At 49.4% G+C, this 64,145-nt stretch overlaps 2 protein-coding genes and 2 pseudogenes across 2 annotated transcripts; 1 reads left to right on the top strand and 3 right to left on the bottom strand.

Moving 5' to 3' along the window:
- Nucleotides 1-4,290: 4,290 nt before the first annotated feature.
- On the bottom strand, nucleotides 4,291-18,101 carry LOC116890153 (TGF-beta-activated kinase 1 and MAP3K7-binding protein 1-like). The gene is made up of 6 exons (XM_032890890.1): nucleotides 18,026-18,101; nucleotides 15,971-16,046; nucleotides 8,739-8,905; nucleotides 6,817-7,059; nucleotides 5,683-5,839; nucleotides 4,291-4,528 (listed from the first exon to the last, which is right to left on the bottom strand). The coding sequence occupies exons 1-6, from the start codon at nucleotides 18,099-18,101 to the stop codon at nucleotides 4,321-4,323; spliced, it is 927 nt and encodes a 308-aa protein (XP_032746781.1). The 3' UTR covers nucleotides 4,291-4,320.
- On the top strand, nucleotides 12,669-12,790 carry LOC116890470 (annotated as a pseudogene).
- A 27,718-nt stretch (nucleotides 18,102-45,819) lies between the features above and the next one.
- Nucleotides 45,820-46,688, bottom strand: LOC116883157 (annotated as a pseudogene).
- A 4,745-nt stretch (nucleotides 46,689-51,433) lies between these two features.
- LOC116890142 (synaptogyrin-1-like) lies at nucleotides 51,434-57,209 on the bottom strand. The gene is made up of 3 exons (XM_032890880.1): nucleotides 56,837-57,209; nucleotides 55,782-55,927; nucleotides 51,434-51,804 (listed from the first exon to the last, which is right to left on the bottom strand). Exons 1-3 carry the CDS (start codon nucleotides 57,207-57,209, stop codon nucleotides 51,583-51,585), a joined length of 741 nt encoding a protein of 246 aa, XP_032746771.1. The 3' UTR covers nucleotides 51,434-51,582.
- Nucleotides 57,210-64,145: the final 6,936 nt, after the last annotated feature.

Below are 64,145 nucleotides of genomic sequence, written 5' to 3'. Positions count from 1 at the left end.
TATTACGTGGAGCTGCTTGCAGTCTTTGAGAAGGTGGAATAGGCACCGATTTCTCAGAGGTGGAGTTACAGATAGCTTGAGCCATTGATGGGTATGAACAAAATCATGGGCAGACGCTAAGCCATCTCCAGCAGCTCACTGACTTTCAGGGCTAAAGGAGTGTTTAGACAGGTCTCTACTCAGACCTGGGTCGTCTCTGGAACTGCATATGCCACTATTTACACCAAGCTGGCCTTTGAACACGAGATCCATCTCTGCTTCCCTGAGTTCTGCATTGAAAGGCATGCTCACCACGCCGCTTTTAAGACAGTCATGTGTATGGGCGTCTTGGTGGCACGCAGATCTGTGTACCAAGTGTATGTGCCTGGTGCCTAAGGATGCCAGAAAATGGGATTGGCTACCCTGGAACTGGACTACAGATGGCTGTGATCTGAGCATGCCAGGGTGCTACAGGTAATCAAACCTGGTGTCTTCTGGAAGTGTAGCCAGTGTTCTTGGACCACTCGAGCCTTCTCTAGTTCCATCATTTGACATTTCTTAAATACTCCCAGGTTGGGTTCTAGGGCTGTGGATTGTGTGGAGCTACTACTATGTGCTGGGAGGGACCAGCAGGCTGACAAATGACTCACACAGCAGGTGCTGGGAAGTTACTCTTTGGACCATGGGGTGACTCTGCTGAAGTGACAAGAGCAGGAGCTTCATTGCAGCAGGTAGGGGAAGACAGACACAGGTTCTAAGTCCTATTCCTGCTCCAGGCCTCCAGACCAACACAATAAGAGAGAAAACTGGCTCAGTCAGTCTCCAAAAGCAGAACTGCACCCAGCCCGTGGGTCAATGGTGGGAAAAGCTGACTTCAAGACAGCCTGTCCTCTATGAGGCCCCCATGTTGTTGAAATGTCAAGAGCTTGTTTGCGTGGGAACAAAGCGCATGCGCATGCGCATGCTGAGCTCGTTGGGGGAGGGGCGGGGGGGCCCCCACGGGGTGTCTTGCAGTGATGCATTCTTGTTTGGTTTCCAAATAGGGATCCAGAAGGAAGAATCGTGAGATTCCTGTGTCGCCAGAAAGATTTGGGAGCATGGCCAAAGGCGTCCATCTGGACTTCAGCTTAGAAGCCACTGCCCCTAGATAAAGCTGCAGGTGGTACTGCCTAGCACCTGTGCAGGTGACAGTTCTGGCTGAGCTGCCACTAGACATGATGTCTGGGCTTGGCACATGGTAGATCTTGTCTGACACTCTTGTGACCTGTCCCTGGCCCAGGTGGCATTGCATGGCAGGGTGTGGTCTTGCCTCTCGCTGTAAGACTCCCCATGCTGGTTAGACAGTCTTATTAGGAAGCCCTCCTTACCTCATTTGGAAAACTAAAGGAAACCAAGACTCATCTCCAGTGCCTGTCCAAGGTCACACAATGACAACGTCCCTTCATTTGCTCTAGCTGCTTAACCCCTGTGAGGGATGGATGTATGCTGGGCACTGACCTTACAGCAGCTAGGTATACAGTGAATTTATGGGTGGGGCAGGCCTCCCACAGGAGCTGGCTTTTATGCTGAACCCCATGTGACAAGGGCACCCAGAGTACTAAGAACACAACTGATGGGGCTGGCAAGATGGCTCAGTGGTTAAGAGCACCCGACTACTCTTCCAGAGGTCCTGAGTTCAATTCCCAGCAACCACATGGTGGCTCACAACCATCTGTAAAGAGATCCGATGCTCTTTTCTGGTGTATGTGAAGACAGCTACAGTGTACTTATATATAATAAACGAATAAATCTTTAAAAAAAAAAAAAAAAGAACACAACTGATTTTCATTGAAATCCAAACAGGCCTGAGACCCCCCCCACCCAGGGCAGGCTGGGGAGAAAAATGGAAACTAGACCCGGCCCACGAACCCCGGAGAGAGCCAAGGGCTGTAAGGATCTGACTGGGCCCAGGGACACACTCACTCCAACTAGTGTGATTCAAGCAGGTGCCTCAGTTAAGCCAGGGACTGAGTTCTGTATAAAGCGACTGACACCGTGAGCTTTCCTGTCTGATCTAGCCTTAGGAAAGGTAAGTCGGAAAGGGGAGAGGGCCCTAGCTCAGCACTGGCCATCTGCCTGGCTGTGACACCGCTCTGCCTAGCTTTTGGAAGTCTTTTCTGGTCTTAATACCGAGCTCCTCCTGAAGTTTAAAAAAGACTCCCAAACTCTTCTAGCCTGTCCCAAGCCATCTCTCATCAAAGGGAGCCTGGGCCTTGAGAACATATCCCACCCTCACCTGCACGACAGGTACACATAGAATAAGTGGTACAAAGTCAGGGTCAGAGGGCACAAGGCAGAGTGTCCAGTGCCTCAGCCCTGTGGGACAAAGCAGGCCCTGAATGGCAGGTCTACTGTCTCCCTTGAAGGAGTTGAGGGTCACAGTAGTCCTCAGGACACCTAAGGGCCGAGCTTGCTGACAGGGAGCCCTGCAGAGGGGAGGATGTGGGGAACCCAGTGACCATAGTGGACAGAGCCCAGCTTGTTCTTAGGCAGAGAGCCTTTCAGCCTGTAAGCAGTCGGTCCACAGAGAGGGATGAGTAAGTCCTCAGATGAGGAAGAGGAGGCATGCTAAAGAGATCTTTCAATCAAATAAAACCAACCAGCCGCCAGTTGGTAGGTGAGGGAGAGACAAGGCTTGACTTGTGTGACCCAAGCTCTCATGCAGGTTAGATCATTTCACCCCAAACCCCTGCACTTCACTCACTGAGCAGAAGAGCACTGCCCTCTTAGGCTGCCCACAGCAGGCCTGTGAGGGCAGTAGTGCACCTGTAGCTAGGAGATCCAAGTTCAAATCCCAGCACTGCCACTCAAACCAGCATGGCAGGGCCTGGTCTCTCAAACTTCCTGGAGCAGGAATAGGAGGCAAACCACCTCCTGGGTGGCTGTTACAGACAGACAGGATGACATGACATCTTTACTGGTACTGCATTGCCAAGAACACATGTGTTCTACTTTCAGAGACCAAACAGCACCACATCCCTGAGGCCCACTGTCCCAGGTCTTTGTGCATCGGCTGAAAGCTGCTCACCTGAAGGGCAGAGGTGACTTCCTAGTGAGGAGCAAGAAGGCTTCTTCCTCTTCTCCCCACCACCCCACGGTTTCTCCTCAGCACTGAGCAAACAGCCTCCTTATGGAAATGGAGTCTGAGTGAGACATGCTCTAAACTGGCCTTTGCCAACAGGAGACACTGGACTCACCGCCCAGTAGCTGCACCGTGGAAAGGGTCGCAGAATACCAGGTACAAGGCTGCAGATTTGAGCTTGGACTCCTCCTGATGGGAGGGCTCAGGTAAGGGGAAGCACCCAGCCGCCTTCCTCCTCTGAGCATAGGGGCAGCCACACTGCAGGCAGCTGTGGTGACCTCCTGTCTGATGGTAGGAAACATGTCAACAGGTCCAAGTGAGCCTGACAGGCACAATCTTTCCCCGGCATGTCCACACCATCACATCTGATGCCCTTGGTCTTTCTGGGTGGGTGACTCAACCCCTTCCGTCTCACAGTCATCTTCTACTCCTCTTTCAGCAGAGCCCAGAGCCAACCAGCTTCCTCATCAGCGTGAAAGCTGTTGACTCAGCACCCCCATCACCGGCTTCCCAGTACCAGCTGGGAGGAAGGCACTGGCTTCTGATTTGGCCTGCCCCACCCCAGGGCAGGATCTAGCAGAAGCAGACACTACAGCGCTTGGGCCTGTCCTGCCATCTGTACCCCACTGGGAAGCCAGCTCTCTGGGTTAGCTCAGCTGCCAGCTGGCTGACCCGCAGCCCAGGACTGACATTCCTTGGCCAGCTCTCTCTGGTCCAGTCCTTCCTTGTCCTGCTCCCCTGTGACTGTTGCACGCCCCTCTGCTTCCCTGGACTTGTCCAGTGACATCCAATGACAGGCACCTACTCCCATTACTCTGTACTCTGGATCTAGGAGTTTAGGCTGAAAGATGGGAAAGGGATAACCACCCAGAAGCAAAGGGCACTAGCAGAGGCCACAGGCTATTCCAGGGGAACTTGAGGCAGGTAGACAGCCTCGAGGGAGCAGTGTCTGTCTGGCCTGTGGTAGTTGGGGTCCACAGGATGGCTTCCTTCTTTGAACTTGTCAAGAGGCACTCTTGATGGTTTGTAAGCCACCTGCAGCTTTCCCATTGGCCCTGCCTAAGGATGCCTGTGGTCTGGACTCCAGCTTCTTGTGTGGAGCAGCAGTGCAGTCAGTACTCAGGCTGCAGTACATCAGTGACACACTGCCCACTGGTTCCACGGCACCTGCAAAGGTTAAGAAGCTTGTCTTGTCTTGTCACTTGCCCTCTGAGGCTAGACTAAGGTGCCGTCATCACGCTCTGCTCGCCATGGTCCACGCTCCAGAGTCGGTAAAACTCAGCAAAGTCCACATAGGGCTCGACCCTGCCATCCTCTCCAGGTGGAAGCGAGTGAGCCGGTCTGGAGCGGAAGAGGCCCCCGTCCGAGCTGGAGCTGCTGCTCTGGGTGTGGGTGTTGGTAGACTGCAGGGTCAGAGTGGGGCTCTGGCTACAGAAGAAGAGGGGAGGCAATCAGTCTGGGGTAGCTGCCTCAGGGGCCGTCAACTTCCCACCCACCCGGTGAAAAGAGTGGCCCTTTAGGCTCAGGCCTCTCTGCCAAATATCCATAAAAGCCAGTGGGGTGAGATGGTTTTAAAAGACAGGCTGACCTAGGTGACAGAATAAGGCTAGAGCCAGACGAAGAGACCTGTGAGGTTCAGGCCGTCAGACAGAGAAGCATGAAGTTTGCCTGGTTGGCTGTGTGGACACAGCTGGCGGTTCCCTGGGGAAGCATGGTGGGGGGTTGGGGTGAGGCTATATTGACTGTGCTGGGGACACCACACGGCTACCCATGATGCCCAGATGTCTACACCAGGCCCTCCTATCCAGAGAGGTGGTGGTGGGAACAGCAGCAGCAAAGACTTGGGGACAGATGGGAGGCCCTCTGAAGAGGCAGAGGAAAACAGGGACACTCCCTCCCTGCCAGCCCTTCTAATTGGCCACATCCGGCTAAGCTTTATCCTGAAGAGGGGCTGGGTGGGGCAGCTGTATTATTCCACCAGTGCAGGGCTGGAATGTGGAAACCAGATCCCCCTGGAGAGGTGGGGTGGGGGCAGAGTACACAGTCACAGAAATGAAGGGGGCGGTAGATAATAGACCTGTCAGGCAGGTCTGCACCGTGCCCTCCTCTCAGACCATGCCCTCCACCCTCCGTGCTCCTTAAATTAGACGACTGACAGCAATGGTCCGTCACAGTGAGGGAGCCGCAGCTCTGAGGACCCAGTACAGGCCAGGCAATGAATCTAGCCAACTACAGATTCGTGAAGCCAGTGACCCTGTTACAAGCTCCAAAACAGAAGGAGCAAACCAGAGAAGCTGCCATGGATGAAAGCTGGCCCGAGACATCAGTCGGCCACCTTGCTCCTTGCTCGGGGCCCCTTGTCCACCTTGCCCTGAACCTCCACTTGCCCCAGGTCCTGTTCAACACCTACTAGAATTAACAGTATTGCTCCTTCCTACCTGTGTCTAATAAGACTCCCTACCCAAAGGGAAGAATTGGAGGTCAAAGACCCCAGGGTCCCCACACCCCAGGCCTACTGAGCCCTAGGCCTTGGCTGTACAGCGGTTTGTCCCTCTCCAGGTACCTAGAGTAGGACAGCTTACTTAGTGAGAGTAGGAGTGGCTTCATCCAAGGTGGAGGCACTGTGAGAGCCGTTGACCATCTGGCCCTGAGAAGGCATGACGAGGGACAGAGTCACACTGGTCTTGCTGGTGCTCTGGGCACTTGAGTAGGGCACAGAAACAGGGTACACACGGCCCCCTGCAATAGGAAAGAGGGCAGGGGAAAGGGAAATTGGTCTGGAGGAAAGCAAGGTAGTAGGCTCAAGGCTACTCCTGAGTGATAAGGGCTATCTCTCTCAAGCTCCACTGTGGCCCTCCACCCTTGGGGCAGCCCAGGGTAGATGTCCCTTGGTAGAGTCTCTTCCAGAACAGCAGTGCGCCCTCCCTGCAGCAAGGAAGCCCACTGGGGATCAAGGTGGGGGTAGAATAAAATGCTGGGTGGGCTCAGAAGGGTTACTGCACAGCATTGCATGTGTGGACAGACAGACACCTTAGTACAAAGGACGCACTGTTTCTTGTTGAGGCAGGCCCAATGAAAATATGGTTGTAACAGCAGGCCAGGGGGACTCACATCCCCAGTGTCCATGGGAGAACAAAGCCATGGGGAAGAGGGAGCTCCACGATTTGTTTGTTTAAAGCAGAAAAGGAAATGCAGCCCTTGGACCAGTACAGAAGGTCTTGCCTCTGCCCAGGCAACTTGACTCAAGGACTAAAAAGGAGAAAGGGAAGGAGCGAACTGTCTCCACAGCCCCAAATGGTCAGGCAGTGCCAGGTTCTGGGGTGGACCATCTGTCCAATACCTGACCTCATCCAGGTCCCTTCATGCTAGAGCCTTTCTCCTTCCTGTTAGGGTTGCTAGTAAAGGTGAGAAGTGACCACACTGACCATAGGCTAACAGGGACTCCACCATCGATGGTGGCAGCTGTCACCTCTACCATGCCTTTGTGACTGATGTGCTCATGCAGCAAGACTTCCAGGGTGGCCAGGGCAATTGATCCTTCTTTCACAAACGGAATAAAGATTTGTAGCTCAGAGTCAGCCTGTGTTGAGCAAGGCCAGGCCACTGGCTCCCTTTGCATTCTAAGCAGCGAGCTCATGTTGTCAGCCGGTCTGTGCTGCCCCTAGCCCAGGACTCATCTCAGGTGCTTCTACCTGTACAGTACATTGCATACATACCTGGGGCCGGGGTGGGTGTAGGCTGGCTCATTTCACCTAATGGATAGCCAAAGTTCCTCACCAGCAGGGTCATGTCTTCATGCCGTGGGCAGAACTTGGCCCGCTCCCCACCGCTGGCAAAGGTGTCACTGTGGATACGCTTTACACGGTCTACCACAGCCTGGGCAACTGCATCGAGGGAGGTCTGCTTGGCAAATTCGGTGTCAATCATTGCAGCAACCTCCTGGGGTGTGGAGGGAGAACCTGATGAGAATGGGGGGCAGGGAGAGGAGCGATCCCAGAGGCCTGTGTAGGAGACTTAGAGATCGCTAGCCCAGCAGGTGAAGGAAGTCTCTGCCAGTTGAACTGTAACCTGAGCTTGGGATAATCCTTCTGGAACGCATTGATTAGAAAAGGTGTGGGACCTTGTGTTCTCTACTGGCCTCCATACCTCACAGGGTTACATCCACCTCTGTGGGTTGTCACCAGGGATTACATAACACATGGGTACAAGGGCACTCTGAGGACTGCTAAGAAACACAGGGAAAAGGTTTTGCCTTCTTCCCTGGATAAAACACCCACACTACATGCAAGGCATTTTGCCAGGAACTGCCCTCCAAGATGTCCTATGTCTGGTGTATTCTAGAACCTAGTAGATTCTTCTACTGTGAAGACCAAAAGTGAAAGAAAGAAAAAAACAACAAAAAAGAAAAACAAACCCACACTGAAGGACCAAAAGCCCAGCCAAGTGTGGTGGTGCATACTTGCACCCCGACACTCAAGAGGCAGAGGCAGGGGGATCACTGCAAGTGCCAGGCCATACATAATAAGAACCAGTCTCAAAGAAAAGAAAAAAGGAAAAGAACAAACAAAACAAAAAGATCAAAAATACAAACTCAAGTCTCTACCTGAGCACTGGCTGTAGCTCCTGGAACCAAGAGCCCAGGGGAGGGGAAGGGGGAAGAACCTGAACCCGGTGCTGAAGCCTGGCTCTGTGGCTGGCAGCCATATTGCCTGAGACAGGACCCTGGACCTCGGTGAAGATAACCACTGGGCCCTCTATGCTCCAGGCTGCTGGGATGAAGGATAAAAAAAGTGGGAACCGAACAGGTCAGGTGATGCCTAGGGTTTTGTGAGTGGGGAGGTAGAGCTGGAGAGCCAGGCATGGTGGACTCCTGTTCGCAGCAGGAAGGGTGAGGGAGAAAATTATTTAAGGTCAGCCTGACTGTATCAGTTTCAGGCTGGTCTAGGGTTAGAGTAAGACTCCACCTCAAAAGTTAGTGAGGTTGGGGATTTATCAGTGGTAGAGCGCCTGCTCATGTTTGTCTGTTCAGTCCTGCTCCAAAAAAGGAAAAAAAAGAGAAAGAAAACCAGAAAAAGATTTCTTTACACAAGAACCACATCCTGAGAAGACGGATATACCTGAATTCTGACACAGCACCTGAGGTTAGGCGGCAATCTCCAATGCTAGACAGCACTGGCACAAACTGAGAAAAGAGGATGTGCTTGAGGCCCGCCTGGGCTATACAGTAAGTTCAAGTTTATCCTAGGCTCAAACATGAAGACAGAATAGAGCCTGTGGTGACCTGCCCGCAGCCTGATGGCAGAACACAATCCTGTGACTCTGTAATCTTTAATGGCTAATGTCTGTCTGTAGCTCTAAGGTGGAAATCATGGGGATCAAACTGGTTGAAGAATTGAACTCACCCTAACTACAGAGGAGACTCCCACAGAGGAGTAAAGACAGCCCTGAGGTCCTAGGGTAGTGGAGAGCCTGAACTCTAGAATGTAGCAGGTCACTGCTCTTCCTGGAGCCCCTGGTGGGCAGGTTAGTTCTCTAGCTCCCTTTGCTTCTGGGCCCTGGCTTTTGGGCTCCCTAGTAAAAGGAATGTCTGGTGAGGATCTGAGGCAGGCTCCAGACACCTGCTTAGGTGCTTGCTCACCTGGTGGCCTGCCCTGGTCTATGCCCATGGCTGGTACAGCCCTCCGCATCGGTACTAGGAAGCCCGTCATCCAGAGGCGTGCGACTGTGGGATTGGCTCTGGCGATGGGGCCTGGATTTGGGCAGCTGAGAGGAGGGGACAGCTTGTGGAAACCCCAGTGTAACTGCCTGTGAGGGTGAATTCACAAACATAAAAACAGCACTGACTTCTGAGAGGGAAAGGCAGAAGGAGAGAGAGAAGGCACCGTCACCTCTGAGGCTGTCCACTTGGTGGTGCCTGGGGCCATGCAGAGAACAGTCAGACGATCGGCTCCACTCTGCTTTCTCTTTTTTTGTCGGAGTTGGGGACCTGGGATCTAGGCTTTGTAATTTGTAGGCAAGCGCTTACCACTGAGCTAAATCTCAACCCTCCATCTGCTCTTTTCGCAGCTTAGTCGAATGTTGGCAGAAGCTGTCTCAGTTGCTTGGTCTTGGATAGGTCCCATGAGTTCAAGAGAGTAAGAACTATGGAACCAGGAGTAAATTGGCTCCTGGGCCCTGCTCTCTTCTACCTTTCTTCAAATGTCGACAAATCTTTGCTATGATTGCCCTGCTGGGAGTTATCTCCAAAGCCTGCTGTGTCAGATGGGTGATAAAGTAGGATGCCTATCTTCCCAGTGCTTGGAGCTGTGACATGATGACAGAGATAGGTGTTCAGTCAGGACAGCAGCTGGTGGTTCCCAGTCTGCTAGGCTTAGCAGAAAAGCCTCTTTGAACATAAATTACAGCCCACGCTTGGCTAGTCTCTTGGACAAAGATAGGTGTCTATTCTAATTAAGATCCCATACAGTACACTGTCTGCATGGGGGTCAGGGCTGATGAGTATTAGTCATTAAAATAAATAGAAAGCTTGTGCACACTCCCTGAAAGACAATTTTGACAAAAATACTGAGGAGGAAGTCTGGAAACATCCTGGAGCTCATTCTTCGGGCTGCCTAGGTAGATGCTGACACACAGCCATTGCTGGAATCAGGTTTGTCACAAGGCAGGACAGCAGCTCAGGGCAGGTGCGAGAGGTTGAGGACAGACCGCCATGACCTGTCCTACTAAAGGAGCTGTGCCATGACAGTCTGATGTTAACAAAGTGGTCAGAGAAGCGAGAGGGCAGAGCCCAAGGAGCCAGTGGCACCTCAAACCTGTCCTAGGTGACCACATGGGCTGTTAGTTTGGGTCAGAGGTCTGGTTTGAGATAGAATGTGCACCTGCCTGTCACAGACCTCCTGGCCCAATAAAGCAAACTGAACCCTGCAAAATTAGGGGCAAAGCTTTTAAGTACTGGGTGTTCAGACTTGGGAGGGGGAAGTTAACCTAGCTAGACCTACAGACACAATGCTGACCTGGCATCACATAGGGCACACAAAGTAAAGGACACCCTAAACCGAGGATGCCTGGGTTCGTATTCCTGCACTATGACTGGACAGACTTTGAATGTCTCTATGCCTCACTTTCCCTCTCATGGACAGTTTGTGGCAATGACAGCAGGCAGTTTAGAGGCCTAATAAGCACTTTGGGATCCATCAGTTCTTTCTTATCTCTGGCACCTGCTATTGCATGGGACCCTCCGTCAGGACCAGGCTTTTGCTTCCTGGACTTGGTGAACTTCCTTGACCTTGTGGGCCTAGCTTATAGGACCAGCCTGTTGGACCCAGACTTATTCCATGCCCAGCTCGGGAGGCAGGCATCTCCTGGCCCTGACTTGAACGTAGTCTGCCACAGCAGTCGGTGGTCTGCTTCAGCCCAGGCCCTGGTCCACAAGGGGCAAGAAGGCAGAGATGGCTTACACCACCTGAGCAGGTCAATGTCAGGTGTAGCTTATTTGACCTTTTGTAATCCCCACTGCCTGGTGTTTTGTCCACAGATGACGCCACCTGTTTTTCCTTTTTCCTTGCCTAAACTCAGAGAGAGGACAACATGGTAGGCCCATTTTCCCTCAGTAAGAGTTTGAGGGAGATGTGGACGCCCATGCACATGGTGAGGAGGACAAATGAACAGAATGGAAACAGTTCCAGAGACCACAGAGGACAAACCCACGTGTCCCATGTTCTCAGTCCCCCATCCAACAGAACAACCTTCACGTGAGGCCCTACTATGGTCTGGGAGGGTGCCAAGTCCCCCTGGGCTCACCATGTCTGAACATTTATCTCCTAAAGCTGGTGGTGCTGCCTGGGACCTTGAATATGGGGGGGTCTGAAGGCGTAGAGGGCTTAGAAGGGTGGGTCAACCAGCTACTTGTACCCCTCTTCTTCCAAATTTGCTAAGATTTAATAATTAGCTGTCACAAAATGCCAGCCACCAGTGGTGGCCGGGCCGCCCATGCTTTTCCTTGTCACGGATTATTTAGCGCTTTAAAGCATGAGCCAAAAACAAAACAAACAAACAAAAAACCCTTCCTTCCAGGCACTTCTGTTGGGTATCTGGTTTGGTAAGAAAACAACTATAGCCTCTCCCCTACAGGTGACACAGTAGCACCAGCCTGCACAGTCCTGTCTGCTTTGCAGCCCAGAGCCCAGGAGGCAGCAGTGTCTGCAGAACTGGGAAAGGAGGCACCAGAGACACTGGGATTGGCAGGACTTCTGCCTCTGATCTCTATCAGGAAGAGGACAGTCAGTATGTGCCAGTACGAAGGAGCCCACAAACAATTAACTCTGAAGGGGCCCACCACCCATACAATAGATGAAGAGTTTCCCCAAGTCTCAACTGCCAGTAACAGATCCAGCCTCATACCCGCCCAGTCCCTAGCCTGAATTCTTACCAAAGGAGGGAACAGAGGGAGCCCAGGAGCCAGTCATGTTCCACAGGCCCTGCCGGCCCCTCCTCTACCCACCCAGTTGTGAGAGAGAGAGAAGAGCTCGTTCACCTTTGTATGTGTGGTCCACGCCCAGCTGTGTGACCTGTAGTCCGTCCACTGTGGATCTGCACAGAGGGCCCTGCTTGTACTCTTGCAGCCGCATTTGACCAAGATTAAGCAGAGGGGGAGAACAGGAGCCACAACAGAAAAGACAAAGCAGATGTTGCACAGCCAAGGCCTAGATGACAGGCAAATCACTGCGCGACAGCACCTCAGCAGGGAAGCAGGTTTTGTGCTACAGTGTGATCACAGGACTGAGTTCAATAAAGACTTTTTCCTCAGGGGTCCATAAAACAAACCTGCAGATTATCTTGGCACAATGTCTGTAGGCTTCAAAACAACTTGTTGAATAATGGGGGCCTGATGAAGCCAGACTGCAATACAGGACAGAAGCAATAGAGGCGTGGAGATGCACTAACTACTTATCAGTTGTTTTATGGTTTGCAAGTTGATCCCCAAGAAATTTTAAGAGGAGGAAGGGAGTCAGGGGACACCATGAGTGGACAGCTACTGAGTCCTTTACAGTGACATGTATCACACACACGTTCTTGGGTCCTGTTGGCCCCCTCCTTTGGTCTTAAACAATGTCCCCATCATCCAGCTTCCTGTTGTTTTTAGAATTCAGAGCAGGTCTCACCGCAAGCAAATTGCCCTAAAGAAGCAGCCATGTTGCCAGATACTGGGCCCATTAAGATAAACTAGGGCAAACCTGGATGTGTTGAACACGAGGGCTGTTCTTCAAAGGGAGAGCTACATAAGTTGCTTTTCACCCACACGGAGGTGTTAACAGGCCCAGGGTGATCTCTCTGTGCCATCTGTAATGACCAAGATCACCAGATCCTCCTGTAAGGTTTGAAGATTTAACATATGTACATTCATTTACAGAAGACGGTATTGAAGGTTTCACTGTGCAGTGGCAGGCCTTTAAACCCAGCACCCAGAAGCAGTGGGGGGATCACAACTTCATGGCCAGCCTGATCTAAAGAGTGAGTTCCCAGGACAGGCAGAGCTATGGAGAGAGACCTGTTTCAAAAAAGGAAAGGAATCCATGTATCTTTGACCCTGCTAGGAAAGCCCCCTCCTAGCTATGAAGAGCATGTTTGTTATTGGCAAAGCTGTCACCATTTTCTATTGGTACTACATTCTGACTTGAGCAAGTAATATTAAGAAGAAAACATAAGAAAAGGAAAAAAAAAAAAGGAAAGGAAAGGAAGTAAGAGTCTTGATGTAACTATGTCTGGCACCCATAAACCATGTGATACCTGAACTACCTGAAATTGTACGCTGCCCTAAAATAAACTGGTTTGATTGTCCGTCAGACTCTAGCTCACTGGTCTCAAACCGTCCTAATGCCCTACCTTAACACACAGTTCCTCCGTAGACCACCAACCAAAGGTTTTTTGCTGCTACTTACAACCGTGATTTCTGCTATCTGCAGGAGTCATGGATATAAATATCCATGTTTTCTGATGGTCTTGCAGTGACTCTGTAGCGCTGACCTCAAAGGGGTTGAGAACTGCTGCCCAGACGTCTGAATCCACCACCAGCTAGCAAACTACAAGTTGAGCTGGATTTTTCTGCCTCCCAGTATGCCAGCCCTACTGTACAGAGAGACACACACTCCAGACGGGCTCCAGCAGTTAAGAGCACTGGCTGCCCTCCAGAGTGACATAGTTCTCATTCAGGACCCGCGTGTGGTGGCGCACAACAGTCTGAACCTCCAGTACTAGGGACTCAGAGGCCCTGCAAGCCAGGCACACACGGTAGGAGACAATATTAGTAGGGTAAAAAATAATTATACACCTTCCAAATAATTTAAAGACAAAGGACAGGGGCTGGAGAGATGCAGCTGTGGTTAAGACTTACCACTGCTCTTCTAGAGGTCCTGAGTTCAATTCTGCAACTACATGGTGGCTCACAAACCATTGTAGGATGGATCCACACCCCTGGTGTGTCTGAAGTCAGCTACAGGTATCATATAATAAATAAATCCATTAAAAATATATATAAACAAACAAAAGTAAATAGATAATTAAAAAAAAAAAAAAAGACAAAAAGGACAGACACACTTCATCACGAAGCCATTTATTAATTCCACTCGCCCACTGCTGTCCTTCTATCTGGGATTGACATAGACAACAGAATGAGGAACCGCCTGAGTCACCTGGGGAAGTTTAAATTACAACAGAAAGCAGACTAAAATGGGGTAGGTTGGTGGTTCACCGACATTGGCAACGTGAGAGCTTGCTGTTGAGAAGGACCGCCACGACAGCCATGGCCCCCTCCAGAGATCTCCTTTCCAGTGCCTTGAGTCTCAAGGATCTTCTGATACTGAGGCAGCAGCTAAAAGTTGGGGCACACCCTGCAAACCATCATCAAGAGATCAGAGCAGCATGGGGGCTTTGAGGACCACCTCACCATCCTCTTCCTTTAGATAAAGTATACAAGGCCCCCTGAGCAGCCAAGACAGACGGATGACCATAGGTGTGGGCCAGGCTGGATCCCCTGTAGGCTGCCTGGAAGGTCACTGTTGCTTTAACTAGGGGCAGCCTGAAGGTGACCCTTGGCTCTGGACCATCCAGATCACAGAACCTGGACAGGGCTTTTCCTTCCACCCATCCCGCCACCCGGGGATGAGCCTCCTGAAAAGCTGCCCACTGGGCTGAGTCTCACAGGACACTCAGTGCCACCCCAGCCTGCCCATCAGGATGCTGCTCATGATTCCTGCATGCAGCCTTACTGCGGGGGTGGCACACAGAGGTGAGTGCTGGCACCCAGCAGTACTAGTACAGACAGTCACACTTCCGGCAGTGGGACTGGAGGTTTGCTTTCTCAGCCAGCGCATCATCGGAGGACTAGGAAGCCCTTCCACCCATCAAGGCCTGAAGAGACACAGGGCAAGGCAAGGGTTTCGGGGCCAACACCATCACCTCCTACAGATGTCCCTATGGAGAGAATAGATCCATGGTATTCATGGATGGCCCCGTGAGACAGGTGACACATCATTTCTGCCCTATGTGTGCTTTTTCTGTCCACTGTTTGACAAAGACCTTTTAGCTGTGGGATGGGAGAAGGGTGCTACTTATGCAGCCTGCAAGGAATGAGAGAGAAAGGGCAGGCCCCTGCTTCAAGTAAGTGGGGTGTGAAAACAAGGCAGGAAATCACATTTGTTCACGGAAGCTTGTCAGTCCAGGAGTGCTTTGGTCACTGAGTCTGTAGGCATGACAACCTCGGCCTTGATCGAATCCGCTGGACACTGTGAAGCAGAAAGTTCCTCCTGGTTCTAGCCTTCTGCAGAGCTCCAGTCTAGGAAGCCACTGAGACCATAAGAGAACAGGAAAAATTAGGAACACAATTTCAAAGACTAAGAAACTTTTAGGTAGAAGGAAACTCGGCACAGAAAATAAAACAAAGAACAACAGCAACAACACAAAAAGTCTCCTGACCAGAGGTTTAGGACAGAACAGGACTGAAACGGCTCCAGAACATGCAGCACTGGAGAACGAGTTCCACCACATCTCAAACAAAGGATCTATCTCTGTTCCTAGTGCTGTCTTCTCCCAAGTCAGTCCTGCTACTAATGGAAAAGTTGCTGCACCCTGCCTGTCCTGGACTGTAGCCAGGAGCTCCTGCCACCATGAAGGTACCAGAACTGGGGTTGGGGATTTAGCTCAGTGGCAGAGCTGCCTCAGGAAGCAAGGCCCCTGGGTTGGTCCCCAGCTCCAAAAAAGAACAAAAAAAAAAAAAAAAAAAGTGTACCCAGAACTGATCTTTGGTAGGGATGAAGAAGCAGGCAGTCTTCAGATCACCCTGTCTACACTTTACATGCAGGGCCCAAGTTCCAGGAGTAGAGGACACAAGTCAGCCAGGTTGTCACCAGCTCAGTCCCCTTTACTCTGTGCAGGACCTGTCTGACATCAGCATTCCGTGTCGTTTCGGTGCTGGAGCTGGCCCAGCAGGAGACATTTCTGCTGAGAGCCCCTCATGCGCCAAAAGTTGGTCACCGCTGCCATCATAGCCACTGAAGACCCCATACAGGGAGCAGCGTAGTTGCTTCACTTCTAGGCAGAGGAGTGGATGAGGGGGAGGCTGAAACCACGCATGCAGGTGGTGGTGAGGCAATGAAGCAAGGAATTGGGGAGGGACGCAGTGGCTGTCTTAGCACACCTGACCCCTGCACTGGGTCCATCATTTCACTCACGACGTCTGCCAGCCTGGCTCACCCTCAACCGCGACAGCAGCGACTTCTCAGGGGCTCCTACTGCGCAGTGTTTCATACATGCAGGTGGCAGTGACAGTGTCTTCTGTGTCATGAACTGACTTCTCTGCTCAGCCCACCCACCTACCTGAACTTGAGCTCAGTTGTTCTCCCGGAGGGCGACTTGCAGTGGTCTGCCATCAGCGCATAGCTACGGTTGGAAGCTGAACCAACGCGAGAGAAGTGATGAGAGCAGGTCATCTGTCCAGCTGGCTGCTGTTCTGGAAGCATCAGGAAACTGAAACCACCTTCTTCCCCAGATCCCCACTGGGCGCCTGCTTTCTCCAACAGGGCAAAGGCAGGCTCAGGCCATAAGATGGTTACGCCAGAAATAATGTGTCCGAAGGACACTGACAAAAGTGTTTTGTTTTTTTTTTTTTGTTTTTTTTTTTTGGTTTTTTTTCGGGCTAGACCAAACCTAGGGCCTTTGTGCTTTTAGGCAAGCGCCACCACTGAGCTAAATCCCCAACCCCTGTGTTTCCTGTTTTTATGATGCATCCACAAACCGGCTCTTTGGGAACCTGAAAACTACGGCATTCCTGGGTGAGGACTTGGCTAATTTAGAAAAAGAGAGATGTCATGCCACTGTAACACACAGGAATAAGCTCAACTACAGGAAATTCTCCACAGAGGTCCCTCATTGACAGCATAGTGAATCTTGGTGTTGGCTCTAACTGCGGAAAATGCATCACCACACAATGCCTGACCCGGTGGTGTGCTGCACCTGTGCATAGACAGCCCCACACACGTTTCAGGAAGAAGCCATCTGCCTCAGAAACCCAGCCTGAAACAAAGTCAATCTGTCATTCTCCAGCTTGGAGGCCTTCATCAGTCCTCTGTCTCCTCTGGGCTGCAGGCCAGCCCCATGACCTCTCCTTTTTTTTTTGGGGCAAGTTTTCTGGGACTGTCAACCTCAAGGTCACTGCCTTGTGTATTCATACCACACCCTGATTCTCCATCTCTCTCACATGCGACTCTCACCCCTTTTCCATCACGATTTGACCTCAAACCAGTATGTCTTTGCTTAATCACTGCTGAGATTATGTTATCACACGTGTAAAGCGACATGCACACTCACACACGGCCCAAGCTCCTTGCTTTAAATTACACCTCTAATTCTTTGCACGTTCCTTGGAGGTGACCCCACATCAATGGTTTTCTCTTGGAAACGTAAGCCTTTATTAGTGTTGATGCAAGTGACAAGATACATGCAATGGATGTCCTCTGGCTGCATGACGAGGACCATCTGATCCCATAGTACGTCTGGGGCAGGCTCTCTCTCAGCACTGGCCATGCTCATAGGGCATTAAAACGTGGTAAGACAGTAATTTCTTTGAGTAGATTATAGGACCTCTGGCAAGACAGGGAAGCTGGTGTGTGTGCCCACTGTATAGCTTTTATCAGTCTTGGAGGATAGAACTTGAGGACCCAGCCAGTGTCCTGAGGTTCCCCTAAAGCACCTGTGATATGCAAGTTTAGAGAACATGAACAAAGACAAACACCCACTGGAGGGCTATCTCGAAGGTCCTGCAAGCCAGTAAGGCGGGACTGGCTGTATGTAGTACACACACACATACGTAAGGCAAAAAACACATGAGTAAAAAGCACTTGAAAAGAAGAAGTTGGAAAAGTTTATTGAAATATTAAACAATTATGACCACCAGCTGCAACCCCCTTATGTTAACAGTAATGATCTTCAAAAAAAAAAAAAAAAAAAAAAGATGTAAAACAGTTGGGTGGCGGTGGCGGCACCGCCTTTAACCCAGCCCGGGGAGGAGAGGCAGGAGCTGAGTTCCACAGCCAGGGCTACTCAGAGACACTGTCCTGAAAAAAATAGGTGGGGGAGACAAATTACCGTATTGGCTGCCTCCAATCAGCTATAGAAAGTCTCTGGTCACTTTCTGTTAAAATTTCATCTGCTTATTTACGGCAATGAAAGTCGCTAGATAGACATGCCTTAATTCATAATTGCTTTTGCCATACATCGATTTCAAAGCTTTTTGAACCACTACTGGGTGGAGTTTTATTTTTGAATGTTCATGTAGTAAAAATCGATGTCTTTCGGCATGCAATCACAAACAGGGCTCTTTCACAGGATTAGCCAGAGCGCTCCCTGTTGAAGTCCTGGGGTTGCTCCACCCACCCAGGCCCGTCGCATTGGCCTGCTCTCCATCCTGTGGTTTTGCCTTTTGGGAATTGGCATGTGTCAGCGTGTGCATCCCGTGAGAGAGTAAGGCTGCTTTTCGCTGCATTCTGCCCAAGACTCAGCCGCAGACTGTTGCTTTTCAGTGTTAACAGCTGCTCATCTTTCCTGAAGCATTTGTCATTCTCCTTTCCCACTGTTGAAAATCAGGAGGTCTGCCCATCCCGCATCCTCCAAAGCATGTTCTGAAACGCATTCACAGTCTTCAGTATTTAGAACTGCTAAATGTTCATGGCGTCTAGCCGCTTTTGGTCTGAATTTCTTCTAGGCTCCGTGCTGCCAGGGCACGAAGATCTACTGAAAGGCCATGCCATAGGGCACACAAACTATACATGCACAAAAGTCACCAGGTCCAACTCACTGGTTGCTAGCTCCTTTAATACTTTCTTTATTGGGCGAGGATGGTACAACATTAGTCCCAGTATTTGAAAGGCAAACCAGCCAGAGCTCAGGTTGCTGACCCTATCTCCAAACAGGAGCTAGGTAATATAAATTTACATATTTGTGTATCGTAAGCAACACCCCATGTGTGGGTGCGTTCTGGAAGAGGGGTGTCTGATCCCTGGGAGTCGAACTGAGGTGTGGTGAGCCACTGGACACTGCCAGGAAAGACACTTAAGTCCTTCTGAGAGCAACAGTGGTTTTTAACTAGTAAGCCACTCTTCTGGCCTCTGGTGTTAGCTTTAGAAGAAACAAGCTAAACCACCTCTCCTAGGGCAGCTGTGCTACATGTGTGTCCCTTGCCAGCAGCGACACCTGACGGACAGCATTGTGTTCATCAATAGTATCATCTGTCTGCCCTTATCACTCTACATGCCTGATTTCAGGGCAATTTGCATGTCTTGATAGTTAATGAACTGAATGTCTTTTTCAAGTGTTCACCGCCACCAAGGTTCTCTCTCTATAAAGTTTTATTTTCTCCCTTAAATTATTAACATTTTAATCAATGAGTTTGGAGAGTTCTTATACATTTGTAGTAGAGTCCTTGTTGGCTAACATGATTTTAAAATGTCTTCCCAAGTCGACTTGCCTTTCATATTAGTTTTGGCAAAATAAACCTAAATTTTTGTGATTTTCTATTTAATGTGATTTATTCTTTCTGTGGTTTGTGGCTACCCTTCCCACCCCCAACTCCCAAGTCAGCATTTTTTTGTAGCCCTGGCTAACTCCTAGAACTAGTTTCAGAGAACAGGCTGTCTCAGAGATCTACCCGTCTCTGCCTCCCCAAGCAGGGATGAAGGCGCATGATCCCAAATATCTGGCACACCTTTCTCGGTTTGTGCTTTGAGAGTCACGCCTTAAAGTTTTATGCAGAGCAGGTCATGAAAGCTCCCTCACATTTCACCTGAAGGTTTACAGTTCCACGTAACACCTGAGACCTCTGTTGAATTAATTTTGCAGAAGGCAGCTGTAGGTTGATGCCCCCTGCAAATGGTTGCCTAGCTGTTTAACACCACCACTTGAGAGCAGTCCCCAGTGAGTTACCATCACACCCCTGCAAATGGAGTCCTGCTGTTTCTGGACTTCTGTTCTGTTTGTCTCAGATGAACATTTTCTCCAGTTTATGGAATAGTGAGCCTTTAAATTCACACAGAGCAGTGTCTCAACTCTTAATGCTGCAACCTGTAATAATGGGTTATGGTAACCCCAACCATAAAATATTTTGCTGCTACTCACAACTGTAACAGGTTACCTCATGAATCACAGCAAAATATTCAGATACAGAAGCTGTCTAATGACCCTGTGGAGGTTGGGACACAACCGTTGGAGAAGTCCACCAGACCTAGGTGAATTTCTCAATATATTTTCTTCCAAGAGTGTTTGCTAGTTTTTAGTTTCTCTACCTTTCCATCTACCTTACACTACATTGTTCACATAAGGCGACACACACAAAAAGTCTTGTTGGGAACCAGCATAGGGACACATGTCTAACCTGCCACCAAACACATTTGGGATTAAGTTTTGCAGGACGAGCTTGGCTTCCAGGCTACATTGTGAGACCTTGTTTCAAAAGAATGAATAAATACTGCTTTAAAAAAGGCTAATGGATGTTGTTACAGGCATTGAATCTCTGGCTAGCCTCTGAGCTCTGGATGTTACAGGAACTTGGAGTATTACACGCAGAAAACCTAATTGGTTAGAGACATTACAAGTTTGGACGAAGACACTGCCTCTTGTCAGATGCAGTGAGGTGCGTCCGGAGGTGCAGCTCGTGCCTCTTGGAAAGTCTCCTGTCATCATTGTGAACCTGAAGAATGGAAGATCCCTGCCCAGTTTAAGACGCGAGCTTTGTGGAGAGGCAGAGTCAGCTGGACTGCGCTCGAGCTGCCCCACTCAAAAGGCGACGACTAGCCGCACTGATTTGGCTGCAAGATCCCTCTCTCCTTTGTAGGCTGGAAGAACCTTCTCATGGAAAGAGCTTTGGCAAGAGACAGGGATTTTCTTTTTGGGCTTGCAGGAACCATTAGAGGAAGAAGCTAAGGTGACACAGTGTTAAAAAAAAAACAAAACAAAACAAAACAAAGTATTTTAGGAAAGATAGCTAAAGAGCCCTTGGGTTTGAAGAGCTTCAAGAGAATGGTAGATTAGCTCATAGTAGAATGACAGAAAGATTCCTAAAGAACTAACAGTTCAGTTGTAGGATCAGGCTCGTAAGAACAGATGTCTGATACAGAAAGAAAAACAGTTTAACTCGCCACCTGGACACCCACGCCTTTTAATAAGTTAAATATTGATAATCTGATACATATTACCACTCTTGACATCCTCGAAACGCCAATCTTTGTCCATGAATAAATGTGTCTTCATCTTGCCCCCCCCATGGGACATTTGTCAGTCATTTTGCCACAGGATCTGAGGAACCACTAGGAGCCTCCTAGAAGTCTTTCAGAACAGACACCATGTTAAAAAGCCAGGTGTCAACTAGAATAAAATGACTGAATCTTACTCAGCTCTAGTGACATTGGGTCAAGGAGGACGAAGGACAAAGTGCTTCCTGGTAACAGAAACACTCTCCAGCTCTGTTCTGGCTCTGACACACATGGAAGGTAACTACAGCCACATCTCCGCTTTTCTCCAAACCAGGTTAACACAACATACACACTATTCAACAAATTTACTTGCGTTGGTGCTTAAAACCATTGGGCATCGCAAGTCCCAGGAACTACACCACAAAAGTAAACAAGAAAAACTCATTGTTTAAAGCCTCCTCTCTAGGGGGAAGAAGATACAACCACATAAGAGTGAATTGGCATAACAGTCACAGGAAAGGGCTGCAGAGAACACTTATGGAAACTGACAGAAAAGTGATGGGGGTGAGTCGGTGACTAGGGCAGGAGGAAGAGCAGGTGACCCGGTCAGACCAGTGGTTGAAATACTGGTCTCTAGAGAACAGGTATGAGCTTTTCAAGCAGAGGCAAGACCTAGGAGGGTAAGAAGAACGTATTTTGACAAAAGGAGCTGAGGGGTCGGGTACAGTGTCTGGTGGAGCGGAGGGAAAGCAGATGGAAACCTGAGGATCTGACAGATGCACACCAGCTTGGGAACAGTGCCAGAATTTTGTGGGCAAGTGATAAGAGGTAACATCTAGGGGATCTATTGGGAACCTTATGTTTTACCAACCATCTTCAAGCCCTTAGATCTGGTGATTATGTCTTCTACTCCAGGACCCCGCTCAGGGCTCAAAATAACCTGATAAAGGAAGTTCCTTTTTCAGGCTCTGCCCAATGCCTCGTGAAAGAAACTAAAACCAGAGACACATTATAAGCACATGGGCAACTTTTCAGCCAGGATATCCTAAGGAGGAAAGATGGGGGTGAGAAGGGTATTTTTCAAACCCCAGGCTGTAGATGATCCTGTCTGCATGTAGAACGGCGAACTAATCCTGCTAACAAATGAGAAGTGGCCAATTTCATTTCAACCTGCAGCTTCTCGCCCTCGCTGGCCAATAAGACATAGGTCCCAGGACTGGACCTTTTCTAACATCCATAAAGACTGGTATAAAGAGTAAGCATAGTCCAGGTAAACCCATTCGTTAGAGACACAGCATTAAGAAGGCTAGTACAGGCTCTGGTTAGCACACACCTTGCAACCCAGCCTGGCCTGCCGCCTGAATACTCAGTTCAAAAAGCAGACCAGTGAGATGGCCTCATGGGTAGAGGTGCCCACTGCCAAGCCTGACAATTTGAATCTGATCCCAAGGTCACTTTAGTAGTAGTAGACAACCAACTCTTCCACATGCACGCCACACACACACACACACACACACACACACACAAACAAATAACTAAAGAAAAAGGCTTGTTTACTATGTGCAAATGATGGACAGGCACTTGATTGAAGGACCTGCCTTTGGTCTTTGCTTAGGTAGCTGACGTTTTAGTGGGACCCAGAAAGATGGATGGGGTGGAAGATATATTGAACACCCATCACACATGGGGAACAACAAACTTCCAAATCAGAAACTGTGGAGCATGACGACGTTAATAAAATGTGAACTGGTACCCATGACATTAAGTAATGGCGCACTGGTCTGAGACTCCTGGCACCAAACCATTTTTTTTTTTTTCTTTTTTTTTCGAGCTGGGGATTCGAACTCAGGGCTTTATGGGTTGTGCCTCGGCAAGCGCCCACCACTGAGCTAAATCCCCCAACCTCAAAACTACATTTTTAAAAACTTTTTTTTCAGGGGGCTGAGAGACAGAGAGTTAAGAGCGACTGGAGCTTGAACTGGAGCGATGACTCCAGGAGGTTAGGAGCACCGACTGCTCTTTCCAGAGGTCCTGGAAGTTCAATTCCCAGCAACCACATGGCAACCATCTGTAATGGGATCTGAGGTCCTCTTCTGTGTGTCTGAAGACAGCGACAGGCACTATATACATAGAATAAAAATTCAAAAATTAAAAAAGAAAAGAAAAGAAAAGGAATTCTCTTTCTAGCTGGGGAGGGCAGGGGTCTGGCTGGCTGGGTGGCAGGACAATGCCTTTTAACCCCAGCACTCAGGAGGCAGAGGCCAACTTGATCTGTAGAGTTCCAGGACACTACTGCTATAGAGAGAAATCCTGCTTTGAAAAAACAAAATAAACAATGTATTGGTTGCTCTTTTGAAGAGAGCTAGGGTCTGATTCCAGCACTCACATGGTGGGCCACAACCCATGTGCAACTCCAGTTCCAGAGGCAACAATTGGTGCTCTTTTTCTGGTCTTCAGTAGGCACTATACACACAGTGCAGACATAATTATAGGGTAAATCAATCGTGCATATGAAAATATTAAAAAATTAACTCCGGTGGAGGATGTTGAAACAGGGCCTCACTGCAGCACTGAACCCTTCTATAGACCAAACTACCTTTGAACTCAAAAAGAGACCTGCCTGTCTCGGCCTCCCCCAAGTGCTGGGATTAATGGTGCCACTATGCCTAACTCTAAATCCTTTTTAAATTTTTATAATGTTGATTCTGTAAACTATAGAGAATTACCCCTATACTAGGCTGGCAAACAGACTTTTTTTCAAGGCTTCCAGTGCCACCGTGCACTGCATTTAGGAATAGTCTTGAGCTCATCTTGAAAAAAAAAAACAACACCAAGTTTGTAAATTAATTGAACACTTTTTCTTTTTGTGTGTGATGGGGTAAGTTTATATGTGTCCTATGTCCAGGTGTGGATGTGACATGGGGCTAAGACTGACACTGAGTGTCCTCACTGAACCTGGAGATGACAATTCCAGGCCACTCTTGTTAACTAGAGATCTATTGTCTCTGTTCAAATGTTGGGATTACAGGCTGGCCAGAGCTATCTGGCTTTTACATGGCCTTTCTTTCTATAGGAAGTCCAGCAGGGTCAGTAACCCCCAACCATAGTCCTGCAGAAAGCCTTTAAACTTACATTCACATAGGCCAATGAGACCTCAATGCTCTTTCAGCCTTCCAGGTGTTGGACAGCTTTTGAATCTCACCTTTTGACGGGACAACACCCCACAACAGCTGTCTAGCTTTGTTCAGATAAAGCCTTTCTCCACACAGCACTTCAAACAACTTAAAAACCTGCCTAGACAAAAAAGTGGGGAGCAAAACTCACTCTGGGGGGGGGATTATCCACATCAGGCCATCTTCCTGAAAAGTTGAACACAGAGCTGGGGTGACACACCCTTGAACCCAGCAGCACTTGGGAGGTGGGAGCCAGGGTCTTTCTGAGTTTGAGGCCAGCCCTGGTCTACACAGTGAGGTCTAGGATAGCCAGGGCTATGTAGAGAATTTGTCCCAAAAAAACAAAAACCCAAAAAAAAAATAAAAAACAAAACAAAACAACCAAAAGAAAAGCCCAGGCAAGGAGATGGCTCAGTCCTTTGCTTCCAAACCTGAAGACCCATGTTTGATTCCCAAACTATAGAAGGACAGAAATGACTGTAAGCTATCCCCTAACCTTTCTCACACCTAATGATATTTATTCATGCACCCCTTCCCGCCCCTCACACACACAAAATAAGTAAAAAAGAAAGAAAGAAGGAAGCAAAAGATCAAATGAAGGTCTCAACTCTACAGTCACAGGATGAGAACCTGTCAACATATGCTAATGCACTGCTAAAAAATAGTCCTACTTATTTTACATGGGCTGTCTTAAACATCAAGTCCTGAATCTGTTTGCCCTTGGCTATTAGGATGTTATTGTACCTACCTAACAGCACAACAGAAAGAAGTACAGGGAAGTTTAAATTCTGTTTGTATTTCTAGTCTTTTATTAATATGTAGTCCTCAAATCTAACCATGGGAGAGTGGTGTTTCTTGGTCTCATGAGCCACCGTCTCTTGTAAATTATACATCGTTTTTAGGTTCCTTGCCAAAGGCTGGAGATCAATCTACAAAGCCATCAATCCACTTCACCCATTTCTCTTTAAACTGTCAATTTCTCAAGGACTTCTATCTTTGAATGCAGACTGTCCAGTATTGTAGTAAGTGGACAGCCATATGGCTTGAGGCATACAGAAGACAGAAGGTGGAGATGTACTCAATCTGTCTCAAGCTGCAGATAGACTCTCAGGAGAGCAAGTGCTCTCACTGCTGAGCCACCTCTGCAGTCCCTGTGTGTTTTAAAAGGAGATTAGCAGTATTCAGTATTCAGGAGTAGAAAGATCACTACGACGAAGTCCAAGGCTAACTCTAGCTCAGGCTAGCCAGCTAGTCTTTGAAACTGTCTCCCTGCTGGAGGGGAGGGTGTTCAGTGGTGTCTCTTCCAAAGGATCAAACGCTCAGTGCAGAACATTACAGGATGGCCTCACAACCACTCAGCTCCAGAGAATCTGATGCCTCTTTGGTGGACTCCAGGCACCTGGCATCACGCTTAAAACCAGGCCAAATCTCCTTTTAGAGAAAGAACACTCTGCCGGCTGTGGTAGCATATGACCTAATCCCAGGCACTGGGATAGTAGGGAGGCGGGATTCCTGCACTGGACTGACCAGCCTGATCTATAGAGTGAATTTGTATTGACAACAGGGCTATTACACAGAGACCCCTGTCTCACAAAACACAGAGAGGAAGAGGAGAAGAGAGGAAGAGAGGAAGAGAGGAAGAGAGGAAGAGAGGAAGAGAGAGAGGGAGAGGGAGAGGGGAGAGGGGAGAGGAGAGGGAGAGGGGAGAGAGAGAGAGAGAGAGAGAGAGAGAGAGAGAGAGAGAGAGAGAGAGAGAGAGAAGCAAATTCCCTCATAAGAGTACTGCAAAGCACAGAGAGCAAATTGAGCCCTTTCTTGATAGGCACCTTGAGATCTGAAGCAACTGCATTCTGTACGCCTCTCCAACGGTGGCCATTTTCTATCTATGTTAAGCTCCTCCAACACATCCCCAACTCCACTATTAATGGAGACACGCAAGTTTGAGAACACTGCATAAGCGATCCTTGCTAGAGCCTACTCCTGGTGGCTTCTGCATGAGGACCAGGGCATTCTGCACTCAGTTCACCAGGCGCGTGACCTCTGGCCACTGTCATACTCTTAGCACTGCTAAATGGTTCACTACTTGAAAGCTGACTCATCTAGCTGGTCTGTGTCAATCCTGACACAGATTAGAGTTATCTGAAAACAGTGAAGGCCCTAGTTAAAGCATTTTCTCACTAGTGACTGCACGAGGGGCCCAGTACACTGTGGGCAGTGCCATCTCTGTGCTAAGCTGCTGGCTGAGGAAGCTGGTGGTGGCAGTAGCTTGCAAGGAGCATCTGGCATGAGCTCCTGCCCAGGTGTCTCTTTCTTTCTCAGAGCTGCAAAATCGGAATCCCAGGGCCGTCTGCTTTCCTAGGCACAGCGCCTACCACTGAGCATCAACTGCTCCAGGTTTCTACTCACCCTGGATTGGTCTCCTCTCCTGGCTTCCTCCTCCAATGATGAACTAGCAATATGGGAGGCAAACCAAACTAAACTCTTTCCTCCCAACCTGTGGTCATGGTGTTCTCTTTGCAGCAACTGAAATTCAGACACATATGTAATACACTGACCTCATAACAGTGGCCCTAGTCTGCAGACAAATGGGTAGTTCTCCTATACTCTGGGTGCTGCTTCGTTTAGGAGTGCCCAGTGACTCAGACGCAAAGCCTCAGCGCAGCGCCAGGCTGACAGCCAGGAGGTTGTATCACTGTGCAGTCAGGAAACATTTGTGTCCTTCCCTGACTCACAGTGACCCACCTGGGTAGCATTTCCTGCTATGTCGTGGCTGGAGCGAGCTTTTGGAGCGTGTTCTATTCCTCTCTATTTTGCCAGGGACCATCCACAAGAAGCGCCCACAGAGGATTCTGTATTAACATGTTCATGCCAAGTCCCATCCTTCCCTCCACACTGCTCGAACAATTTCTGAAAGTGTCACATATTTACACTCACACAAACCACGCACCTCCACCCAGGCACTAACTGATGCAGCTTTTCTCCCACGTCAAAATGCCAAGCCAAGAGCCCAGATGCTAGCCCTAGAAGCTGAAAAGGGGTGTTTCACACTCCAAGCCCTCAGCACGGAGCAAAACACACACACACACACACACACACACACACACACACACACACACACAGAGACAGAGAGAGAGAGCACAGTAAGCACAAAACCCTGATTCTTTCCTCATTCAAAAGAACATGTTCCTGCACCCCTACAGAAAGTGCTGCCCAGGCCACATCAAAGGCCCTCATTCCTGGTTGGTCTTGAGGGAGCAAGCCTCTCATGCAGTCATGCTGTGCTTGTGAAATGCCAGTGACCTGTAGGTGTGTGTGTGTGTGTGTGGCCTCAGAGGCTTCACACACCTGTGTGTGTTTGATGAGCCATGAGTTCCTCACATTCTCTCGTGACTCTTATCGAAAATCAAGGTCTGCAGTTCCAGTCCCGTTCTTGACCCGACTCCATCTCAAAACCCTGGGCAGACGTGGACAAAGCCCTAAGTTCCCTTGTCTCAGGCCACAGCTTGAATACTCAAAATTCGTGGTATGAAAAGGCTGAGTGCTTTCTGTGGTAGAAAGCAATCCATTGCCACAGAGACCAAAAAGGAAGCGTGGAAGGGCGTAACAATGTCTTGGGAAGATGGCTTAGGGTGAGGGACAGCAGTTTCTCTCTCCAATAAACCTTTTGTATGACCCACTTCTCTGAGGCACAAATCCTCCAGGCACTGCCTCCAGAGCCTCCAGGTATCAACACTCTCTATGCTGCTGCCAGCACCCACATCGACGCATGCCCAAAGGCTCCTCACAACTGTGGGAGTGGTTCTGCAAGATCAGCCTGCGTTGGACCCTCATTCCCAGTAGCTGGCAGAATGGCTAGCAAACAGCCCAGGTATGGCCAGATGCACTTCCTCCCTTTCCTTTCTTTTTCCTGCCTCTCTACTGTTGAGGATGAAACTCAAGGGTTTGTGCACACTAGGGCAAACACTCTTTCCACTGAGAGTCCCTATCATCAGCTCCGGATATGGTATGGTGTGTGTGTGTGTGTGTGTGTGTGCAGTACGTTGACATAGGCCAAGGCCATGTGCGACATGTATCCTGAATACATCTCCTCCCTCCCCAGTGGGCACGATTTGCTTTAGAGACAAGGTCTCATATAGTCAAATTCAAGCACCTGGGTCTCTTGCTCCAGGTTTCCAAGGCACCAGGATTACAAGATTGTGTCATCAGCTGTTTTATGAGTTGGTACAGGAAACAAAACACAGGGACTTCATGCACAACATACAAAAGCTACCAAGCATGCAGTCCCAGCACTATCTATTTTAAAATACACTCAGGAAAACTACATAGGGTAGCTCTTGTAATTTCATCAAATAAAATTTCAGGACAAATCTAAGTCTAAAAGTGATTTCAGATTGACTATTCTTTTTCTAAAACTTGTCTATATTTTGAGACACCATCTTACCATAAAGGTTGCCAAGGTTACTCTCGACGCCTGGACTCAAGTGCACCTTCTCCAATCCAGCCTCCTGTGTAGCAGGTATTAAAGTCACAGTGACAAACCAAACTCATTTTGCTTTTGTTTGTTTGTTTTGAGACAAATTTCTCTGTGTAGCTCCATCTGTCCCAGGAACTTCACTCTTGCGTATCTCAGGCTGGCCTTTGAAACTCTCAAAGATCTGCCTGATTCTGTCTCCTGAGTGCTGGGATTAAGAGAGTGTGCCGGGCTGGGATTTAGCTCAGCGCAGAGCCGCCCCTAGGCAAGGTCAAGCGCCCTGCCCAGCAGCTCTGAGAAAAGAAAGAGAGAGAGAGAAAAAGAGAGCAGAGAGTGTGCCACTCACCTGGTTAAGCAAACCAAACTCTGGTCTCTCTCTGCCTTAGAAGGCATTCCTTTCCAGGGCTTTCTATCCCAAGTACGCACAATGCCCAGTGAAAACCTTGGAGTCCTTGGCACGCCTGGGTCTCAGCCATACAGGCTTGACAGGAAGCAACTCCATTCACCAGCAAACCATACTACCTCTGTGTCCAAAATGTAGCCATACTGTTACCTCCCACCCACTATCTTTGATGTCCTGACAGCCAGTGTCCTCTCTCACATGTGACCAACACGTCCAGCAGGCCCCAGGCTTCCACTCTACTACTCAAACTCATGGGATCTCTAGCCAAAACCCAGATGTTGTTGTGTTGTCCCTGGTTGGAACTCCCTCAGAAGCTTTCTCCTTGTCCCAGCAGTCACTGAGCTCAACAGAGTCTTCAGAACAAGGCTATCGCCTCGTGGTGCTCCAAACCACATTGGCCTCCTAGACTCTGAATAGGCAGGCTCTCACACTACTCTCTCCCACATTCCTACCTCAGTCTTAACAAATGTTGAGATATTATCCCCGCCTCTACTCCTGCTGGAAAACAGCCCATGCCATCCTGTTTCTAGACCCTTAGGTTCATTAGATATATTAAATTATACATAATCTGTATTTGATGTCGAAGCACTTGTAACACTGAATGTAAAGCCATCGACAGCGGCGTGGTCCCTCTCCAGTCTGCCACAGTGCCTGCCACAGGAGGAATAATACGAGGGACACTTCAAAGGATCAGCTCACTCACCGCAGCACTGAAGACAGAGGTGTGAGGAGTGCAGAGGGCACTCAGGCCTCGTGCAGTTCAGAGATAAGCATGAGGGAAACCAGGAATGCGAACACACAGGGCTGCCCCTTCACCAGCAGGGCTGCATACCTGTTGTCGCCTATGGTACTGGAATGGATGTAGTTACTGCGGCCTGGTGGCTCTGTACTGTCTGTTGGGCCAGACCACAGCCGAATTCATGACCACTGTGTTTATCCCAGACCTCCCTCCCTAGACCTTTCATCCTGGAGCACTCGTTTCTCAGTCATCAGAACCCATCCTCCGGGATTGTGCAAGAGCTGGGGCAGCCACTCCTCAAGCATTGCTGTGATAACTGCAGCCGGGAAGCTTTCTTTTTCCAAAGCTCTCACTGTACTTAACATTTGTCTAAAATAAAACTGCCTCTGCTCTTAGAAGTCTGGATTCTAACCCAGCTACTGGACTCCTTGTTGAACCAGATTTCCTTCTTGGCTCTTGTAGATCATTCAGATTGCTTTCCTCGTTGCCCTGTGTGCGTGAGCCCCACAGCTGACTCGTTACCAATCTAGAATTGGAGACATTGTGGCAGTTCATTGGCCAGTATCAGTCCTCCTGGGAGTCCTCTGGACTGGGAAACTGCGTAGATCCATATGGGACTTACGTGCTAGGCTGTAAGGGCTGGGTTCTTTCTAAAGCAGTGGTTTCTCAACCTGTGGGGTCTAGGACCCTATTGGAGGCCCATGGTCCTATATCAGATATCGTGCATGTTATATATATTTGACATTATGATTCATAAAAGCAGCAAAATTAGCTATAAAGTAGCAATGAGATAGTTTTGTGGTTGGGCGTCACCACAACATGAAGAACAATATTACAACATTAGGAAGGCTGAGAATCACTGTTCTAAGACTTTCTTTAAAACCACTTTTCTTAGCTGAATGTAGTGGTGTATGCTTTGAATCGCAGCAATCCGGAGCAGATCTGAGCAGAGCTCAAAGCCATACAGTAAGCTGGAGGTCAGCTAGAGCTACACAGTGAGACTTGTATCAAAACAACTTCAACCAAGCAAATTCCAGCACGTATGAGAGAGGACTTAGTAGTTGGGAGCACTTACTTGCTCTCAGAAGACCCAAGTTCTGTGCTGCCAGTAGAATCTTACAATCCTTTCAACGTGTCAACTTCAGTTCCAGAGAATTCTGGAACCTTCTTTGCCCGCTCCACAGGCACCAGGCACGTAAACAGACCTAGCACACTTATATGCAGTGCAAAATACTCATGCACACACAGAAACTTAAAAATAAAAACAAAATCAATCCACACAGGAAGCCCCCACACCCAGAATCCCAAAGACAAATTCCTTTAAAGTACCACACTGGATTGCAGGAGAGGTGAGGTAAAATCTAGAATGCCTTTTCTTCCAGGTACTTACCAACTCTGCTCAGAGATGCCTTTTTCACGACCCACATCTGCCCATTACCAGCGTCCATATATCACTACCTTTCAACACTCCAGCCATCTCACTAGGTTATATGGAGACACGTGGACTGCACAGACCCCTCACCCCAGCATGTTTAAAATTTGTATTTCCCTTGGGTATCCCTAATATCTTGCAAAAACTGAATGAAAAAATTAAAAAGGAAAGGGAAAATGATTGCTCGTAGGTAAGCGAGTAGTGGTAGAAGAGGAAAGCGGCCATTGCTGCCAGCATCGGAGAGTGAGAGTCATGAAACGCCTAAGAGTCCATTGTAGACACGACCTCCAAGTCTTGAGTATAAAGGAAGGGAGAAAGCAGAGGAACAGCAGCCAAAAGGGCAAAGGTACAAAGGAGGTTGGTAACCAAAATGGTTGACTTATACAGGAAGAACAGCCTGCCCACCTGGGCTAAAGAGTTCTGGATAGGGGCTGAGGGATGCTGGGAGAACCTGGCAGCCAGGTTCACTTTGATATGTTAAATTGGTACCTCAACTATTTGTTCCAGGGTTCTTGAGACTTAACAACATCCTTTGAAGCCTCTGCAGTTCTCTGCTGCCTGACCAGGGTTCCCTATGGAAGTCCACACTGACTGTACTATGGTAGATGCTCCTTTTCCCAAGCCGGACTGAGAACACTGTGAGAATGAATACTCTGCTGATTCATCTTCCCAAGAGGCCCAGACTAGCAGCTTGCAAGGTCATTTGCAGAACACCGATATTGAAACTGGTCTCACCAGACTCAGGACAAAGGACAGGTCACCGAGCCCTGCACCCTGCCTGGCCAGGACACCAGGATTTTTCTAAGTAGGGATGTCCTGAGAATGAAAGGGGCCTTATACAGTTATCTTTGCCTGCTCCTTTCCTAGCATCAAGATACTATGAGTTAAAAGTGTCCCCTCCCCTTTTATTAAGTCCACCAGCACCCAGAGAATACATTCTCTGTGGGCTGGGAAAAGTCTACATCCTACCCTAACTGGTGTTCTTTGGGTTCCATCACATCCAGGAGACAGAAGATAGTTGACCCAGTTGACCTTTCTCTTGTTAGCAAGCCAACTCAGTACGCATCAGTCACTATTTTTCCCCAGCCCTTCTTTCACTCAAGGTCACAATCATATCAATGTTCCCCAGATGCTTTCTATAATGGAGACATTTATACAAGGGCCTTGCCCTCTGGGACCTTACAAAGCCGAGAGCCAAACCTCTCTCCTTGCAGAGTTTTACAAAAGGCCTGAGCAGGCACACAATAGTGAAGGGAAGGTCATGCCTCTCTTCCTCCACTTCTCAATGCCTCAGACCCTCCAGGGCGGGCAAGCTACTTCCCCTCATCCTTGAAAAGGCAAGGCCTAGTTCCTGACCAATTGTCTCATTCTGTGATAGACACTTGACCAAGCATCTAGCACGCAAGGGTGTCAACACGCTAAGAGGCCCCTTGTCTTCTAGTAGAAATTGACATTCTATTATGAGACACAGACATCCAAAGGCAATTCTACAGATACTAACAGAGAAAAGCCAGAGGATTAACACCTGTCATACTCAGATCCAAAACAGTATCAGCACATACAGGTGTAACTTTCACACACGGTGTGAGAAAGATGCAGGGGCAGTGACATTCATCAAACCATGAGGAGTCCAGACACGTAGGTGTAGGTGTCTGAGCCAAATCACTTTCAATCTTTTTAGAGAAAGACCTGAGGGAGGCCATTATGGGACCCGGGTGAACTGGGAAGAATTAAACCTGTAAGCCATCACTTCTTGAGGAGTCTACACCTAGGCATTTGGATCCAGACTCAAGTAATTTTAATCCTGCCTCTGCCGCTCAGCAGCCCCTGATCTCGGTTCCCTCATCTGTAAAAACCTACGGTAAAACCCATAGTACTTAGCCATTCTTTCTAGTGCTGCTGCGTGAAGTTTATGAATGCGAGGCGGTCCACACAATGCCAGAGATACAGCGCGCCTACACAAGTTGGGGGAGGGGGGGATTTTTATTAGTCGTGTCCGCCTCCGGATGGCCCTCTCCGCGGCGCGCCACGTCCCTTTCCGGCTTCAGGACGCTCCCACTGCAGGACCCTTCGGCGTGCCCTTTGACCCTCAGAGGCCGGGTTTCTGTGGATATGCACGCGCAGAACCAGGCGAGGCTCTAGACTGCCAAGGGTCTGCGCGCTGCAAGCAACCCAAGGCTCGAAGAGGGGTCCGCACTCTGCCATCTAAAAAGACAACAGCTCCTGCACCCGAGGACACACCTGAGGCTCCCAAACCTCCCAGCCCAGAGAGCGGCTGTTTCACACCTGAGCAGGGCCTCTGCGCTGCCATCTTGGAGGACCCCTGCGGCGCGCCAGTCTCTCGAGTAGTGAAATGGATGGCTAGAGGATATTTCTGACCCAGGACCCAGAGCTTATCCAAGTGCCCCCGGCGGAGAGGGAGGAGGCGCAACACAGGAGCCTTGCAAGCAAGTGGTTTTGCCCCACCCATCCTCACAGCGGGAAAGAAGAATGAACTTCTGGTCTACTTTTTGAATTTCTCTTTTCCTGGCTTTATGTGCCCCGGATTCTTTTCGATGGGGGGATCCTGAGATCCTATTTAAAAGCAACCTGTGGAGGAGGGTACAGTGTAGGAGAACGAATGATCTAGTTTACAAAGCAGTGAGTGATGGATTACTTATAATGGGGCTACAGCAGATTTAGCTGACATTAGAATTTGAGAAGACTACAATCAATGTAGCTGTAAATTTTTGAAATGAAATTATGGACTTGAAGCATGGAAGTGTGTGGTGTTAGTTGGCAATGTGGAATTGCAGGCCCCTAAGCGTGACAGGCCAGTGCCCCAAAGCAAGAGTGTGTTTGTTCACAGCTAATGTGCGTTGCAGAAGCTCTCAACATGGAAATTCACACCTGTAATCCCAGGGTTTAGGAGGCTGAGGCTGGGGCTAGCCTGGACTATGTTACACAGGAGATTAACTCTGAAGAAGGCTCCAAAAAGTAAAACATAAAGAATGGTGCTCAGCTTCCTTGCTTGATCTAATTAATTGATTATTGATTACCATATCCTGCCTGAGTTAAATGCCTCCCAACAGCACAAAAACCAAGACTTCCAGCTGGGAAGCCCAGTAGCACTAAAAAAAGATCCTGTCTCAAAAACAGCTACAAAGTCAGGAGGTGGCTGCCCATACCTTTAATTCTAGCACTTGGGAGGCAGAGGCAAGATATCTGAATTCAAGGCCAGCCTGGTCTACGTCGCTAGGACAGCAAGGGCTACACAGAGAAACCCTGTCTGAAAACACACACACACACACACACACACACACACACACACACACACACACACCCCAGCTACAAAAAAAGCATGCAGATCACAGAAGGCCCTAAGGCTGAAACCAAGATGGAGGAGGAATGAAGAGAATGTGGCTTCCCTTGGAGGGCGAATGGAAAGTTACTGGGCTGCACAGGGTATGGGGGTGCATGCCTGTAATCCCGACTCTGGAGGCCGAGGCATGCAGATCACTGTGAATCCAAAACTAGCCCAATCCTAAATAGTGAGTTCGAGACAGTAGGGTCAAATTAAGAGCACTGACTGCTCTTCCAGAGGTCCTGAGTTCACAATTCTCAGCAACCACATGGTGGCTCACAACCATCTGTAATTCGATCTAATGCCCTCTGCTGGTGTCTGAAGACAGCTACAGTGTACTCACATATATAAAATAAATAAATAAATCTTTAAAAAGAAAAAGAAGGGGGTTGGGGATTTAGCTCAGTGGTAGAGCGCTTGCCTAGCAAGCGCAAGACACTGGGTTCAGTCCACAGCTCCAAAAAAGAAAAAAAAAAAAAAAAAAAAAAAAAAAAAAAAAAAAAAAAAAAAAAAAAGGGGGGGGGGGTTGAGGATTTAGCTCAGTGGTAGAGCGCTTGCCTAGCAAGTGCAAGGCCCTGGGTTCGGTCCCCAAAAAAAAAAAAAAAGAAAAAAAGAAAAAAAAAGAAAAAGAAAAAGAAAAGGAAGTTATAGGTTATTGAGCAAACTTGACATGAGTTCACTGGTTCTCTGACTACTGAGAACTGTTTAAAGTTTATAGGCCAATAAAATGGGGGACAGAAAAGATCCAGTATAAAGTAAAAAGGACTGTTGCACTAACAATGACAGTGTTGATTTGTTTGCTGGTAGAGGGTGGATTTTGCTTTGGTATAAAATGAGTAGGGTTTAGGGTAGTTTGAATTGGTGTCCTGCAAAAGTTCAGCTTTTGGAAACATGAACCTAAAACTCACGTTGGTGGTAGTTGGTCATGGTAACTGAGGTAGGGCCTTTGGGAGACAGACAACTTAAAATAGAATGGAGTCAGAGCTCCACGACAACATTAGTGACTTTCTAAAGAAAATTAGAGACCAAATGACAGGCTTGCTTCTTTTTCAGAAGCAGGAAGACATCAGGTACAGATGCTGTACTATTGGACTTCCCAGCCTCCAGAGTTTTGAGCAAAACAGAAGTTCTATTCTTTATATATCATCCAGTCTCACCGAGTGCAGTGAAGACTTGCCTGTAACCCTATCCCTTGAAAAGAGACAGGAGGACCAGAAGCTTGGACAACTACATGGCATCCTTTTTCAATAAACAAACAAACAAACAAATAAATAAATAAAATAAATAATCCAGTGTCAAGTGATTGGGTTGTTTTTTAAAAAATATTTATGTATTTATGAATGTGAGTACATTGTAGCTGTCTTCAGACACATCAGATCCCATTACAGATGGTTGTGAGCCACCATGTGGCTGCTGGGATTTGAACTCAGGTCCTCTGGTGGAGCAGTCAGTGTTCTTAACCACTAAGCCATCTCTCAAGCCCACACTCAGTGTTCTTAACCCATCTCTCCAGCCCCCCACTATCAAGTATTTTATTAGAGTGACATGAAATGGCCTAAGACAGTGGTGATGGGAAGAGGTTTGTCAAAGGTCCTGCAGATTTTTGCAGGCTACGGTAAAGGTAGGTTTATGGAGCCGAGAAAGGCATGAGCATGAGTTCAAGGCTAGCATGCTGAGTTTGGTGTGGTTCTGAGGATGAGACATCAAGTCAGGAGGGGCTAGAGCTCAGAACACAAGCTGAGCATGCAAAGACCACACAGATGGAGGCCAAGAGGCAGGATGTTGAGGACAGGGGTCCAAGGAACTGTGCAAGGACTCGAGCAACAGTGGGAGGCCTTTGGGAAGATCAGATTGGCACATAACTGGATTTCTATTTTAGAGGCTTTGAGCTGAGACCATTCAGGTGGAGGGACACCCTCATGCTGTGAGTGAGTAGAGGGACAGGTTGGGAGTAGAGATCCAGAGACCTGGAGAGTGGCCGTTCTTCAGCGCTATGAAGGATGGCGAATAGGAAACAGAAAGAGATCACAGGATTGGAGGGTTTTTTCCTTTCTTTTTGTTCTGTTCTGTTGTTGTTGTTTTTGTGTTTTGAGGCGGGCTTCTGTGTAGACCAGGCTAGCCTCCTGGCTGGCCTAGAACTCATTCTGTAGACCAGGCTGGCCTCCACCCAGAGATCCACCTCCTCTGCCTATCTGGTGCTCGGATTAAATGTGCACCACTACACCCAGCTTTTTTGTTTGCTTGTTTGTTTTTGATCCTAGGTTTTTTTTTTTTTTTTTTGGTTCTTTTTTTTGGAGCTGGGGATCGAGCCAGGCCTTATGCTCTAGGCAAGCCGCTACCACTGAGCTAAATCCCAACCCCCGGTTTTCTTTTTTTAAAAGATTTATTTATTATGTATAAGTACGCTGTAGCTGTCTTTGGACACCAGAAGACGGCATCAGATCTCATAACAGATGGTTGTGGGCCACCATGTGGTTGCTGAAATTTGGACCTCCGGAAGAGCAGTCAGTGCTCCTAACCACTGAGCCATCTCTCCAGCCGGATCCTACATTTTCTTAGGGCTTAGCAAATGTCTGCGACATCAAATTGGTGAAAGGCCCCAGCAGAAGGAAACCAGTATGTTGGTAAATGAGAAAACTGAGGTATACTGGTCTCATGGTCCCCAAGTGACTAAGTGGGGAGGGGGACTATAGCTTGGGGTTCACTAGCTCCCTTCAATTTTCTCTTCACACCTCTAAAATGGATCCTGTTTTCCCCCAGGACAAACGGATGTCACCCTGGGGTTGTTTTGATCAGTTCAGGAAACCTTCTGCTGCAAAAAATTGCTGGTCCTGATAACCATCTAAACTGCCAGCGCTGGCTCAGGGCCTATCACGGGTGTCCAGACCAGCAAACTGCCTTTGGTTGTACACATTTTTCCTGGAACATCCAACGACTGTGTCATGACCTCCCCAGGCCCAGCAGGATACAAAGCAAGAAACCTTGCAGCAAGTCTGGCCTCCTCAAATCTCAGGTGGGCTTTGCAGGAAGGCTTGGCAACCCCTCAGGTCAGAAGTTACACCTAGGCCCTCTGTGCTCCCAGCCCACCCTCAGATTCTAGTCAATCCCTGACCTGGTATTTGCTGCTATTGCAGCCAACACTCCAGGCACATGTTGCCTTGAGCAGATGATATACGGACCCTAAAGAATGAGAAAAAATAAAAACTTGCTGTCTCTACCCCATCCTCATCTTCCCCTTGGAGTTCTTCATTTTGTCTAGGACTGCACACAGGTATGGTGGTAGCTTTGCTGCCCAATAAGAGGGCAAGTGACACTGGACACAACATCTTCCCTTTTTGTAATTTCTCTGTTGCAGAATTTTGCCCTGTGGTTGCATAGCCTCAGTACTGGCCATTTTATGTTTATTTATTTTGGCTTTTCTTTTCTTTAATGTATGTGAATACACTATCACTGTCTTTAGACACACCAGAAGAGGGCATCAGATACCATTTCAGATGGTTGGGAGCCACCATGTGGTTGCTGGGAATTGAACTCAGGACCTCTGGAAGAGCAGTCTGTGCTCTTAACAGTTGAGCCATCTCTCCAGCCTCTATTTTGGTTTTTTTGAGACAGGTTTCTCTGTGCGGCCTTGGCTATCTTGGAATTCTCTTTGTAGAGTAGGCTGGCCTCAAATTCATAGAAATCCACCCAACTCTTCCTGGGATTAAAGGTATGCACCACCATTGTCCAGCTAGTGCTGACCACTTTAACAGAAAAATCTATTTCCTTTATTATTGGAGGTCTAGCAAACATGCTTCCAGTACTCTAAGCAGCCCAAGGAAGTGGAAATTTAAGGGTTCTTTGGAAATCATTTGGCTGGTGTTTTGCTAGAGCAAACATGTGAAGGAACGTTTAGCTGAAGTGGACATAGGTAAAAGGCTAAGGCAGACTCGTGAAGGACTGCTTCACTGAAGTAGGAGAAAGGATGTTCTGCTAAAACAAGCACGTGAAAGGACACGTGATGAAGGATTCTTAGTTAGCAACACATGTATCGGTCCACCTTACATTGCATAATTGAGTTCCATTTGATGGGACTCCATAGAGAGAACCGCACCAAAAAACTTCTGGTGATGTGCTGCAGTTCTTTGCCACTTCCTTGGACTTGGGCTGCTTGGCAGAGTGATGTCAGCTGAGACAGATTCATGTGCTAAGGCAAGACAGGTGGTGAGGCAAGACTCGTGGATGGCATGTGATGTTTGGAGGGTATAAATAGATTCAAAAGATAAGTGGCTGTGGCTGAGCTTGGCTTGCTTATAAGCGGCCAGCAGTCCTTGTTGGTCCCGTCTTCACTGATCTTGGCTTCCCTGAAAGGAACAGGCGAGAACTGCTTTGGGCCTTCCTGTTGGTCCTGGTCCCTCCTGATGACTTGCGCTGAGGCTAAGGCCTGGCTGTCTCTGCTAGTAGTGCCACCCCTGCTGACTCAAGTTTACTATCTCAACTCTACCCAACTAGATTGCTGGTCTATCTGTGAAGTGTCTGGGAGTGGAATGAACTGCCTCTGCTGACCTGTGAACTGAACTGCTGACTTCCAGACAACATAGACGGGAGGTGCTCCAAAGAACCATTTCTAAGCGGGTCCACTTTCCTCGTATCCTTTCTTTTCCACTACCTCCGGTGGGTGGTGGGCTACAAGGGAGGTTAAAGCATTTAAGAACCATCATTAAGAGTAGGCTTTGAAAAAATTAAAGTTGCAGTCCCACAGTAACACGATGATCTATATGGAGAGGGCCTGTGCTGTAATACTTAACAAAGGAAAGGACCAGGAATGGATGGAGCTAATGGGGTCACGGCTTGATCCCTGAGAGATCTGGACTGGGCTGGAGATGGAGTTTCATATGTCAGGGCTCTTTTGTTGTCTGTCCTTGAATTTTTTTTTTCCAGAGCCAGACATAGCGATACATGCCTGTAATCCCAGTACTTGAGAGGCTGAGGCAGGAGGATCATGGTGAGTTTGAGGCTAGCCTAGGCTCAAGGAGGTTATATCTAAACTATTTTTCTCCAATTACCAAAAAAAAAAGGCCTTTGCTTTCATGGGGCCTACAGTCTGGCAAGGAAACAGAGAAGACTGCAGACCCTGTGAAGGTCCCGTGGCAAGAGACTGGGCTCAGGAAAGCCTCCATAGGTGGCGTCTTACCTGAGGCCTGAAGGGTACACAAGAGGGCACAAAGGGCGCATTAGTGACATTCTCAATGCTGTGATAAAAACACTTAACAAGAGCAACATGAGGAAAAAGGAGTTTATTTGGCTGGCTGTTTGGGGCATGGTCCATCACAACAGGAAGCAGGAACTGCTGCCCATGTGGCATCCAGACTCAGGAAGCACCCAGATCACTTTTTCCTTTCAGGGACCCTAGCCCAGGGGATGGCACCACCTACATTGACGTTGAGTTGTCCTTCAGTTAAATCTTTTCTTTTCTTCTTCTATGTATTCCTGGCTATTCTGGAACTTGCTCTGTAGACCAGGCTAGCCTCAAACTCAGAGGTCCTCAGAGATCCACCTGCCTCTGCCTTCCCAGTGCTGGGACTAAAAGCTATCATTGCCCCTGCTACTAATGATGATTCTTAATCTCATCAGGTTGACAATTAAGAGTGAGCATCAGAGACAGAAAGAGTTCCCATAGAAGGACCATCAAGAACACTGAACTGGTAGACAGTGTACTTGTATGAGTACTGGTAGGGTCAAAGAGGGAGCCCTGGGATTAAAGGTGTGCCCTACCACACTCGCTAGATCTAAAATTAGTATCTTATAAAGCAGCAAATTGGGGTTGGGGATTTAGCTCAGTGGTAGAGCGCTTGCCTAGGAAGCGCAAGGCCCTGGGTTTGGTCCCCAGCTCCGAAAAAAAGAACCAAAAAAAAAAAAAAAAAGCAGCAAATTGTCAGGTGATTGTGGCATATACTTTTAATCCCAGTACTCAGGAGGCATAGGCAAGCAGATCTTTGTGAGTTCAAGGCCAGCCTGGTCACCATACTAAGTTTCAGGACAGTCAGAGCTATGTAAAACCATGTTTCAAAAAAACCAACCAAACAAAAAAAGCAGTGAATGCTCATAACTGCTGAGCCATTTCTCCAGCGCTTTGTTCCCTTTCTGACACAGTTACATTTATACTTTTACATGGCCACACCAGTGTTTTCCCTTATGGTCTCTTCTTTCTGGGTTAAGGAGAAAAAAAAAACTCCATACTTTAAACTTATATAAATGTTCATGTAAGTGATAATCTCTGCTCTGTTTAGAATTTAAAACTTACAACAGTGTGTGTGTGTGTGTGTGTACACAGACATTCATGGGGGTGCATCTTTGCAGAGGTCAGGGGATAACTTCTGGGAATCCGTTCTCTCCTACCATGCAGCATCTGGGGATTGAACTCAGGTCATCGGTCTCAGCAATAAATGCCTTTACACACTTGAACCCTCTGTTTGAAATTCTCTTTTTTTTCCCCCTTAGATTTATTTTTCTTTATGCGCTGTTATGTCTGTGCACCATGTGTGTGCCACCTGGCCATGGAGGTCAGAAGAGGGTATCAGATCCCTTGAGTTGGAGTTACTTACAGCTATGAACCACATATGGGTGCTAGAAATGGAACCTGCAGCCTCTGAAAGAACAAGGGCGGGAGAGATGGCTCAGTGGTTAAGAGCACCGACGGCTCTTCCAGAGGTCCTGAGTTCAAATCCCAGCAACCACATGGTGGCTCACAACCGTCTGTAATGAGATCTGACGCCCTCTTCCGGTGTGTCTGAAGACAGTGACAGGGTACTCACATAAAATAAATAAATTAATTAAAAAAACAAAAACAAAACAACAAATGCTCTCAACTGCTGAGCCATCTCCGCAGCCAGCCCCTTTTTGGAATTTTTAATGGATCTAGAAAGCCATTCCTCCACTACTTCAAAAGGCTATCTTTATTGGCTTTGCAATGCTTGCACACTAGTCTCTTTGTTTTAAAGGTTCCCACCTCTGCAGGTTAAGTTCTGATATTAAACACAGAAGGCTCAGATGTGAGTGATCTCAGTATGTCTCCATTGAATTGGAGCTCAAAGAAAATAGGGTTAGGACTAGGACCAGAGGAAGCCATTTTGATTCTGGGGGCACTTAGTACTGGTCCATTCCCCTTTCTCCACGTTTACCTCTAACCAGAGGCACATGGACTTGCAGCTGCTCTTACTATGAGGCAGTGGTCCTCAGTGAGCTCAGAAACACCAGGTCTACTCCCAGCATCTTTGTCCTCTTCCCTCCCCGGCCATCTGCTGTCATTTCCACGGCTTCAGTGTAACCCAACAGAGTGACAGGTATGCCTTGGATCTGGATGGCCTCAGTGGAAGCGAAGAGGCCAGGACACAAATGTCTGGCAGGATATACTTAGAGACCAATTGTGAACCATGAAAGGGAGGCCGAGGACCGCTTCAAGGATTCTGTCCCAAGCATGAAGATGAAGCTACCGTCTGCTTCGAAGGGAGGCTGGGGAGCTTGCCAAGGAAAACATCAAGAATTTGGTCTTAGCTACAATAACTTGCAGATGTGGTCTACTGCCTCGTAGTAAGAGCAGCTGCAAGTCCATGTGCCTCTGGTTGGAGGTAAACGTGGAGAAAGGGGAATGGGCCAGTACCAAGTGCCCCGAGAACCAAAATGGCTTCCCCTGGCCCTAACCCTGTTTTCTTTGAGCTCCAACTCGACAGAGACATACTGCGATCACTCACATCCGGCCTGGGGCTTGCTGAAGTAGGCAGCTAAGGATCAAGCACAGACAGCTACATCCTAGAACAAAAATAGCCGGCTGCGGTTTGACATTTCTACCACCAGTGGGCAAATGGCTTCCTAAAATGTGCAGCCAGGCTTGCGTGTTTTCCTGGTTCGATTCCTTTTTCCCTTTTTTGTTTTTTTCAAGACAAGGTTTCTCTGTGTGATCCTGGCTGTCCTTGAAAGCCATTCTGTAGAGCAGGCTGGCCTCGAACTCATCTGCATGTTTCTGAAGTACTGGGATTTAAGGTTATATGATACCAGCACCCAGCTCCTGGTTGACTATATATATAGTTGTAGATTAGCTCTGGCCCTGGACCAGTGAGATGGTTTACCAGGCAAATGCACTTGCTGCCAAGGCAAACGGCCCAAGTTCAATCCTTGGACCCACATTATGGGAGATGAAATTCAAGTTTTTTTTTTTTTTTTTTTTTTTTTTGGGAGCTGAGGATCAACCCAGGGCCTTGTGCTTGCTGAGGCAAGCGCTCTACCGCTGAGCTAAATCCCCAACCCGAGAATTGAAAGTTTTAATCTAGAGGGCCCCACCTTTCTAGTGACTTGGCCCCTCTCTGTGAAGAAGTACTGGGTTTGAAGCTTTTGGGATGGTGGTACAAGTCTTTGGTTCTCGTGACTCTGGTCATTCTTTCCACATAATAAATAGTCAATGTTCACGAGCTCTGTAGACCATGTGGTCCTAGAACTCAGAGATTCGCCTGCCTCTCTCTCACAAGTTCTGAGATTAAAGGTGGTATCACCATGCCCAGACACAGAAAAACTTAAAGATGTGACTGCAAAGCTGGCCATGTGACCCAGATAGCAATGTCACCTGGCAGGCACTAAGCCCTGAGTTCCATTTCTAGCCCTGCATGAGCCATGCTCCTATAATCCCAGTGCTTGGTATGTGGTACCAGGAGCATCCGAAATTTAAGGTCATCCTTGGGACCATCGAGAGATGGCTCAGTGGTTAAGAGCACTGACTGCTCTTCCAGAGGTCCTGAGCTCAATTCCCAGCAACCACATGGTGCCTCACAACCACCCATAACAGGATCTGATGCCTTCTTCTGGTGTGTCTGAAGACAGCAACAGTCTACTCATAGACAAAAAACAAACAAACAAACAATAAATAAATAAATAAATAGAGTTTTAAAAAGTCTATATTGGCGGTTGGGGATTTAGCTCAGTGGTACAGTGCTTGCCTAGCAAGCGCAAGGCCCTGGGTTCGGTCCCCAGCTCCAAAAAAAAGAAAAGGAAAAAAAAAAGTCTATATTGGGACAGGGAACCACAGAACCAGATAGGCTGGTCAGGATGTGTATAAGGGTGGGAAAGAGGCCTAAGAACTCACCTTGTTGTCTTAGAGGGCACCGCCCGCCCATAGGTGGCCCAAGAGAAGAAGGGGACTACTGAAAAGCCTGAGGACTTTGAATCATCTAGGGAGAAATAGCTTCTCATCTGGTCTGAAATCTCTCAAATGTTTTAAGTGGTGTTTCTAGGGTTCCAACTGGGACACAGCTTGTGGAGACACCAGAGGTGGGGAAGGAAAGGGGACAGAATGATAACAATGAAGTGAGAAATTTCCACCAATCCAGACACATAGAGGACTGGGAATCTTCACCCTAAGAGTAGCTCAGCAGTGTATGTGGAGAGGGCTCTGTCCCCAGCACCAATAACACAGGAACAAAACACCTTAACTAAGCCCAGACCAAGGGATATCCAGCAAAAAGAAGCCAAGTCCCCAGTAGGGGTTTTGAAAGTGGGGCACGCGCAAGGTCCTGAGTTGGTCCCCAGCTCTGAAAAAAAAAAAAAAAAGAAAGAAAGAAAGAAAAGAAAGAAAAAAAAAAAAAGAAAGAAAGAAAGGGCACGGTGTGGGGGAAGTCAGGTTATGCTCACATGACCCTGTGCCATGGCCCAGCTCCTCCTCTGTAAAGTGAGCCCTGTCATGGATGCCGAAAGATGTGACTTTGATCTTTGCTTTCCAAAGTGTTCAGCATAGCTCTAGCCTCCAGGCAAGTGTGGCTACCTGACAAGGAGACTAAAGGAAGAAAATGAAAGCCCAAAATCGAATAAAGGAAAAAGGGAGGGGCTGGAGTTAACGTTCTCAGCCGGGAAGGCCACACAGCGTCCTCTCAGAATAAGTCTGGTACTTGATTCAGTGCTCTGCCTTAGCCATTCTGAAATTCTAAACCGTGTGCATGCAAGTGTGTGTGTGCGTGTGTGTGTGTCTGCATGTGTGTGTGCACGCGGGTGTGTACTCATCTGATTTTGTATCTGAGGCCCTGAGGTCTTTGGCGTTATGTGTACTTCCTCAGGAGCTGCTTGCCTTCTTTTTTTTTTTTGGTTCTTTTTTCGGAGCTGGGGACCGAACCCAGGGCCTTGAGCTTCCTAGGCAAGCGCTCTACCACTGAGCTAAATCCCCAACCGCCTTCTTTTTAAAGACAGGTTCTTTCACTGAGCCTGGAGCCTTCAACTAGACAGGCTGGCCATCGAGCCCCAGGTTCCTCCTGTCACCATCTGTCCACAGCCCGAGAATACAAGCCCTGAGAATGCCTCGCCCGTCACGCCCAGCTTTCTTTGTGGATACGTGGGACAAACTCAAGTCTGCAAGCTCACACAAGCACTTTACCAACTGAGCCCTCTTGCCAGCTTCTGCTTTTACCCTTTCACTTGTATTTTTAAGTAAGCCCAGTACATAAAGCAGTAAGACCAGGGGGTTGGGGATTTAGCTCAGTGGTAGAGCACTTGTCTAGCGAGCGCATAAGGCCTAGGTTCGGTCCCCAGCTCCGAAAAAAAAAAAAAAAAAGAAAAAAAAAACAAAACAAAACAAAAAAAACAAAACAAAAAAAGCAGTAAGACCAGGAGCAGAGGAGATACGGCAGATGGCTCTCAGCAGACTCAGGGCAGCCAGCATGGCGGGTGGTGGGCAGCACAGGTGTGTACCTGGCATGCAAGCATATGGTTGGGCAGTCTGTGCCACTATGCCACTGCAAGAATGGGGAGCCAGTATCTGTGCCCAGATGGACAGGAGCAAAGGAAACAGTGGTAGCTAAAGCCCATTAAGGCCATGGCAAGAGAAGGGACTTCACGAGGAAGAGCCTGACCCTGTGGGGTGTGCACAAAGGCAGCTCTGGTGTCTAGGAATGGACAGCACAGCCAGCACTCAGGCAGGGACTTTTGATAGCAAATTGTAAAATATGAGATAGATATACCTGAAGGTCATGTTAAAGCACCAAGTCTGATGCACAGAACCAAAGAGAAAGACCTTTTTAAAAAATATATATATATGGGTGTTTTGCTCCCATGTTTCCTATTTTTTTTTTAACTAAGAACTGACAAAATTTTATTCTTTTTTTTTTTTCAAACAAAAGGGACAAAATTGCAAGGCTATCATTATTTTGTTTTTTTTGTTTGTTTTTTTTTTGGTTCTTTTTTTTTTTTTTTTTTTTTTTTTTTGATTTATTTTTTTTTTTTTTTTTTTTTTTTTCTTTTTTTTCCCTCAACAGAGTAGCAAGTATAGTTTTTTTTTTTTTTTTTTGGGTTCTTTTTTTCGGGGCTGGGGGCCGAACCCAGGGCCTTGCGCTTCCTAGGCAAGCGCTCTCCCCCTGAGCTAAATCCCCAACCCTGCCATTATTTTGTAAAAATTAATTTTCCATCTTCAGCAATAAACACTCATTTATACGTGTAATCTATTTCCAAGGTTTTGGGTGACATGTACATAGAATAAATGTGGAAGAATTGATGAATAAAAATCATCATAAGAAATTCATTACTTTTTAAAATATAAATTTTAAGATAATCACCTGTGACTGTTCTATTTCTGCTTTGTTTAACTTGATTCCCAGGATTTCTGCCGCAACTTTCTGAAAACACAGGAAGACAGAGTCTTCCGTCTTGGCTGAAACAAAGTGGCTACTAAAACCATTTTTCCTGGCAAAATCGTAAGTGTTTATCAGGTTTTACTGTTCGCATATGCTCCAAATCAATTTTATTGCCTACTAAAGCAACCAGGGGCTGAGTTTCTGACTCTTCGCTTACTGTCTTCACCACAGAATACCAATCTTCCAAATTCTCAAAGCTTTGGTAGTTTGTAATATATACCAAGAGGATTCCCTGTGCTCCATAGATGTATTTATCCAACATCTTGCCACCTACTGTCTGCCCTCCTATATCCCAAACTTGAAGAGTAACATTCAAATTTCCTGGTAAGGTAATCCTTCTCAAAAAGAAATCCAGTCCTATAGTCTGCTTGTACTGTTTCCCAAATGTCTCTTGAGCAAAACACGTAGCTAAGGAAGTCTTCCCGGAGGTGCCGTCCCCCAGCACAACGATTTTCAGTTGCTGGTCCTGGCTCTCCTCCTCAGAGTCTGACATGGTGTCCGAGGATGCTGGCCCGCCCCCGAGGTGGAGGACGGGAAAGAGGAGGCCTCCGGGGGCGGGGGTGAAGAGGCCAGCAGGCTGCACGAGCGGGTCCCCCGCCCCGGCGTCTCCTCAGCCCTGAAGGAACCCAGGGAGAATCACTCGCCGGCCACCATCTATGTTTCCTATTTTTTAATTATTCACTTTATGTATATGAGTATGCTCTAGCTTTCTTCAGACACACCAAAAGAGGGCATCAGATCCCATTGCAATGGTTTGTGAGCCACCATGTGGTTGCTGGGAATTGAACTCAGGACCTCTGGAAAAGCAGTCAGTGCTCTTAACCACTGAGCCATCTCTCCAGCCCCCATATCTATCTATTAAACGCTTATGTGCTCGGTGCCCAGAGAGGCCAGAAGAGGGTGTGAGAGTTCCTGGGACTGGAGTTATAGACAATTACAAACTGCCATGTGGGTGCTGGGAATTGAACTTGGTTCCTCTGGAAGAGCAGCTAGTACTCTTAACCACTGAGCCATTTCTCCAGCCCCAGGAAAGACTTCTTACAAGAATTTATTAATGGGCTGGAGAGATGGCTCAGTGGTTAAGAGCACTGACTGCTCTTCCAGAGGTCTTGAGTTCAAATCCCAGCAACCACATGGTGGCTCACAACTATCTGTAATGAGCTCTGATGCCCTCTTCTGGTGTGCCTGAAGACAGCTACAGTGTACTTATATATAATAAATGACAAAACATTTTCCACTCTTGCAGAGGACCCAGGTTCAAGTCCCAATACCCACACAGTGGTTAACAGCCACAGATAACCCCAGCTCCAAGGGAACAATGCCCTCTTCTAACCTTTGTAGAGACTTCACATATGTGATGCCTTGACAGACCAAACTACCATACACATAAAAATGAATAGGTAGCTATAGTTGCATAAACGGATTATTAAAATACTTACATGAGCCAGACATGGCAACCCACTCCTTCAATCCCAGCAGTCAGGAAGTAGAGCCAGACAGTCCTCCTGGAGTTCAAAGCCAGCCTAGTCTATGTAGCGAATGTCAGGCCAGCTACTGACGACTGAGTTAGATCTTGAGGATCCACACAGTGGAAGGAAAGAACCAGCTCCCAAAAGTTGTCCTCCGACCTCCACATGAGCTCTATGGCACCCCCTTCCCTAGTAAGTATGTAAACACTTAGAAGAAAGTCTGTTTGGGCTGGGAATATAGCTTAGTCAGTATGGTGCCTGCCTAGCATGCACAGGGCCCTGGGTTCTCTCTCCTATAAAGTATGAGTCAGGTGCGCTGGCACATGCTTACAATCCCAGCACTTAGGACAGAGGCAGCATCAGAAAGGCTCAGTTGGCAAAGTACTTATTATTTAAGTATGAGGACCCGAGTTTGGATTCCCAGCATCAACGTAAAAATAGAGAGGTGCAGACAGGAGGATCCCTGGAGTTCTTCCAGTATTGATCAGCCAGTCTTCGCTGAACTGGTGAACTCCAGATTCAACAAGTGTGGGGCAGCGGGAGACCCTGTCTTAACAAAATAAGGTGGAGGGCTGGTGAGGTGGCTCTGTGAGTAGAGGAGCTTGCTGTAACACACACACACACACACACACACACACACACACACACACACACACACAGAGTCCAAGGTCACTACAGCTCTACTGAATCTGAGGCCAGCCTTGGATCCATGCCACTCCGTCTTGGAAAAAGCAACTTAAGCAAACAAGAGAGAAGGGATAAACTCCACTCAGGACATCAAAGAAACACAGCGACACGGCCCACTGGTGAGTTGAGTCTTCACTTTATTACTATGTCACCAGAAGTCACCACCTTCACTTGGTCACCACAGATGGATGGATGTCATAGAGGAGGATGCCTCAGGGCCACTGGGTCCACTGAGAGGCTTAACCAGGTGGGGGAGGGGTCTAGAGCAGGGGGACCCCAGGATTGGGGGCTGCCCTTCACCACACACTGCCCACACACACACTCTCACAGATATATTGTGGAGCCTTATATTATACATCTTATATATAGAAAATATATATATTTATACTATACACAGGCAGTAACTTTTCATGGGGAGGGGACCAGGGCACCCAGACAGAGCCATGGGCAGGGGGCCAGAGTTATCAGGTCAGGGGTAGCACTGGGAGACAGCTAGCCTAGTTCATCCTCCATAAACTCTGGGACTCCTGCTCCATTCTTCAGGGATCAAAGGATTTATGGGTCAAGGTTAGAGGTGCCCCAGGGATAACAAGTGGGAAAAGCCTGGAACCCCAAGTCTTTGAAAATCAAGAGTCATCAGGGACAGATGGAGCAGGAGACTGGTGCCAGTCCCCTGGAAATTAACCCCTTGACTGCTACATCCTAGGCGGACTGGGTGCCGCCCAGGCAAGACGGCCTGTGACCACGCAGGATATGTCATCTCAGAAGGCAGACGATGGGGCTCCCAATCTCTCACTCTATGTATGACTGTAAATGAAATATGATTCTCTCAAAGGGTCCCTGCAGTGATAAACGCCTGTGGAACCCACGTTTCTCAGACTTTCTTTTGTGCTTGACAGGGAAAAGGGAACCCCAGTTCCACAGGGCATGGCTGTGGGGGACCCTCTCCAAGGAGAATGTGGGAAGAAAGCGGGGCTGTGGAGAGGGAAAGGAAATCCAGGGTGCTGCTGGCCTTGGGTCTTCCAGGGGTTAATGCTATGTCTGTTGGGGTGTGACCCTTCCCACACTACTGAGTCAGAAGCCTGGGTCTTACTCAAATCCTCCTCCGGCCACTCACCCGCTATCTGGTACCATGATGGTGGCATGCATGGGACAAGGGGAGATGCTGAAGTCCCACCCCCCTGGTCCTGTAAATGTCTCCAGCCTGAGGACCAGTAAGAGTCTATGACAGATGCCCAAGGCTGGGCAGAGTTTAACCAGCACCCTGCCCTCTGCCTGACATCACCTGCTGTCTGTTGCTGTCCGGGATGAAACGGATGGGCAGTCAGGCCTTGAGTCTCTAGTGCCCACAGGCAGAGAAGGCTCTGGGTTGTGAGTAGCAAAGACCAGGACTGTTCATGACCTATGGTGGCACAGCAACACTACTGTAGCCGTCTCTCCTCTGGTCTGGTGTCACTTGTTACTCTCCCCCATCCCTAAGCTGTCCCTCCTTGAGCCACCTGTGGGGTCATGGAGCTGTACACAGCCCCTTCCCAGGTGGGGAACATGGAAGTTAGCAACAGCTCTCTCAACACTGTGAATCCCTAGCAAACTTGGAGATCCCAGTTTGGATCCAATTTCTAATGCTAACTCTGTGTTCCTGGTTCTGGAAACTGTCCTGAGGACTAGGAAGGGTTTATTTCCCTTCCTGGTTTCCTCTTCTGTGCAGGAGGAGCAGTGGTGCTCCTTCTAGGCCTCTGAAACTCTTGTCCCCTCCCTGACTCTTCCTCAGGCCAGCTCACGACATGTTTCCCACTGTAATGGACCCTGTGTCTGTATGTGCTTCACAGGCTCCTACGGGACAGGGACCACAAACACCTTGGTGACATCACACCAACATAGGTACCAGGAGAGCAAATCTGCCTGGCAGAGTCCTGTAGGGCATGGGATGAGGTGGTGGGTCACCCAATTGTTAAAAGTGACCCACAGCCCACTGACCTACTTCCCAGGAACCAGCTTGTGTATGCTGGGCACGCACAGGAGCATGACACAGACCACCTCCCTCTGTGTTCCCTCTATCCCAGGGAGGGAAGCACCTTGTATGAAAATGCCTCCTTGCTGTCCCCTTAGGCCCCACCTACTTTCCCTTCTGTCTTTGAGGCAACCCCGCTATTCTCTTTCCTGGAGCTGGAAGTCTCTCTGCAGCGTCTCACTCCTGCCTCATTTGGGGTAGTGTGGCTGCTTTCAAACTGACCCTGTAATTGAAAGCTCTTCCCACTGCTCCATCCCTGAACCTTTGCTGACCCAAACAAGCAGAGAGAGGACAGTGTCCCAGGTGATGCTGGGGGTGCAGCTCCCTGCTGGGTGGATGGAGCCAATAAACTTAGGATGCAAGGTCATCTCTACCACTTACTGGGACCCTGGGTCCATCTCCACCTCCTCCTGGCCTCTGTCTACCCAGCCATGAGCAAAGGGCTCAGTGAGCCCTCCAAGAGGCAGAGATGGCTACCACTCCTCCGGGAAACTGCTAAGGGAGTTGCTGGCACACCCCAAAGGAGTTCCCCACGGGACATGTTGAGCACGGAGCAACACAAAGGGACAAGGGTAGTTTGAGGGAGCACTCTAGGAGAAGACCGAGACTGAGGAGGGGACCTGCACGAGGAAAGCAGCTGAGGCTGAGGAGGTCCTCAGTTTGAGGCAGATCATGGGGTCTCTCTGGACTCATGTCTTGAAGCGATGCCCTGCCCCCGCCCCCATCCCACCTCAGCAAACACTGAGTGACAGAGCCTAGGTGTAGGAACAGGAAGCAGAGAAGGCTGGCAGGAGCTCTATATCTGACCCATCTTAATGTGGCCTCATCAGCAGCCGCTTCAGTGACTTTGAACAAAATGCCTTGATCCCTCAGACCTCGGTTTCCTCAACCATAAAAGGAGATAACTCTGGCAATCCCAGAAGGGGATTCTGGGTATGACGGCCCACATCCTGTGATTGACCACACTCACTGTGTGGCTGAGCCCCCTGCAGCCAAACTTCCCAGTAAATGTCCCACCTCTCCTGTGTCTGGAACAGGGCCTCCTCAGCTTTCCTTACCCCTCTCTATCTCTCTCTCTCTCTCCCCAGCTGAGCAAGGCCTGGCATACAGTAGGTGCTCAGTGGATGCTCAAGGACACAATGAATGACTGTAACCCCTGGGCCCCACCTCCAGACCCCTCCTGGGCACACTTGCACACATATGTGGACACACCCCATCATTCCCACCCCAGCTGCACTGGGCCTCAGTGGAGTCACTTGGAGGCTGAGCGTGTGCGAGGCAGGGTCACCTGGGAGGGAGCAGGGTGCTTGGGAGGGGAGCTAGGATGGAAGGGCAGGGGCAGGGTAGGCGGTCACTGTCACCACCATCAGCGGGGGCTCAGTAGCCCTGCGACTGGTAGCCCTGGGGCTCAGCATCGAAGGCGTTGGCTGGATGCTGGTAGGTGCCACCCATGCCAGCAGGGTCCGACCCAGCACTGGGCTCCACGTAGGGTGCATAAGGCATGCTGGAGTCCTGGCTGGGATCCATGTAGTCCTGGGAGAAGAGGGCCGAGTCGGCGCCAATCTGATACCGCTGGAAGGCTAGCACGGCCTGACCCGCCTGGGATGGAGCAGGCGGGGACGGGGACAGGTGGGGACGGGGACAGGTGGGAGGGATGGTTAAGGGAGAGACAAACAAAAAGTATTGGGTTAGTAGAGGTTAGTTGACAGGATGCAGAGGGTTACAGACATTCAATGCACCAAGCTTGACTGAGGGAAAGCACTGTTCACGCAGCCACCCCTCCAGAGGTCCAGGACCTTATCAGCCATCTATAAAGAGCCTCAGAGGTTGCCTGCCCATGCATCCCAAGACAAGACCACTCCACTGTGGAGGGTTAAGAAGGGTCAGAGACACATAGCCTGCTCCCGAACTGTGTCCTCAGGGATGTTACGTGGAATGGGAGAAAAGGGTACCTAGAACAGAGATCTCTTCACATCTCTTCACAGCTTCTAAAAGCCATCTTTCTGTTTGTCTTATAGCTAGGCACGGTCACATGGGCTAACTCCCAGCCAATGAGATACAGCTGTGTTCTTTGTCCCACTCCCTGATCTAATGCCTAGAGAGCAGATGGGCTAGCTGGAGCTCTAGCTGCTAAAACACACCAGGGTGGAGGATGGGTAAAAGATGGGGGGGAGAGGAGGAATCCCGGATCACCGAGGACACTACAGCCACTATGCAAACCCTACTCAATCTCTCCAGACCTGGAGTTTGTTATTATTTGAATGGAAATCACTGGCCACTGAAACTAATTCTAGCTGAAACACTTGGGACAAGTTTGAAAGACAAAACAGTAAACCACATTTCAGGATCATGGCGTTCATCAAATCCTTGACCGTTCTACATCCTGGGTCCTGTTTCTCTCATCTCTCAGCACAATCTGGGAAAGGTCTGACTGCAGCCACGTACAGAGAGAAGACAAGGGTGCTGACCTCGGGGACTTAAGAGCACATTAGATGAGCTCTGTAATTCAGAGAAAGCCTTCCCTACCTCTTGCCAGCCTACACTCCTAGGTCATGAATGGGAAGATGAAGGCAGACAGTAGGGGGACCCAGGGCAAAGAGTCCTGAAATTCAGTCCCAAACCTGGGGGCCTGAGGAGTGATCGGAGCCCTCTGGGGCTGCGGTTAGAGGGCAGAAAGCAAACAGGATGCATGCTGGAGAGGTATGGAGACCAGGCTTCACTCCCTGACTTCATGATGCCCACACAGAGGCTGGAGAAATGACTTCCACAGACCCTTCCAGGGGAGAGTGCGCTAGTTAGAGCAGTGGTTCCTAACCTGTGGATCGCGACCCCTTTGCAGGGTCACAGATCAGATATCTATGATCTGACTCATAACAGCAACAAAATTACAATTATGAAGTAGCAACGAGGGGTTGGGGATTTAGCTCAGTGGTAGAGCGCTTGCCTAGCAAGCGCAAGGCCCTGGGTTCGGTCCCCAGCTCCGAAAAAAAAGAAAAAAAAAAAAATGAAGTAGCAACGAAATAACTTTATGGTGGGCGGGGTCGCCACGGCAGGAGGAACCCTATGAAAGGGTCCCAGCATTAAGAAGGTTGAGAACTAGATCTAGAGGCACTTAGAACTGTGTCTGTGGCTCTTCTCCATCCTGCCTGTGTCAATGTCTACTGCAGTCAGCCAGTACGAGAGGCCACATACAGAAAAGGAGAAGGACCTGGCCCAGCAGAGCCGTGAGAGGGATGCTGAAGGACTCTGCTCGGTGTGCTGGGACCTGCACTCGATGTGACATCTCAGCAGGCAGCAGGCCGTCTGTCCTTGCATGCCTCCAGTGTCTGCAGGCTCACTCTGCATTCAGTACAGCAAGGCAGAGGCAGCACTCTGGGGTCCACTCATACCCACCGCATCCTCCACCCCTGCAGGGAGCACAAACACAGGCGGGGGCTGTGCTGCCCAGTATCTGGAAGCCAAGGTCTTCTGGCTGAACAAGTAGTTACAAGGAGGGCTTATGGAGATGTACCTCACCGGAGGAATGAATGAATGAATGAACGAATGAATGGACAACAGAACTGACATTTATTGAGCATCTCTGTGCCAAGCCCTGTGCTAGCCCTTGCTCAGTTGCCTAGAGACGTTGATCCATTCATTATCAGTCAGCCTAGGAAAACTGACTGAGATTCAGAGTGGTGCAAGAATTTGCTCTTAGTCACACGGCACAGGAGAACTGAGCCAGGCCAAAGGTCCTCTGTAGGTAGCCAGCCCAGGGAGGCACTAGGCTGGTCTTTCACGCCGCGATCATGAACAGGTTTATCGCACTGTCCGTAGCTCAGCCCCTTCATGGAGGCACTTCAGACCTTTAACAGCCCACCCCACTTTGTGGGAGTTGGGCTACTGTTCCCTCTCCAGCCAATAGGCTCCAGGGGCCAGGGAGCTGTCTAATCCACACAGGCACAAAACGGCTGCTCAATAAATGTTTACTGAAGGAGCGAACACACAGAGTAAACAAAGGAAGCAGTACAGCATGAGTGAGCCAGTGGTGAGCCATGCGAGCTCCTCCAGACAGCCTCATCCTGTCCTAGTGGGCAAGCATCTCCAACACTGGGACTTCCTGCAACTGGGCCCTGCTGAGGTGTGGACTCCCTGTCCTTCAGGGACTATGGCTGTGCTGAGGCAGGGAACAGTGTGTTGTATTCCTCCTGGAAGGTAAGGTCCTTGAATCTGCGTACGGCCAGGGCTGCAGTCAGGCTCTGCCAGAGAGAGCAGGGTGAGGCCATTGAGGAAGCGGAAGGGCAGAGCTGCCTCAGAAAGGACCAGCTGTGCGCAGAAGTACCAGGCCATTGGGTGTCTGCCTTCAATCCAATTGCTACGTTCTTATCAGCCACACCACCTCAGCCAGAGGCAGGAATGGGGGAAATCCTACTTTTAGGGTACCTTCTTCCCAAATGAGATCTCCTGAGGCCACTTTGATCTTCCTGCCGAGTCCTGAAGATATCAAGAGCTCTATGGTGACCATGGCTGGCCTCTGGGGACTGAACCACAAAACTCTAGCTCCCAATACTAGGGGAAGCAGAGTGCCCCAGAAGATGGCTCTTAGGGTTCTCAAAAAGAAGTCTGGGCTAGAGAGATGGCTCAGTGGTTAAGTCTCTCTCCCAGAGGTCCCGAGTTCAATCAATTCCCAGCAACCACATGGTGGCTCACAACCACTTATAATGGGATCTGATGCCCTCTTCTGGTGTGTCTGAAGACAATGACAGTGTACTCATACGTAAAATAAATAGAAGAAATCTTTAAAGTCACCCAGGGAGAGTTGGGAGAGGGACTGTGCAGTCCAAGGGGTTGCTTGAAGAACATGGAACTTACAACGGAGCAGGAGAAGGGAAAGAAGGAAGGGGGGGGTCTAATGACACCCTAACCTTTCTCAACAGGAGGGAGATTAGGAAGGGAGAAAATGGATATGACCTAGACCCACTCAGAGGGGCCAGCGATGCTGTGGCACATGGAGCCCTGAGACCTTGGGCTAGCCCTGAAAGGGTTCCAACATGCTTTCCCTCATATTTGTTTTGGTTTTTGGATTTTTTGTTTTTTTGAGATAGGGTTTCCCTGTGTGGCCCTGGAACTCATTCTGTAGACCAGGCTGGCCTCAAACTCAAAGATCCACCAGCCTCTGCCTCCCAGTATTGAGATTAAAAGCAAACACCAACCTAAAAATGCTGGACCTAAAAATAAAATTCCTTAAAAAGACAGAAAATAAACAAGTACACTGTGAAGTGACTGAGCCCCAGTTTCCTTGTTTGGAAAGCACAGCCCTTAGGAAATGTCCTCCTGGAGTGGGGAGACCCAGGAGTGAAGATTCTGTGCGTGAGAGCAGCAAAGGCGTGGTGTGTGGTCAGAGACTAAGGCAGGAGGCTCTTGAGTTCAAGACCCACCTGGGCTACATTGTGATGTTTAGGTCACATCCATAGGAAAGCTATGACTAGCTCTGCTCAGGGAGGCTGCAGGTGGCCCTGGAGCAAGGTTCCCTCCAGGAAGCAGGGCTCAGCCCATCTACTCAGCCTCAGTGGGGACTCTATGGAACCCATACTCACCCACGTGAAAATGGAGAAGAACGAGAAGGCGATGGCAGCCCGGGCTGCGTCTGTCCCTTCATTCAGAGGGTTGTCCTTGGGCTTGGAGACTTGCCACTGGTTGGCCAGGAAGCAGAAACCCACGAACCAGAAGAAGGCCCAGAAGGCTGGAGTGCCCAGGGCCAGGCCGGATGTCAGTGACATACAAAGAGAAGGGGGAGAAAACAGGGCACCAAGGAACAGAGGGGTAGTTCAAGAGCATGTCTCCATGCTCCCTGACCCCCAAATAACGAGCTAGGGGTTGGAGTAGAGAGGGGGAGCCAGGAGAAGGCACAGACTGGGAATGACACACAGCTGGGGTCGGGGGAGACCACAGAGAGGGCAGGTCAAGCCGACTCACAGGGCCAGCAGTACAGGAAGGAAGGTACAGAGGCAGCCATATCTGGGGCATCTCTTAACGGCTGACACCTTCCTGGCTTAGTCTGCAAGACCAGCGGCTAATGCACGGGGCAGGATGCAGTGACCCTGCTCAGAGTTCTAGAGAACTGGGGGAGGGGACAATTGGGACAGGACAATAGCGGCTGCACGACCCGAGGCCTGGACCTCCGCTTCCCACATGTGTGCAGCCCCCCTAGATGGAGCCCCTCTGAAGCTGAGGTGTGTGAGCTGGGTAGAGGGGCAAGACTTTCTGTGGGTGCTCATGGTCTACCAGAGCTGTCCAGGATAGAGTAGGCATGTACTGGCCTGCCCTTAAGAGGAGCTTCTGGGGACATTCATTTAGTCCTAGCTCTTTCTAGAAGGTCAAAGGGACCCCAGGCCTAGAAGCCTTCGGTCCCACTCATGCCCAAGCTGAGTCCTAAGCACGGGAGACTGGCACAGGCTGGCAATTCTCCCCAGGACCAATGGAAGGGGGCGGCTCCAGTCTCCCCAGGGAGGGGTACAGGAGAGCCCTGAGACCAGAGCTGACCAGCCCCTCCCCTTACCAACCATGGCCCCTACACTACCCACACTTCAGGGGAAGGTGGAGGAGAGAGCTCTTGACATGCTGTTAAGGGACACCCCCAAAGCAGGCTCACCCGAGACACCGATGTCAGACAGGACGGCCTTCTTGCGGTCCTTGACACTGCTGATCTGCGGGAAGTACACGTCGAGTGCCAGGTAGAGCAGGCAGGTGAGGAAGGCCAACACGCCCACGGTCACGCCGTAGCTGCAGGCATTGGGGTTGCGGTTGTAGATGCAGAACTCCTCCTCCTCCTCCGGGTTGTTCAGGTAGCCCTCATTCACAATGGAGCCGAAGACCACAATGGAGAAGACCTGCAAGGAGAGGAACAGGCGTGAGCAGCGCTCCCCGTTCCACGGTGAACACCGAGGCCAGTAGGTATGACACAGAGGGCCCAGAGAGGGACGGAAACTTGCCTGAGGCCACACAGCACAGGCAACATCAACCATTTCCAACCCTGCTGCAAGGGCTTATGGGCATCTGACTGCACACACAGCCTCTCCTACCACCTGACACCAAGGGTCCCAAAGCTGGGGTGGAACTCAGGTCCAATCCCCTGTCCTCCAGGTCAACTTCCACAGTTCCTGACACCTGCCCAGCTCCATAGTGTGTTCCTCTCTGAACGGCCTAGGCTGTTCTGTTGTCTCAGCCCTCAAGTCCCAGTCCTACCCCCAAGGGAACAAAGTGACAAATCAGAAACTCCTAGTGGTAACAGTCCTGCCAAGCGCATCCCACGGTCCATTTTGTAAGTCGTAGTCGATCCGGTTCACTTCAGCTGCATGGGCAGGCTGTAGTGACCCAGCCTCCTGCTGGTCACACCCCACAGTGGCTGGAACTAGTGATCTGCTTCTAGCAGACAGTGTGGTTAAAACCGTGTCTGGGCAGCAGGCAGTAGTGGTGCGCACCTTTAATCCAAGCACCTGGAAGGCAGAGCCAGGAAGAGCTCTTAGTTCGAGGTCAGCCTGGTCTACGGAGTGAGTTCTAGGACAGCCAGAGCTACACTGTGAAACCCTGACTTGGAAGAACAAAAAATAAAAAACAAACCAAGCAGGGCTGGTGAACTGTGCTTGCTCCTACTGTGCTCACATGAACAACTTTAAATGGAAAGACCCAGGGCTAGAGAGACGGCTCAGGGGTTAAGAGCTTGCGACTCTCCCAGAGGACCCAGGTACAATTTCCATCTGTAATTCCAGCTCCAGGGGATCTGCTGCCCTCTTCTGGTGTCTGTGGGCACTGCACTCACATAGTATAGTCACAATGCACACATACACATAAATAAAATATAAGTAATCAAAGACGTGAAGGTAAAAGCTTGTTGGGAACAGGGGGTTCGAGGGAAAGGAGATGAGGGAATATGTGGGAGGAATATGATCAAAGCACATTCTACAAGCGTGACATTATGAAAGTGACAAGGGATTGCTTCTGGTTCCCACTTGGCTCACTCTCTAGTCTCCTGCCCTGGCCTGCTCTACTGGAAGCCAACTGCTGTGTTTCCAGCGGCACCACAGACACCCACACAGCAGGGAGCAGAGAGAAGTCTCTAACTGGCAGCCCGAAGGAAGCTGAAGGCCTCCATCAGCAGCCTATGTCAATGGAGTGGGCTGAAACCAACCAGTACTGTTTTGGTGAACTTGATACCCATGCATCCGGAGGAGAGCCATCACGTGAGACCACAGCCGGGGTGGATACTGTGACTTTAGCCTGTGAGAGACCTGAAGGCAATGGCACCCACCCAGGCAGGTTCCTGACCCACAGGAACTGAAGTAATGCGTGACCACCATTTTTTGTTTTTGTTTTTTTTGTTTTTTTTCTTTTTTTTTTTTTTTTCAGAGCTGGGGACCGAACCCAGTGCCTTGCGGTTGCTAGGCAAGAGCTCTACCACTGAGCTAAATCCCCAAACCTCCCTTTTTTTTCTTTCTTTCTTTCTTTTCTTTTGGAGCTGGGGACCGAACCCAGGGCCTTGCACTTGCTAGGCAAACGCTCTACCACTGAGCTAAATCCCCAGCCTGTGACCGCCATTTTAAGGCCGTAAGTTTGGGGCAATTTATTACATCGTAATGGCTGACTAATACATCAGTTCATCAGCATTCTGCAGATGAGGCTACCAAAGGCGCACTGGCGTTAATGAATGTGCCTGAAGTTGCACAACTGGTAAGTGGCAGAAATGGGATCCAAACCCAGGGGACCTGCCTGTCACCTTCATGGTTCCTCCTTAGATGGGGAAAAGGTCAGATCTCAGAAAGATGCTGAAAAAGGCTTGTGTGGCCTGAGGTGAGTTGGAAGCAGAGCTGGAGGAATTGCTGTTGTCCATTTCCACTTGCCGCTGCTTTGCATCTGTGTGTGTACACATGCGTGTGTAAGTGCACACATGTATGTGTAGTCCAGAAGTCAACGTCGGGTCTTCCTCTGTGTGCTCTCTACCTTACTCTTAGCGAGAAGATCTCTCACTGAACTTGGAGCTCACGGATTCGGTTAGACTGGCTGGCTGGTGAGCCCCAGAGATCCTCCTGTCTCTGCCTACCCAACACTATTACCACAGGCTCAAGCCGCTGTGCCCAACTCTCAGATGAATGCTGGGGATTGAACTCAGGTCCTCATGCCTGCATAGCAAAGCTTACCAACTGGGACATCGCCTCAGCAGCTGCTTCCCACTTATTTAAAAATGTATTTTAGGGCTGGAGAGATGGCTCAGCGGTTAAGAGCACCCGACTGCTCTTCCAGAGGTCATGAGTTCAATTCCCAGCAACCACATGGTGGCTCACAGCCATCTGTAAAGAGATCCGATGCCCTCTTCTGGTGTATCTGAAGACAGCTACAGTGTACTTAAATATAATAAATAAATAAATAAAAAAATGTATTTTACCTGCAGGGATAATTTGTCTGTGCACCACAGTGTGCAGTGCCCACTGAGGCCAGAAGAGGGCGTCAGATCTCCCTGGGAAGGGAGTCACAACCATTTGGTTGGGAGCCACCATGTAGGAGCTGAGGGTAGAACCTTTGCCCTCTGGAAGAGCATCTGGGGTTCTTACTGGATGAGCCATCTCCTCAGCCCCCCCCCCTTTCATTTTCCTATAAAGAACCATCACTTCAGTATCAGCCAGGCATGCTCTCGGCCTCAGCTGACACCCAGGAGTATTAAAGAAAGGGGGATACAGACAACGAGGGAAATCCGAGAACCATTCACAGTTTTCTTGTCTTCCTGTGTGCCTACTGCATCACTTGACAGTGGTCCGATTTAGCTGTAGCCTCGTGACTGCCTCGTGACAACCCCGAGAGTGCACTGCGGTGTTTGAATTCTATCAAGTGCCTGCGCTTTACATGATGCTGAAGGGCGCGGGGGCGGAGCAAGGCAATAGGCAGCAGACGGGTACACGGGTTCGGAGGATTCACGCAAGCTTTCCCTGAGGAAAAAGAACGAGCTTGAGACCACTGGCTCGGGACACTGAAGGAAGATTGTGGCCTAAATGTGCATCAACAGAGGAGTGAAAGCAAACCCCACAGCCCTTTACAAGGTGGACTGTGATTCAGCCATTAGAGGGGAGAAATAAGCAAAGAGAGCAGACACAAGGGCCGGTGGGGGGGGGGAGTGCAGAGGTGTGAGAGGTGTGAGAGGGTGAGAGGTGGGAGTGCAGAGGTGTGAGAGGTGTGAGAGGTGTGAGAGGTGTGAGAGGTGTGAGAGGTGTGAGAGGTGTGCTGACTGGCATGTGTGAGGTCCTGGTGCCAGGGCTAAAACTAGATCTCAACCTGGACGCGAGGCCACATGTTATGTGTCTTTTCCCCCCTTTCTCCTTTCCCCCTTTCCTTCTGACAGGTCTCACTCACTATGTAGCCCAGGCTGGCCTAGAACTCACTGTGTAGACCAGAGTGGCCTTGAACTTAAAAGAGACCCACAAGCCTCTACCTCGAGTGCCACATAAGCTGTTTTCACCACAGGCAAAAACAGCAACAGAGCAGGGCAGAAGGCAGGGGGTAAGGGCGATGGCCTGGTGGGAACTGGGTGGCGCTGCCCAACCTGAAAACACTAAAGGCCACTGGATTTTGAAGGGTTAATTTAAAGGGGGGAGGGGCGGTGTGGTCTCACCCACCTTTAACACCAGGATTTGGGAGGCAGAAACAGGGAAATCCTTGTAAATGTGAGGCCAGCCTAGTCTAGACAGCAAGTTCCAAGACACCCCGGCCTACATAGTAAGATCCCATCTTGATTTAAAAGGGAGGGAGGGAAGGAGGGAGGGTGGGAGGGAGGGAGGGAGGGAGGGTGGAAGGAAGGGTTAGGTTTTTGGTGAGCCACAAGACACCACAGATATCCATACAGGATATTCTGGCTCACTGGCTCTGCATCTGGCCCATGAAACCCAGAAGGTGATTTAGAATGGTCCACACACAGAAAAGGAAAACTGAGACTCGGAAGGCACCCAGCCTCCGGAGGAGGACCAGGTGGGAGGAATAGAGAGGCTACCGCTCTACCTTGTAACATCAATACGATGGCTCAGCAAGACTGAGTCCAGGCTGGTGCTCAGGGGAACGGGAGGGAAGCGGCCTGCGATAGGGTTTCAAAGACTATAGGTCAGGGGCTCCTGAGCTACCGACTCCCCAGGCAGGCAAGGCAGGCTCTGAGGGACAGCTGTCTGGACCAAGGGCCACTCAGTCTCCACACACTGCCATCTGGGTCTGGCAGCTGAAACAACCCAAGGCTTCTAAGCAGCAAATGGGCAGGTCCTGCACATCACCAGATATCACCAAACCAGCAGAATGGAAGTCTTTTGATTAGAGAGATTTCAGAAAAGCCTGCTGCAGCCAAATCTGAAGCTTGCTGTATGCTGGACAATGAATAAATAGTCTTGTAGAAAAATTATCTTCTGGTGAGATGGCTCAGGGGATAAAAGCGCTTGCAGCACAAGCTTGGTAACCTGAGTTCAAGTCTCAGGACCCACATAAAGGTGGAAGGAGAGAAACAACTCCGCAAAATTGTCTTTTGATTTCCACCTGTGCACTGTGGCACACTTGTGTACACACACACACACACACACACACACACACACACACACACACACACGTACACGGGGGATGTAGTTCACTGGTAGGTCAGGTGCTAACTATCCTGGCACTTCGAAACAAAACAATACCAGCTTCTCGGCATGGGGAGGTTTGCACACCAGAGCAGGGCATGCCTCACAGGAGTAAAGAGGTCTTTCCAAGTTGCTTTCCTTCCCTGGAGGAAACAATGGGCAAGAAGGAACAATGGCAGAGTACTCTCTGGAGGACACTTCCTAAGAGGTGCATGCTTCCTGTGTCCAGAAAATACACCACTGCTGCAGGCGCTAAGAACAAGAGTGGGCCCCACCTCTCAAAGGCAAGGAAAATGGACTCCTCAAGGGCTTGGAGAAGGAGCTGGGAGGGGAAGCAGGCAGGCGGAAATCTGGGCCGTAGGGAAAGCTGAAGAGGAACCATTAAGACTGGGTCTCTAGGGCAAGGGAGTCCTTGGAGAGGCCGAGAAAAATGTGCTGAGACATGTGTCCCCAGGAGGGTGAAGAAAAAGATCAAAACACTCTCAGAGGACAGAAATGGGAGGCCTGTGGCCCCATGGTGGCAGCAGCAGGCTCCGGCTCTGGTCAGGCACTCACCACAGGCTTCTTGGTGCCTGGAACCTTACAGAAACGGGCATTTAGTGCAGTAAGACGACCTTGCTGTGGGGAGTGACCCTGTGGGGTACAAGTCTGGTCTGAGACTCCCTGCCTGGCCTTGGGTCTTTAGCTATGCAGTTTTACCTGCCTGGACCCAAACTCAAGGGGAACGACAGTCCAGGGCTCCCGACGACCTTCGAGGGATGAAGGGGTGCCAGGTCCGTGTGGGGATGACCCAGGTGAGCATCAGAGAGAAGTATGTTGGATGTATAACAAGGGGAATGGATGCTTAGGCTGACGGCAGGTTGTGGGGAAGGTCAAGGGGATGCACCAATGGTCAGGGAAGGGTCCTGCGATCAGGCCGATTGAGGTGGGCTAAGAAGCCAGCCCAGCAGGGATCTGAGGCACACATATCCAGGCAGAAGAATGGAAGAAAAGGGGCTGGTCGAGGCCCAAGGATACAGTGGAGGCATGGGGAGGATGACTGAAGCCGTTAGAGGTCAGCGAGACAAAGGCTAATGGACTGTGGGGTGGCCATTATCTTCCGGCGCAGTAAGCACAGGATTCTAAAAGAGCTGGGTGACAAAGTCTGGCCCTGAGTCACAGAACCCTTCTCACTGGTCCTGTTACGTCCAACGTGTCACCACCCTACAGTTGGAAGGTCACTTTTGGGGTTCCTCTCTACTGTCTGGATACATCCTGAGTTTCTAGGTATAAAGGCCACCTGGGTCCCCGCCCCCTTCACCTTGGGGGTGGGGCTCTGCTTTCCTTCAGCTAAGAGCTTCCTCCCTTCTTCCCTTCCCTGTCCTGGACCCCTGTAGGCCTTCTTCCTTGGAGACTGTTCCTGGTACAGGTCCCGCCTCAAACCTAACATTGGTCTCTGTGACAGGTGCAGGGAGAGCCCACAAACTTCAGGGGTGCACTAGTCGGGGAGATGACCACGTCCCACAGATCTGCACCGCATGGAGCGGGGCCTGGGAGGCCTCTCCCTGGAGGTCAGTGTTTTGCTCATTTAACAGCAACGCCTGAGCACTTCCTATGTACACCTACCCCCAAACTACAAGGCAGGCAAGGGCCGTGTTCACGCCGAGGGAGACAGATATGTACCTAAGTTCTGAAACACACCATGAAGAAACACTAAGTAGTGTGAGAGAAGACAGACTGGGTGGCCAGGTGGACCTCCGATGAAGAGACCCCTTAGCCAGGCTGCAGCCAAGTCCCCAAAGCCATCGGATATCTCGAACATGGTGGCTCAGGGAGGAGCCACAAGTACAGAGGCCCTCGGGTGCAAATGAGTTCAGTGTGTTAGGAGGGAGATGAGGAGCTGACGCAGAGCTGGAGGACATCTGGGAATTAAGGTCACCGAGGCAAGCAAAGGCTGGGCCCCTGGCCTCTAAGGTCAGGGTGGTTTCAGGAATCAATGCGGACTCAGAAGCGGTTCAGTAACCTGAGTCTGCAAAGAATCAGCCGGACAGCTGGAAGAGAGACTGCAGGGAGCCCCTGCCCTGTCGAGGCTGGAAAGACCAGGGAGCTTGGACGGCAGTGGAGGTGTGACCTGCAGAATCTGCCCGGCTCCCATGCAAGGGAGAATAGTGAACCGGAGAGTGGACTTGATGATAATCAGGGAGAGAGGTGTGCACCTGAAAACACCATACCCTACAGGGGACAAGAGCCTACGGATGGACCAACTGCCTCCAAGGACCTATAACCACTCTCTGGAGGTCTCCAAAGCCCCCTACAGGACTCCTCACTGATGATCTAGTT

This window comes from Rattus rattus, chromosome 1 (assembly GCF_011064425.1).
Source record: "Rattus rattus isolate New Zealand chromosome 1, Rrattus_CSIRO_v1, whole genome shotgun sequence".
Lineage (NCBI taxonomy): Eukaryota > Metazoa > Chordata > Mammalia > Rodentia > Muridae > Rattus > Rattus rattus.
This window is presented reverse-complemented; position numbering and strand designations above follow the sequence as displayed.

Bases quoted from the DNA above. Each gene is read 5' to 3' on its own strand.
- LOC116890153 (XM_032890890.1), bottom strand. From the start codon at position 18,101: ATGCACACGCTGACACATGCCAATTCCCAAAAGGCAAAACCACAGGAT. The intron at 8,906-15,970 runs GTAGGTGGGTGG...TCACCCTCACAG, and splicing joins ACAACTGAGCTCAAGTTCAG to GCAGTTACACTGGGGTTTCC. The intron at 4,529-5,682 runs GTAAGCTGTCCT...CTTCTTCTGTAG, and splicing joins GCCACTCCTACTCTCACTAA to CCAGAGCCCCACTCTGACCC.
- LOC116890142 (XM_032890880.1), bottom strand. From the start codon at position 57,209: ATGGTTGATGTTGCCTGTGCTGTGTGGCCTCAGGCAAGTTTCCGTCCC. The intron at 55,928-56,836 runs GTGAGCCTGCTT...TGGGCACTCCAG, and splicing joins GTCTGACATCGGTGTCTCGG to CCTTCTGGGCCTTCTTCTGG. The intron at 51,805-55,781 runs GTGAGTATGGGT...GCTCCATCCCAG, and splicing joins TCTTCTCCATTTTCACGTGG to GCGGGTCAGGCCGTGCTAGC.